Raw genomic sequence first — 72,089 nt, 5'->3', positions numbered from 1 at the left:
AAGACTACGGAAGGCACACATTCTATACATCCTACATCTCTTAAGTATAGACGTCATAATGTTTACATCCCACACCTGCAGCCTAAAGAACGCACACTCCATACATCCTACACCTGTAACGTATAGACGCACACGATTTTTATACTACAGCAGCAGGCTATAGACGGCACAGTCTATACATCCTACACCTGTAACGTATAGACGCACACTCTTTTGATACTACAGCAGTAGACTATAGACGCCACACTCTATACATCCTACACCTGTAACGTATTGACGCACACTCTTTTTATACTGCAGCAGCAGGCTATAGACGGCACACTCTATACATCCTGTACCTGTAACGTATAGACGCACACTCTTTTTATACTACAGCAGCAGGCTATAGACGGCACACTCTATACATCCTACACCTGTAACGTATAGACGCACACTCATTTTATACTACAGCAGTAGACTATAGACGGCACACTCTATACATCCTACACCTGTAACGTATTGACGCACACTCTTTTTATACTACAGCAGCAGACTATAGACGGCACACTCTATACATCCTGTACCTGTAACGTATAGACGCACACTCTTTTTATACTAGAGCAGCAGGCTATAGACGGCACACTCTATACATCCTACACCTGTAACGTATAGACGCACACTCATTTTATACTACAGCAGTAGGCTATAGACGGCACACTCTATACATCCTACACCTGTAACGTATAGACGCACACTCATTTTATACTACAGCAGTAGACTATAGACGGCACACTCTATACATCCTACACCTGTAACGTATAGACGCACACTCTTTTTATACTACAGCAGCAGGCTATAGACGGCACACTCTAAAAATCCTACACCTGTAACGTTTAGACGCACACTCTTTTTATACTACAGCAGTAGACTATAGACGGCACACTCTATACATCCTACACCTGTAACGTATAGACGCACACTCTTTTTATACTACAGCATCAGACTATAGACGGCACGCTCTAAAAATCCTACACCTGTAACGTTTAGACGCATACTCTTTTTATACTACAGCAGCAGGCTATAGACGGCACACTCTATACATCCTGTACCTGTAACGTATAGACGCACACTCTTTTTATACTACAGCAGCAGGCTATAGACGGCACACTCTATACATCCTACACCTGTAACGTATAGACGCACACTCTTTTTATACTACAGCAGTAGACTATAGACGGCACACTCTATACATCCTACACCTGTAACGTATTGACGCACACTCTTTTTATACTGCAGCAGCAGGCTATAGACGGCACACTCTATACATCCTGTACCTGTAACGTATAGACGCACACTATTTTTATACTACAGCAGTAGACTATAGACGGCACACTCTATACATCCTACACCTGTAACGTATAGACGCACACTCTTTTTATACTACAGCAGCAGACTATAGACGGCACACTCTATACATCCTACACCTGTAACGTATAGACACACACTCTTTTTATACTAGAGCAGCAGGCTATAGACGGCACACTCTATACATCCTACACCTGTAACGTATAGACGCACACTCATTTTATACTACAGCAGTAGACTATAGACGGCACACTCTATACATGCTACACCTGTAACGTATAGACGCACACTCATTTTATACTACGGCAGTAGACTATAGACGGCACACTCTATACATCCTACACCTGTAACGTATAGACGCACACTCATTTTATACTACAGCAGTAGACTATAGACGGCACACTCTATACATCCTACACCTGTAACGTATAGACGCACACTCTTTTTATACTAGAGCAGCAGGCTATAGACGGCACACACTATACATCCTACACCTGTAACGTATAGACGCACACTCATTTTATACTACAGCAGTAGGCTATAGACGGCACACTCTATACATCCTACACCTGTAACGTATAGACGCACACTCATTTTATACTACAGCAGTAGACTATAGACGGCACACTCTATACATCCTACACCTGTAACGTATAGACGCACACTCTTTTTATACTACAGCAGCAGGCTATAGACGGCACACTCTAAAAATCCTACACCTGTAACGTTTAGACGCACACTCTTTTTATACTACAGCAGTAGACTATAGACGGCACACTCTATACATCCTACACCTGTAACGTATAGACGCACACTCTTTTTATACTACAGCATCAGACTATAGACGGCACGCTCTAAAAATCCTACACCTGTAACGTTTAGACGCACACTCTTTTTATACTACAGCAGCAGGCTATAGACGGCACACTCTATACATCCTACACCTGTACCGTATAGACGCACACTCTTTTTATACTACAGCAGTAGACTATAGACGGCACACTCTATACATCCTACACCTGTAACGTATAGACGCACACTCTTTTTATACTACAGCATCAGACTATAGACGGCACGCTCTAAAAATCCTACACCTGTAACGTTTAGACGCACACTCTTTTTATACTACAGCAGCAGGCTATAGACGGCACACTCTATACATCCTACACCTGTAACGTATAGACGCACACTCTTTTTATACTACAGCAGCAGGCTATAGACGGCACAGTCTATACATCCTACACCTGTAACGTATAGACGCACACTCTTTTTATACTACAGCAGTAGACTATAGACGGCACACTCTATACATCCTACACCTGTAACGTATTGACGCACACTCTTTTTATACTGCAGCAGCAGGCTATAGACGGCACACTCTATACATCCTACACCTGTAACGTATAGACGCACACTCTTTTTATACTACAGCAGCAGACTATAGACGGCACACTCTATACATCCTACACCTGTAACGTATAGACACACACTCTTTTTATACTAGAGCAGCAGGCTATAGACGGCACACTCTATACATCCTACACCTGTAACGTATAGACGCACACTCATTTTATACTACAGCAGTAGACTATAGACGGCACACTCTATACATGCTACACCTGTAACGTATAGACGCACACTCATTTTATACTACGGCAGTAGACTATAGACGGCACACTCTATACATCCTACACCTGTAACGTATAGACGCACACTCAATTTATACTACAGCAGTAGACTATAGACGGCACACTCTATACATCCTACACCTGTAACGTATAGACGCACACTCTTTTTATACTACAGCAGCAGGCTATAGACGGCACACTCTATACATCCTGTACCTGTAACGTATAGACGCACACTCATTTTATACTACAGCAGCAGGCTATAGACGGCACACTCTATACATCCTGTACCTGTAACGTATAGACGCACACTCTTTTTATACTACAGCAGCAGGCTATAGACGGCACAGTCTATACATCCTACACCTGTAAAGTATAGACGCACTCTCTTTTTATACTACAGAAGGCACTCTCTATACATCCTACACCTGTAAAGTATAGAGGGCCCACTCTTTTTATGCTAAACATGCAGACTACAGAAGGAACACTCAATGCATCCTGCACCTGCAGACTACAGAAGGCACACTCTATACATCCTACACAAGCAGAATACATAGGACACAATCTATACATCTTACACCTGTTACGTATAGATGGCACACTCTTTACATCCTACACCTGTAACGTATAGACGCACACTCTTTTTATACTACAGCAGCAGACTATAGACGGCACACTCTATACATCCTACACCTGTAACGTATAGACGCACACTCTTTTTATACTACAGCATCAGACTATAGACGGCACGCTCTAAAAATCCTACACCTGTAACGTTTAGACGCACACTCTTTTTATACTACAGCAGCAGGCTATAGACGGCACACTCTATACATCCTACACCTGTACCGTATAGACGCACACTCTTTTTATACTACAGCAGTAGACTATAGACGGCACACTCTATACATCCTACACCTGTAACGTATAGACGCACACTCTTTTTATACTACAGCATCAGACTATAGACGGCACGCTCTAAAAATCCTACACCTGTAACGTTTAGACGCACACTCTTTTTATACTACAGCAGCAGGCTATAGACGGCACACTCTATACATCCTACACCTGTAACGTATAGACGCACACTCTTTTTATACTACAGCAGCAGGCTATAGACGGCACAGTCTATACATCCTACACCTGTAACGTATAGACGCACACTCTTTTTATACTACAGCAGTAGACTATAGACGGCACACTCTATACATCCTACACCTGTAACGTATTGACGCACACTCTTTTTATACTGCAGCAGCAGGCTATAGACGGCACACTCTATACATCCTACACCTGTAACGTATAGACGCACACTCTTTTTATACTACAGCAGCAGACTATAGACGGCACACTCTATACATCCTACACCTGTAACGTATAGACACACACTCTTTTTATACTAGAGCAGCAGGCTATAGACGGCACACTCTATACATCCTACACCTGTAACGTATAGACGCACACTCATTTTATACTACAGCAGTAGACTATAGACGGCACACTCTATACATGCTACACCTGTAACGTATAGACGCACACTCATTTTATACTACGGCAGTAGACTATAGACGGCACACTCTATACATCCTACACCTGTAACGTATAGACGCACACTCAATTTATACTACAGCAATAGACTATAGACGGCACACTCTATACATCCTACACCTGTAACGTATAGACGCACACTCTTTTTATACTACAGCAGCAGGCTATAGACGGCACACTCTATACATCCTGTACCTGTAACGTATAGACGCACACTCATTTTATACTACAGCAGCAGGCTATAGACGGCACACTCTATACATCCTGTACCTGTAACGTATAGACGCACACTCTTTTTATACTACAGCAGCAGGCTATAGACGGCACAGTCTATACATCCTACACCTGTAAAGTATAGACGCACTCTCTTTTTATACTACAGAAGGCACTCTCTATACATCCTACACCTGTAAAGTATAGAGGGCCCACTCTTTTTATGCTAAACATGCAGACTACAGAAGGAACACTCAATGCATCCTGCACCTGCAGACTACAGAAGGCACACTCTATACATCCTACACAAGCAGAATACATAGGACACAATCTATACATCTTACACCTGTTACGTATAGATGGCACACTCTTTACATCCTACACCTGTAACGTATAGACGCACACTCTTTTTATACTACAGCAGCAGACTATAGACGGCACACTCTAAAAATCCTACACCTGTAACGTTTAGACGCACACTCTTTTTATACTACAGCAGCAGACTATAGACGGCACACTCTATACATCCTACACCTGTAACGTATAGACGCACACTCTTTTTATACTACAGCAGCAGGCTATAGACGGCACACTCTATACATCCTACACCTGTAACGTATAGACGCACACTCTTTTTATACTACAGCAGCAGGCTATAGACGGCACACTCTATACATCCTACACCTGTAACGTATAGACGCACACTCTTTTTATACTACAGCAGCAGGCTATAGACGGCACACCCTATACATCCTACACCTGTAACGTATAGACGCACACTCTTTTTATACTACAGCAGCAGACTATAGACGGCACACTCTATACATCCTACACCTGTAACGTATAGACGCACACTCTTTTTATACTACAGCAGCAGACTATAGACGGCACACTCTATACATCCTACACCTGTAACGTATAGACGCACACTCTTTTTATACTACAGCAGCAGACTATAGACGGCACACTCTATACATCCTACACCTGTAACGTATAGACGCACACTCTTTTTATACTACAGCAGCAGGCTATAGACGGCACACTCTATACATCCTACACCTGTAACGTATAGACGCACACTCTTTTTATACTACAGCAGTAGACTATAGACGGCACACTCTATACATCCTACACCTGTAACGTATAGACGCACACTCTTTTTATACTACAGCATCAGACTATAGACGGCACGCTCTAAAAATCCTACACCTGTTACGTTTAGACGCACACTCTTTTTATACTACAGCAGCAGACTATAGACGGCACACTCTATACATCCTACACCTGTAACGTATAGACGCACACTCATTTTATACTACAGCAGTAGACTATAGACGGCACACTCAATACATCCTACACCTGTAACGTATAGACGCACACTCTTTTTTATACTACAGCATCAGACTATAGACGGCACGCTCTAAAAATCCTACACCTGTAACGTTTAGACGCACACTCTTTTTATACTACAGCAGCAGGCTATAGACGGCACAGTCTATACATCCTACACCTGTAAAGTATAGAGGGCAGACTCTTTTTATGCTAAACATGCAGACTACAGAAGGAACACTCAATGCATCCTGCACCTGCAGACTACAGGAGACACTCTCTATACATCCTACACATGTAAAGTATTGAGGGCACACTCTTTTTATGCTACACCTGCAGACTATAGACGCACACTCTATACATCCTACACCAGCAGAATACAGAGGACACAATCTATACATCTTACACCTGTTACGTATAGATGGCACACTCTTTACATCCTACACCTGTAACGTATAGACGCACACTCTTTTTATACTACAGCAGCAGACTATAGACGGCACACTCTAAAAATCCTACACCTGTAACGTTTAGACGCACACTCTTTTTATACTACAGCAGCAGGCTATAGACGGCACACCCTTTTACATCCTACACCTGTAACGTATAAACGCACACTCTTTTTATACTACAGCAGCAGGCTATAGACGGCACACTCTATACATCCTACACCTGTAACGTATAGACGCACACTCATTTTATACTACAGCAGTAGACTATAGACGGCACACTCTATACATCCTACACCTGTAACGTATAGACGCACACTCTTTTTATACTACAGAAGCAGGCTATAGACGGCACACTCTAAAAATCCTACACCTGTAACGTTTAGACGCACACTCTTTTTATACTACAGCAGTAGACTATAGACGGCACACTCTATACATCCTACACCTGTAACGTATAGACGCACACTCATTTTATACTACAGCAGTAGACTATAGACGGCACGCTCTAAAAATCTTACACCTGTAACGTTTAGACGCACACTCTTTTTATACTACAGCAGCAGGCTATAGACGGCACACTCTATACATCCTGTACCTGTAACGTATAGACGCACACTCTTTTTATACTACAGCAGCAGGCTATAGACGGCACACTCTATACATCCTACACCTGTAACGTATAGACGCACACTATTTTTATACTACAGCAGTAGACTATAGACGGCACACTCTATACATCCTACACCTGTAACGTATTGACGCACACTTTTTTTATACTGCAGCAGCATGCTATGGACGGCACACTCTATACATCCTGTACCTGTAACGTATAGACGCACACTCTTTTTATACTACAGCAGCAGGCTATAGATGGCACACTCTATACATCCTACACCTGTAACGTATAGACGCACACTCATTTTATACTACAGCAGTAGACTATAGACGGCACAATCTATACATCCTACACCTGTAACGTATTGACGCACACTCTTTTTATACTACAGCAGCAGGCTATAGACGGCACACTCTATACATCCTGTACCTGTAACGTATAGACGCACACTCTTTTTATACTACAGCAGCAGGCTATAGACGGCACACTCTATACATCCTACACCTGTAACGTATAGACGCACACTCATTTTATACTACAGCAGTAGACTATAGACGGCACACTCTATACAACCTACACCTGTAACGTATAGACGCACACTCATTTTATACTACAGCAGTAGACTATAGACGGCACACTCTATACATCCTACACCTGTAACATATAGACGCACACTCTTTTTATACTACAGCAGCAGGCTATAGACGGCACACTCTATACATCCTGTACCTGTAACGTATAGACGCACACTCTTTTCATACTACAGCAGCAGGCTATAGGCGGCACACTCTATACATCCTACACCTGTAACGTCTAGACGCACACTCTTTTTATACTACAGTAGTAGACTATAGACGGCACACTCTATACATCCTACACCTGTAACGTATTAACGCACACTCTTTTTATACTACAGCAGCAGGCTATAGACGGCACACCCTATACATGCTACACCTGTAACGTATAGACGCACACTCTTTTTATACTACAGCAGCAGACTATAGACGGCACACTCTATACATCCTACACCTTTAACGTATAGACGCACTCTCTTTTTATACTACAGAAGGCACTCTCTATACATCCTACACATGTAAAGTATAGAGGGCCCACTCTTTTTATGCTAAACATGCAGACTACAGAAGGAACACTCAATGCATCCTACACCTGCAGACTACAGAAGGCACTCTCTATACATCCTACACATGTAAAGTATAGAGGGCATACTCTTTTTATGCTACACCTGCAGAATACAGAGGGCACGTTTTATACATCCTACACCTGTAAAGTATAGAGGGCACACTCTTTTAATACTACAGCTGCAGACTATAGACGCACACTCTATACATCCTACACCAGGAGAATACAGAGGACACAATCTATACATCTTACACCTGTTACGTATAGATGGCACACTCTTTACATCCTACACCTGTAACGTATAGACGTACACTCTTTTTATACTACAGCAGCAGGCTATAGACGGCACACTCTATACATGCTACACCTGTAACGTACAGACGCACACTCTTTTTATACTACAGCAGCAGGCTATAGACGGCACACTCTATACATCCTACACCTGTAACGTAAAGATGGCACACTCTTTACATCCTACACATGTTAAGAATAGAGGGCGCATTCGTTTAATCCTACACCTCCAAGCTACAAAAGGCACACTCTATACATCCTACACCTGCAGAATATAGAGTGCACATTCCGTTCATCCTACACCTCCAGACTACAGAAGGCACTATAATCCTACATTTGTAAATTATAGAGGGCACACTTAATGCATCCCACACCTGCAGACTATAAAGGGCACACTCTATACATCCTACAGAAGGCATACTCTATAAATTCTACAACTGCACAGTATAGAGTGAGTGAGTGAGTGAGTAAATGTTGCTTTAAGCCGCATCAGCAATATTCCAGCTATTCGCGGCTAGAGAAACAAAATCAATTTCCTTTAGTCAACATTGATTAAAAGTGATGACGACGATCACTAACACTTCAGTCCATTATCACAGTAAACAGTAAAAACTGACATTCAAAATTTAAAATCTATATCTTTTCATACACTTTAATTTCTTTCAAATAGGCTAAAACTACATGGTTAGAAACGGTATTGAAAAGTTCAGAAATAGTTTGAACTGTGTAAAAACGTTGACGAATGGGTGCGAAATCCACACATTCCAACAAAACGTGCTTAATAGTCAAAGGACTATGGCAAGGTATACATTGAGGGGGATCTTCAATAAAAAGGAATGAGTCAAATGACTGTGCCCAATACGACACCTTCTGATGACTTCATCCTGACGACATAATCCAGTAATGGCATGATTTCCGATCAAGGGTTGTATGGCATGAAGCTTATTCAATACATGTTTATTCCATTTTTGCTGCCACATATGGCCAACATATTTACAAATAACAGGTTTTAGCTCAGTATATGGAAAAGTACCTCTGGACACGGATTTCCCAAGAGCAACTTTTGCTGCAGAATCTGCTTTAGAATTTCCTTTGATGCCAACATGACTGGGAAGCCAACAAAAGACGATGTCATTGTCAGCCACAGACAAATTCAAATGATATTTCAAAATTTCAACCAAAAGGGGATGGTCAGTTTTGCGGTTCTTGATTGCCAGTAAGCAGGATAAGCTATCAGAAAAAGTGATAAAACTACTCTCCTTTGAACGTTCAATAAATTGCATGGCTAATAGTAAAGCCTTAGCCTCTGCCGTAAAAATGGAACTTCCATCAGTTAATCGTAACGATAGAGTACCATCCTGTGTAACAGCTGCACAGTATAGAGGGAACACTCTTTTCGTGCTAATCCTACAGCCTTTGGATGGCAAACCCTATACATTCTGCACCTGCAGAATACCAAGGGCACATTCTGTGCATCCTACACCTGTAAAGTATAGAGGGCATGCTCTGTTCATGCTAAATTTGCAGACTACAGAAGGCACACTCTATACATCCTACACCTGTATTTTATAGAGTAAATACTCTTCAACATTCTACACCTCCAGACTACAGAAGGCACACTCTATTCATCCTACACCTGTACATTAGAGATTGACACTCTTTTCATAGTACACCTGAGGATTACAGATGGCACATTCTGTACATCTTACACCTGAAAAGTATAGAGGGCACAATCTTTTCAGACTACACCTGCAGAATACAGACGGCACATTCTATACATCCTACACCTGTAAAGTACAGAGTGTACACTCTTTTCATACTACACCTGCAGACTAGAGGGCACCTTCTATACACCCTACACCTGTAAAGAGTAGAGGGCACATTCCTTTCATCCTACACCTCTAGACTATAGACGGGACATCGATATATCCTACCCCTTTAAGTATTGAGGGCACATTCTTTACATCCTACATCTCCAGAATACAGAAGGCATACTCTATAAATTCTACAACTGCACAGTATAGAGGGAACACTCTTTTCATGCTAATCCTGCAGCCTATGGAGGGCAAACCATATACATTCTGCACCTGCAGAATACCAAGGGCACATTCTGTGCACCTGTAAGCTATAGAGGGCACACTCTGTTCATACTAAACCTGCATTTTATAGAGGGCACATTCTATACACCCTACACATGTAAAGTATAGAGGGCACACCCTTTTATGCTAAACATGCAGACTACAGAAGGCACACTCTAAAGATCCTACACCTGTAATGGATAGAGGGTATACACATTACAATCTACACCTCCAGACTACAGAAGGCACACTCAAAACATCCTACACCTGTAAATTAAAGAGGTCACACCTTTTTCAAACTACACCTGCAGACTATAGAGGGCACACTCTATACATCCTACACCTGTAAAGAACAGAGTGCACATTCCTGTCATCCTACAGCTCCAGACTATAGAAGGGAAATCGATACATCCTACCCCTTTAAGTATTGAGGACACATTCTTTTCATCGTACACCTCCAAGACACACTCTATTCACCCTACACCTGTATAGTATAGAGGGCACACTCTTTTCATACTACACATGAGGACTATAGAGGGCACACTCAAAACATGCTACACCTGCAGACTACAGAGGGCACATTCTATACATCCTACACCTGTAAAGTGTAGAGGGCACTCTCTTTACGTCCTACACCTGCAGACTACTGAGGGCAAATGAAACAATAGTCATTTCCTTTCCCTTCCATTGATTTACCCACTTAAACCAGAGATACTAGGAGACCAGTGACACAAACCGTCAGTTTCATATTTCTCCACAAGACTGATTGACAAGAGGGATGACATCATCTTTCCAAAAGTCATCATTCCCCTCATGTCGAGCAATGTTCCATCAGCTCCAGCCTTTGGTGTTTACATTTGACAACGTGTGAAGTACATTCGATACTGCTCTTTGTCTGACGATTTCAAATATCAACATACAACTCTTGCTTCGAAGTTGTTTGATCAAGCTTACAGCTTTCAAAATGTTTTATGGTGGACTTGTGGAGAACAATTACAAATGTGACGAATTAGTAACCAAAATAATGTCCTATGCAGTTCCTGTTTATATAGTCGAACAACTTCTTTGAATTTGCATGTGTTTGTGATAGTTGGCACTGTTGGAGCAGAATACGCTCACCTTGTGTCATTGCTACTTGATAGTGATTCATAATCACATGCTCATCTTTACAATCGACTCTGCTTAATGAATATGGAATATGGAAAAGGTTTTGCGGCTTTGCATTTATACTAGTCTATGGGATGGATTAGTTTCTACAACAGGGTGTCACGGTGTAAACTTGACTTTTATTATTTCTATGGCCAACATAGAGCATACATTGGTACTTTTTTATTTGTTTCATATATATAGATTTGATAGATTACTTAGCACAAAATAATCTTGATAATAAAAATATGTACCATGAATGCATATAATAATCATACAGGTATATCGGGTTACTCTGTATATCTGGTTAGTTTTGCACGATTAAATTGTTGTGAGTTATAGCCTCAACTGCAGGTTGAAAGTTTTGCGACACCATTGCGATGAGATTACGAAAGATGCGTTTGCAGCGGGAAGAAAAGTTGGTTCAATGTCAGTCACTTTTTTCAACTTCAAATTGATGTGTTGTTGTAACAAAGACGGTTGGAGTAGCGTGTTTATCAAAAGAAACTCAGTGTTGTGTAAATAAGTTGACGAGATATGGCAGGTTAGCGAACAGAAACTAAACAGACTGTTGACACGGGGTGACAATGGGGAATCAGGATGTGAGAGATTTTTGTTCATGTACTGCCTGGTTTGACAATGTGTGAAAGTGAATAAACGAAATATGCATTTTTATGTTTTTTTCCTTGTAAAAACAACTTCGTCATGAAATGTGTGTGTGTCACTCGCAGTTATCGCAGTAGTTTCCTGCTTGCAAAACTGTCCAGATTTACAGTATATAGATATGCAATGTCATGGTAACAACAAGATAACACTGAATCAAAATTATTAATTTAACGGTAAATTCTATATTTATTATACTTATCCTATCTCACTCGATGCATTTAATCCTTCGTCTTCCGATTGTTGTGTGGAAACGTCCCAAAAGAAAGTTTCCAGCTTCTAAGCTCCGTTCTAAGATCTTATTGTTTGAGGCGGTCGTCATGTTGATGCAACGGGTGTTTGGGGGAAAGAAGCTTAAAAGCTGGAAACTTTGATTTGAGATGTTTCAACACAATGTTCGGAAGGTGAAGGGTGAAATGCCTAGAGTGAGATAGGATAAGTTTTAAAATTTCAAACTCTTAGAAAGGATACAAAAACATTATTATTTTTGTTTATAGTATACATGTGAATAAGGTCATGGACTTTCAAGATACCTACTATTTCATATTATTTTGTACGCGTGACTCCTTTATTGAGTAGACAAAATATTTGTTCATTTACTATATACAATATCAGGATGAACTTTTTCAACAAGTTGTTTTTCAATAATAAATGTATAATTAGATTTTATCTCATTGCAGGAATCAGCATGGGTTGGCTATGGAGCAAACCAGTGAGTTTTTTTACATTTTCATAAACTTGGGACACTTGTAACCATGACCAACATTTGCTTTCATTTAGCATTTAGAGCATGCCAGAAACCTATGATTCTTACGAATACTCTTCCTCTTTTACATCATAACCATAAACGTATACTTGGGTTGCAATGACACCATAACTAAATCGTCAGATTTTCAACAGAAATCCTCTTCACTGTCAACGATACAGAACTAGTTGTAACTGCAATCGCACCGAGCAGCTCATCAGTGTGCAAAGGCCTGAAAATCTCAATTCTTTCCTGTGTGTGATAGAGTGAACGTCAAGTTTGTTTCTTTCGCCCTTAGGTCATGTAGTCACACAATGGTTTTCAACAAATTAGGATTAATTTATTTTTTATAAATTAATGTTGTTGATTGGTTGGTACTCATGTAAGTATAAATCTGGTGATGTGTGTGTGTGAGTCTGTCATGCCGCCATCGGCCTCTTGCTCCACATGTAAGTCGTGTGGTCATTTTAATATTCACGGGAGAACCTCATCCTATCCTTTTCCGAAACTACCCAATGTCAGCAGTGCACCTCACGCTCCAAATTAGACTTCAACAAATTGTTCGACTCCATCAAGGAGGCCAAGCATAAGGAAGCGGTCAAGAAGACTGTTGACGCCATTACGTCTTTTTCCTTCATTCCTTCCGATCCGCCCACCGAGTCGTCTCCTATATGTACAACCCCTTAGACACCTGCCCCACCAGCACCGGCCCCTAACTTTTCACGAGTTTGATTGAGCAACTTTTCTCCAAGCATAAGTCGGCTATGGAATCTTCGATTCCCATGTATCAGCTGATGGGGGACATCCTCAAGATGAGGTGATGAGATGTGTAAGTATCCTCCATCACCAAGTCTGTACGGACGCTGGACGCGGCACACAAGAAGACATCAACAGTCAGTAGTCAAGGTAGCAGCTCCCATGCATTATCCAGTCAAGTTGCCCAACCACCACGGTCCGCGCGTGACAATAAAGATAAGGACCTGTCAGTTTCCTTGAGCCCGAACACTCTGCCTGTCATCCAGGGATTTCTCTGGCCACCGAACGGATTTCAGAGGTTACAAGCCGACTCCGGCAGCATGTTTACCATACATTTCCGTGGCCGAGTTGCGCCTTTCAAATACTTATTCATATAAATTTATTAAAATATACTCAACAACAAAAGTTCCTGTGACACCAATATTTTAGTGTATTTTTTAAACAAGTAAAGCTTGGTTTTCAATATTGAAGTACATGTATGGAATCAAGTCACAAAAACGCAACTGCTACAGAAAAGCATGCATTCCATGTTGACTTTTATGCAAACCCCATGCATTTTACTACCCAAGAATAGGTATACAAACATGTGCGTTAACGGGATTTCATATGCATTGTTTAGCATCGTGCTGACAACAACCACTCAGAAAAACAACAAAATTACGCAATTATCAACATTACGTTACGCCAAATGAGCGTCTGCGAGCCATTGGTATGCTTAAAGCAGGATCGAGTCAACGTGATGTTGCAAGACAATTTAACGTCCACAGAAACACCATTTGGTGTTAATGGCAACGTTGGCAACAAGCGAATGCAGTCACAGACCATCCTCGGAGTGGCAGGCCACGCATAAACAATAATCGACAAGACAACTGGTTTCGAACAACACACCTACGAAATCGATTCCAGCCAGCATCCCTGGTCTTCGGCGAATATCTTCACAAACCGTACGTGGCCGCCTCAGTTGTGCAGGGATTGTCGCCAGAAGACCCGCCGTCAAGAACGTCTACAGTGGTGCAGACAGCGTCTACGCTGGACGGCCATGCTGTGGGGACAAGTTCTATTCACTGATAAGTCTCGTTTTCACGTCAGCCACAGCGATGGACGGATTCGAGTGTACCGACGTCGAGGTGAACGTTACGTCAATCATTGTGTAATGGAAGAAGATCGGTTGACTAAATGCCGACTTAATGTTGATCCCTGTGGGGACCCCAGGGAAGATAAACAAGAATGTGTCCTCAGCACTCCATTGCTGGTCGTAAAAGGCGACCAAAGCGGGCAGCCTGTTTGCTGTGGGCTGCAACCCTGTGTCGGCAGAGGAAGGGATTCTGGTGGTTGAGGGCGACGGAGCCGGCAATAGTGCTCCTTATTTATTCAAACACACCACTTCGACACTTACTTTGCCTAGACGGGCGGTAGAATGGACCCGATTCTATCAATCGGCTGGTCATGTCACGCCCTGTGCATACCATATTTTGCAAAATCGTTTGGTATTTACAAATAAATTCTGAATGTTTTGAATATATGTATCAATCTATAAAACTTGCTAAGAGGCTCATGGGCCAATCTGGTGATGCTTAACCTCCGAATTCTGTACATCTCCAATTAATTGTCATGGGTCGAACCAGCCTGACCCTTAATTTGGTAGATAGTTATAGCTTTTTGTGTCAAATTTGCTGGAGTATAACACCCCTTTATCCTCGGTCTTTGTAGCTTGGAAATCCGCTGCAGTATAAGACTGTCCTTGTTGACACTCCATGGTGGGTGAGGAAAAGGGGTGCTGAATCATTTTCCTTCCGACATGGCTTCCCAACACCCTGGTTCAAAAAGACGTCACATTGAATCTGATGAGACTACTACGCCCACTCGATCCGAAGTTTGGCCACGTTTCTTGGTTATAGAAGCTGAAGACAAAAAACCAATTAAATTGAACCCATTTGCAAAGGTATCATTGGTATCTGCAGAGAGGTTACAAATGTCACAAAGCTTTGTTCTGGCTCTCTCCTTGTAGAATGTTCACGGAGACCTCAATCTGTCAATCTTCTCAAAGTAAATGAGTTTGTCAATATCAAGGCTGTTGTCTCAGTGCACAAGACACTGAACTCGTTTAAGGGCATTGTCCGTGACAGAGCTCGCTGCCTATCTGGCATGTCCAAAGGTGATATAGCCAAGGAACTTGACCAACAGTCCGTCACAGCTGTCAAAAGATTCACTATAAAGAAGGATGGGGTGGTCCAGCCGACCAACACCTACCTCCTTTAATTTCGCCCGAAGGTCTATTAAGCCTGGTTACTGTAGCATTGGAGTGGAGGTGTATATCACCAATCCTCTCAGGTGCTGCACCTGCCAAGTGTTTGGACATGAATCCAAGTCCTGACATGTCTATACTATTTGTTACTGCTGCGGTGACAAGCACGAGGCCACTGACTGCAGTTAGGATGTGAAGTGTGGAAACTGCGGTTGGAAGCATATGGCCTCATCCAAATCCTGTGGAAACGTTAATCTCAAATTTAAAAAAATTAAAAATGAATAGAATATCTCTTACCATGAAGCTAAGAAGAGGGTTGTAAGTCTTACCTTACTCTGCTGCTGTCTCTCGTCCTCCTGTCAACACTGCCTCTGTCGACTGCCAGACTGATCGAACATGAATCAAGTCTGTACAGCCACTTTAAACTGCTTCAGTTAAAAAACCAGCTGTGACACCTTCGTATGTGACTCCTCTAAAACAAAAACAAAACTGTCAAAATTGTTGAATCTCATACTCCCAAACCAGTTTCTGAGCCAGGACCAGAAAGTGTTAAACTTTCAAACAGGGAAAAGAAATTATTGAAAAAGAAGCAGCAAAAAGAACAGCTCCAAACCCAATGACCAAGGGCCACCTCTCCTTTAGAGATCCTTTGGTCCTCTGGACATGGAAGTAACGCCATTTCCACATGTAAATAGGAGTACTACAAAATTTTCCTCACGTTCGCATGGCATTTCTCCTATGGAAGCTTCACCTTGAATCCACAACACATAATACAATGGAACTGCAGAGGTCTTAAGAATTTTAATCCAAGATTTTAAACCGTCAGCGTCTTGACTCCAAGAAACATAGCTAAAAAACACAGATCTATTTGATATCCGTCAGTACAGTACCTACCACTCGTTTTCCCTTGCTGGTGTTAAAGCTACAGGAGGTTCTTCTATTCTGGTGAAGCAGGGCATTATCCATAGCCCTGTTCCACTCAATACTTCTCTACAAGCTGTTGCTGTCTGGGTTACTCTGTGGTGGAGCCTCCTGCAAAAGCAATTAAAAAAATTAGACACAATACACCATCAAGGCTTTAGGCTCTGTCTTGGAGCTTGTTGGACCTCTCCCGTAGACAGTTTGTATGTGGCCAACGAACCTTCACTCGAGCATCGCCGTATTAAACTCTTACTGCAATATATACAACACTAAATTGCACTCAAATAAATCACATCCAGTATACAATTGCGTTTTCCACCTTCAATATGAAAACCTGTTTTGAAATCTATCAAACCTGGTTCCACCACTTGGAATCAGAATTCAACCACACATGACCCCAGCTAAAATAGATCTAAATATTATATAACCTAACCGTCTTCTGTCTTCTTCTCCCTGGCAGATGGTGAAGCCAGCTAAAAATCAGAAACTAATCCTTTGGTATATCAACAATCCAACTACCAATTACGCTCCAAATATAATTCCCACAGGTCCATTTTTACAGACGGGTCCAAGGATGGTGGCAACGTTGCTAGTGCGACCACCATTGGATCCAGAACTGTGTCCTAAATAATTCCAGATTCTAGTTCTATCTCTACTGCTGAGGCCAAAGCTATCCTAACAGCTTTGATCTATATCAAACATAAAAATCAATTTAAACATTTCATCATCTCCTTTGATTCGTTGTTTTGCCTTCAGGCACTTAAAAATGTCTCATCATATCACCCTTATAGTTCCAGACATTTTAAAACTCCATAACTCCAAGTCATGGAGGCATAACAGGTGACTCAAAGCCGATGCTGCAGCTAAAGCAGCTCATGACAAACTGTTATCTCCACTACTGATCCCGTACAGTGATTTCGAACCAACTATTAAAAGTTATATTTGGAATCTCATGCAAAAGAGGTGGGACACCCAGGTAGGAAGCAATAAACTTCACGAATTGAAACCAACAATCGGTCTACCTACTTGTCATACCTAGTTGTCTGTCAAGACATGATTGTCGTATTGGCCACAGTCGGTTTACCCACGAATATCTGCTTAAGTCAGATGAGGACTTACCTCCTTAGTGTATCCCTGGCCCACAGCCCGTGTTTCCAAACTGTAAACATGATATTGTTAAGCTCAAATATGTTTAATAAATTGTCTTGAATATAACCTTGCACAAACGACTCAGTTGTAAACATATTAACTAAGTCTCGTCGCTATATGGCTGAAATAATGCCAATGCGATGTTACATTTTAACTTACCCACTCACTCAATGTAATAAAATTGGAGACACGGCTATTTTTGCAGCACACAGACATCTTTGACACACCTTTACCACTGATCTATAGTTTGGAGGATATACATCCGTGCCTTTATAAATCATTGACGAAGAAATAACATTCCGAATAAAACTGATTTAAAATGTTACTTTTATGTCAAAATTTTAGTTACATCTGATTTTTATTTTTTTATTCTGACATTACTGTTTATAAAATGCATGTGCCTAAGTTACTCAGTTGCAATATACGTACCAGTCATCAAACTTTGAAATAAGAGATTTAACCATAATGTTCTGCACCTTATAAAATGTATCCCACCATTAAGCGCGTCACACAGGTGTTAATTTATAAAAAAAATGATTTATCATTTCTTACAAAATTCGGACACTCATGCTTGAAATAGTGTTAAATTACATATATTTTTCGAAACAAACAAAAAACCATACAGACGTGTATGATACGTAAATTAATAAATCATAGTTGTATCTTCAATATGTACATTGACTGAACAACTGAGGCAATGAATATATTGACTTAAATTTTCAGTCAATAATCATATTGCCTGAAAAATGAGACTGGATTTTAGACAGATTGACTGAAATGAATAAGACTTCTTAATTAATCTCCTGATCTTTATTTGCATCTATTTTGATCAATGTAACTTGTGTAAGTAATCAAAAATGAATTGATAGGTTCTTTTACCATAAAAGTTTAAAATTCCAACATAAACAAAGTATTAATGTTATCTTTATTGACATAACATGCAGATCAGTAATAGACTATGACTGCTTAAGGTCATGCAGGTGTAATCTAATACTTATACACATGCACAAGTAACACAAGATATCAAATAAAACAATATCAGTCATTGCACAATGCAGATATATGTTTGTGTAAAGAGAAAAAAAGAATAACATTAATATTTTGTTGGAATTTTAAACATCAGTTTAGTTTAGAACAAGGAAACACAAAAAGCAGTGCCTGATAAAATTAAGAATGAGCTTTATCTGTATAAGCTGGATGAAGACAATGCAATGTTAATAGAATCATCATTATAGAAATTGAAAATTAGTATGAACATTTTGTTCTAATTTATAAGATAAAAGAATGTAGTTGGTACAAGAACCCTTGAATATGTATTTAAACTACTATATAGTGTCTTCCATGTATGAAAAGAGTATAATTCTCTAAAAAAAAAAAAAATTAGAAAAGGAAAGAATACAATATGTCTTGTATTTATCAAATTGAAATATAATCAAAAACAACCACAATTCATCCATAAAATCTTTTTATACAACATGCACCAACTAACCCTGAAATATCAAAATGGATTCAGTGATTTTCATTTATTTTATATTGAACATTGTATTATGATATCTAGCACATGACATATACCCTTCAACAAAAGAAACGCAAAGCCAGATTTGTCTGAGGTAGGAAAATACATTTATACTAGGAACCGTATAAGGTATTGAGCCAAAATGTTGTGGGGGAACACTTGGTGATTGTAGTCATCTCAGTTATCCGTACATAAGAGTAGTCGAAGGTGAAGGTCAGCTACCATCAATAACGCGTTTAGCGGCCTGACATCTGCCCATGGAAAAGACGAGTATACTAATCACATCCTGGGGAATGGTAGCCCACTCGGCCTGCAACGCAAAAGTCAACTGCTGCAACGTCTGATGTTGAGTGATGTCAATTCATGTTTATTTCCATCTCAACGTAGACAATAAGGAAAAACCTACAACATACAAAAATCACAGGCTCATTAGGTTACAATCACTGAGCAACAGAATGAAAATATATTTCTATGTACTGTTACAACAACATACAAAACACCTACACTTGATGTTTGACATTGTAGAAAAGCAAAAGTTCATTGATTGTATTTGAACATTAGGATGGACGGAATTGTAGATATAAATTGACAATTACTATTTTAAATGAGACCAAAGGAATAATGTACACATGAGTTTTGTGGAAATATTGCAATTAATGAAAATGACAATGAAATTCGGCTATGAAACTACTTTGTTACAGTTGGTCTTACAATACATATGACTGCAAAGAAAAGGTATTTCTAGTTTACAGCATAATGAAGAAAAGCACCAACACAAGCTCGACAAAGTCAATTTGCAACAATGGAATTACAAAATCGTAGATCGATATGGATAAACATCAGTCATGACATATCAATGAACTCACCCCCAGGTGACCCATTCGATAGTTGGGACTATCGGTCCGAAGTCACATCAGTCACCACTAAAGTTGATTTGCCTAACAATAATAATGACATAAATACAGTACAGGAAAACGATATTCAGTTTGGCACAAATGGTACAATGGCACATCAATAACGATGACTAAATTCGTCATTATAAAACAATCCTGAGAATTAAACGTAAATATAAGCATCGCCAGCCATGGCTAAACCTGAGTATGTTTACATTTCCTATCATGGCCGTCGAAACACAATGCATTGGCAAAGGGACGTAACTCATGTGGGCTAACACGCACTCGACTGAAACAAAGGACTGCGCTTTTGGCGCGAAATACCGTTCACTGACAGCGATGCGGAAATCACATATCATGCTCTATATACTTGAAATGTGCATAAAAGACAATATAAAAAGGAATAAAAGGAATAAGTATACATGGTTCTACTTAAGAATGAAATTATAAAGCGGTGCCAAGTCATGATTTGCCATACTTCATCAGATATTGCGAAGTTGCCACTACGGACCAATGTACTTTGGTCGGCCATTGAACACACGCACTACGCTATTTCTATCTCAATAATTCTAAGAACATGTGAAAAGACTAATATATCAACGCAATGTTTCTCAAAGTCAAATTACTCAATATATCTCAGCTCAGGGGGTGTACTTATGGTTGGTTATCGAGAAGAAAAGTAAATGCACGAGAGCGATTGTCGTCTGCTGCCTGCTTCGCTAGAGGCTTGGTGCACGTGCCGTATCTCGTGACGTATGTCGCAAAGATAGTTTACAATAAGACATTTTCATAATAGAAAGAGGACTTGGCTTTACATGGAATTATAATTATGAGAAAGTTAAGTGAAAATTACGAAATATAGTAAGGAAATATATAATCTGAAAGTTGCAAACTTCCGACGAAGATTAACGAAGTTTACGTAGCTAATTTGGTCACTTCAAACTCTCTTCACACATGCTGTATGCGGTCGAGCGTTTTTCGACTGGAATACACTGTTGCCTGCAAATTGGAGGACGTGTGGTAGTAGAATGTTGTAGATGTATAAGATTGACCTGGATATTGGCCAACCCTGTCCTGCCATGATGAGAGATGCCGCCCACTACATAACGCTACCCCCACCAAACATGTGCACTTCCTGTACGCAGTTTCCGGCGTAACATTCTCCCCGACGTCTGTAGACCCGTGCTCTTCCATCCCCTCTAGAAATCTTGATTCGTCCCTGAACAAGACATCTCTCCATAGCAGTTGAGTCCATACCCTGTGTTCACCACACCAATGCAGTCGTTGTTGACGATGTTGTCGACACAATATGACGCGTCGAACAGGACGTCTTGCTCGTAGACTCGCTGCTCTTAAACGGTTATCGTACGGTATGGTTAGAGATTCTGCGAAGGCCAGGTATTTGGGTTGCGGTTGAGGTAGCTGTGGTCGTCCTTTCCCGCAGGTGGCGCAGTCGGATTTAACAATCTTGGGCGGGGGGGTACTCTTGGTCGTCTTGGTCGTCGTTGTGACCCTTTGGGCACGCCAGAAACCAATGACAGTATGTTTGAATCCCGGTTCGCCCCTAGTATGTTGTCAGCATTATACCCGTGCTCGTGTGTTTCACCAATGTGAAATCACATCGGGCTTTAATCCCACATCAAGCTGACACGCCCTGATATAAGTGGAATAGTAGTCAAAGCGGCGTTAAACCCAACTCACTCACTGATTACTTACTCTCTCATCTGGTGGTTGACAAAAGTTGATATTTTGATTGGTGTAAGTGCCACTCATGAACATATTAACTTTGCCAGATCACAAGATGAGATAATTTTTTGCTATTATGGTTATTTGACAAGGAAAACAAAATTCCTCTGTTTATATATATATTTTTTATATCATGTCTTGATCAAACCACTTGACGTGATTAAAACAAACTTTTTAACTTCTAAAAATAATACCGATGGCCAAATGTTACATCATATAACATCACAACAGTTCTCCTATGCCCAACAGTTACGCAACATTACAACAACACTCTTAAGAATGGAACACACTGTGCGTTGCACGGCCGAGATTTATTTCCGCGATTGCGTAAACGTACATACATTTTTTGATGTTGCATACCTCAGATCTTACATACATTGAAACATACACTATTTGATCACAATTAACATTAGTATTATAGTGGCTCTTCAGCCCAGAGCAACATCACATCGTACGACTGCACATACAGCAGCTTACGTTTGTATTATAATGGCTCTTCAGCCCAGAGCAACATCACATCGTACGACTGCACATTCAGCAGCTTACCTTAGTATTATAGTGGCTCTTCAGCCCAGAGCAACATCACATCGTATGACTGCAGATACAGCAACTTACATTAGTATTATAATGGCTCTTCAGCCCAGAGCAACATCACATCGTCGTTTTACTACGCATACAGCAGCTTATATTAGTATCATAATGGCTCTTCAGCCCAGAGCAACATCACATCGTCGTTTTACTACGCATACAGCAGCTTACATTGTATTATAATGGCTCTGCAGCCTGGCGACAACAATACGCCCGAAAAATAAAACAAATCTGAATCTGTCCACACTGTCACATATCTGAAACATACAGACAACAGATTAAAACATTGAAAATGCAATACTTTTCACATAAAGATATAGAATAATCTAATGGCCGTGCTTGCACTTAGGGCGAGAATGAACAATTCAAATCTTCACACTCCTTAAGTACCCCAGTTTAACGCCACCTAGCGGGGCGGACTACTCACTTACATTAACGCTACACACTGCTAGGAGAAAGTAATTTCCTTCTAATTCATCCTTCAAATGAAAGAAATAATATTTCTCCTATGCCCAACAGTTACGCAACATTACAACAACACTCTTAAGAATGGAACACGCTGTGCATTGCACGGCCGAGAGCTACAAAGAAAGTCAAAGACCAAGAGAAAGGGAAACTTTCATTCTATTGTTAATACTATCCTTAATATATCCGTCCTTAGCATTCTCACTTTTCCATCTTCCATGTCTTTTAAACATACGGTCTGGTATGCCGCTGTTCGCTGCTGCTGTAGCACCACCACTACGTAGACTGTGTAGACCATAACTTTTAATGTTCGTAACAAAGGGGGACAATGCATCTAAGAAAAGTTCCCTCAGTCTAGTGTAAGACATAGGATTGTTGCTTTTTCTTAACACATAACCAGACGCACATTTGCTGAGGTTTCTGAAAACATACTGATCAGAATCTGCCGGAATACCTGCAGGTTTTAGATATTGTTTCAAACATTCAACTGGACACAATTTCGATTGAGTTCTACTGATAACGAGCCAGGCTCCGTCTCTATATACATCTGTTTTAGACTTTTCCATAAAAACTGTCATGTGAGAATCATAAAATATTATATCCGAACGAGAAATATTAATCAGTTCAGAAGATCTTAAGAATCCAGCATAAGCCAACAAGCACATTGCTAGTATTCTCAAATCAGACAAAGATGCATTTACAATTTTTGAATCGTACAACCTCTCTAGAATAGCAACAGTAACTGGCTCCTTCTTAACAACAGACTTAGCCAATTTTCGTTTAGCTGCTTCCAACACATTTTTCACAAGACCATTTTCAGTAGGACTCTCAAACCCCACACTACAATGTGCATGCCTTAAGCTATAGAAGGCTGTAATGACAGGTGACACTGTATCACTCTGTTGGACAATAGATAAAAGATAAATAGCACAATGCAGGTGCGAAATAGGTAATACATCCGGCATATTATTCATTTTTGCCCACATTTGCCAAGCAGCAAAACCGTATGTATATTTCTTGACAGTGGACTCGGCTCTCGACTCTGACAACAGGTCCGGCAGACCGTTAGCCAGCTTGCGAATAGGAACAGGAAGATGATCAAGCTCATTTTTATATGTACGCTGGAACACATCTGTAACATTGAAAACATCAATCAGCGATAATCTACAAGAAGAGCAAGCATGTTAAATTGCAAATCTGTTTCACCAAGCATTCCTCCTGGAATCCTACTAGCTATATAAGACTCTCTGGAAGTAGACAAATACATACAACTTTTAACTTGCGGAATAAACATTGAATTTGAATTTAATAAAGGCCAGAAACAAGCAGAATGCCACTCGGGGACGACAAGTGTTCCCGTAGCACCACATTGTGCCAGATGCTTGATTGTTTGTGGAATCAGACAAATAGGGGGCACAATCCAGCTCATTGTTCCTTTCCAGTTCACAGTAAAGCAGTCCACAGCAGCACATCCAGGGTTGCTATAACGTGAATTGAATACCTCTAATTGGGTGTTATAATAGGTTGCAAACCGATCAACATCATGAGGGCCCCACTTGCCATTCACGTTTTGAAATATGCTTTTAGCAATACCCCAGTCATCATAGTCGACCATACGACTAAGGTAATCTGCTTTATGGTTCTCATAGCAAGGGATCCACTGTAAATGTAGATCAATACTATTCTTCACACATAAGTCAAATATTTCTAAAGCAAGTGACTGTAAGTGGATCTTCATACTCCCTTTCTCAATAATTGTTGCAACATTTTTATTGTCTGTGAACCACTTGATACTCTGATGTGATAAACTAGACACAAAACTCTGCAACACCATATGCACGGCTTTCAGCTAACTCCAAGCCGAGCTAAGCATTGCCTCGTCCCTTGACCACTGCCCATGGGAAGGGACATTATCCAATTCCACACAGTAGCCACCGTAAACCACTATCACTTGCATCTGAATATACTAGTTTCCTTGAAACTGTTGTCTGAACTAGATATCTGGAACAATACTTATGTAAGCTACATGACCAAAACTGCAACTGTTTGATACTTGAATCTGACAACACAATATAGCTATGCCAAGACGGGGATGCAACAACATCAATACTCAGAGATCTTGTCATCAGCTGAGAGATTGGACCCATCACAATTTTCATAGACATTATCTGACCAACGACAGAAGCTATGTATTTCACTGGGAAATAGCTATGGTTAGATTGTAATAACACGGTAATGCACTTCAATACCTTATCCCTTTTTCTGTCAGGAACACTCATGATCATAGATGTTGTATCAATCCTGAAACCTAACCACTCAATTGACTGAGACGGCAACCAAAGGGACTTTTCTACTTTAGGAACGAAACCTGATCCGAGTAGATCCTGCTTAACAGCTGCACCCGACGCGTGTGCCTCGTCCTGTGAAGAACCTGAAAGAATACCATCATCTCAGAAAGTTACTATTCTGTATCCCTCATACCTCCATTTCTTAACCAACTGTCTTATAACTTTGGTGAATACATTTGCAGCTGATGTTAATCCAAAGGGAAGCACAAGGAATTTGTAATAGTGAACGATTCCTGTTTGATCAGCCCATGAAAATCCGAGATAATCAGTATGAGGGGGAAAAATATCAATGTGGTGATAAGCAGAATGGATATCAAATTTTATGAGCCAGTCATTTTCTCTGTTGTAATTCAAAGCTATCTTCCAATCCTCATATTTCACACTATGCTTGTACACATAATTGTTAATTCTGTGAAGATCTAAAATTAATCTCTTCTTCCCGGAAGACTGGACTGATACGGACAGTGGACTGACGATAGTAGGAGGAGTATCACACCCGCATATCAGACTTTTCGTCTCCAGCTCATCAATAGCCTGTGTGACAAAGTCTTTGTGTTTGAAAGCTGATTGGTTATTTCTTGCATACATAAAAGGTGGTTGAAATATAAATGGGATCTTATACCCATTAGCAATCAAATCTACAACAAAATGTGAAGAACCAATATTTATCCAGAATTGCAACCTGCTCTTGAGACTCCCCCTAACCACAATTTCAGCTGTACCTTGCTCATACTCATAATAGTCATATGTAATATTTTGAGAAAATTGCAAATCATCAACAACGCCATCATGACGGAAATACTCAACTGACAGGTCTTGCGAACTATTGATTCCCTTGGGATGAGCCTCCGGCTGCAAAACTGGACAGTGTCTGGGCTGACACATTGTTGTTTTGGGGACAGTCTCTTCTGAAGTGACTGAAGTCACCGCACGTAAAGCATGCTCCTGTCCTCTGACCTTTGGCACGAAAAGGCTGGTTTATGATAGGTTGAATATGTTGCACAGAAGAAGCAGGAAGAAAAGCACCTTGCACGGGCCGGGTAAAGGTTGCTGATTGCCTGGATGACCTACTTGGATATGGCGCTTGGCGTGAACGTTTGGAATGGAGTAACGCAGTACATAACGCTACCCCCACCAAACCTGTGCACTTCCTGTACACAGTTTCCGGCGTAACATTCTCCCCGACGTCTGTAGACCCGTGCTTTTCCATCCCCTCTAGAAATCTTGATTCGTCCCTGAACCAGACATCTCTCCATGGCAGTTGAGACCATACCCTGTGTTCACCACACCAATGCAGTCGTTGTTGACGATGTTGTCGACACAATATGACGCGTCGAACAGGACGTCTTGCTCGTAGACCCGCTGCTCTTAAACGGTTATCGTACGGTATGGTTAGAGATTCTGCGAAGGCCAGGTATTTGGGATGCGGTTGAGGTAGCTGTGGTCGTCCTCTCCCGCAGGTGGCGCAGTCGGATTTAACGATCTTGGGTTGGGGGGGGGGGGGGGGGGGGGGGGGGGGTTACTCTTGGTCGTCTTGGTCGTCGTTGTGACCCTTTGGGCGCGCCAGAAACCTATGACAGTATGTTTGAATCCCGGTTCGCCCCTAGTATGTTGTCAGCACTAAACCCGTGCTCGTGTATTTCACCAATGTGGTGAACGTCTAAGACATACATCACATCGGACTTTAATCCCACATCAAGCTGACACGCCCTGATATAAGTGGAATACTAATCAAAGCGGCGTTAAACCCAACTCACTCACTCATTACTTACTCTCTCATCTGGTGGTTGACAAAAGTTGATATTTTGATTGGTGTATGTGCCACTCATGAACATATTAACTTTGCCAGATCACAAGATGAGATAATTTTTTGCAATTATGGTTATTTGACAAGGAAAACAAAATTCCTCTATGTATATATATATTTTTTATATCATGTCTTGATCAAACCACTTGACGCGATTAAAACAAACTTTTTAACTTCTAAAAATGATACCAATGGCCAACAGTGTCTGAAATATTCAATACTGATCTTGCCAACCTTTCCGATGTGAAACAGGTGAGCAAAATCCGAGTTGTTAGGGCACAGAAGATAAGCCCTTAATTCACAACTCAATCTTTTAGAACGTGTTGCAAATGGTAGATCATATCAAAGTGCCAAGTGTCAGTCATTGCTGAAGAAAATGAAGACACTTTCATTTGTGAAAACTACGTGCATCCTTCTTGATATCCTCACAGAGGTATCTCTTGTCTTCCAGAAGAAAGATCTTCTCATTATTGCAGTCCCTTCAGAAATTGAAGGTCTTGTCATGAACCTCCTAAACTAGAAAAAATTATATTGTTGAATATGTTGTTATGTTTTAATCCAAGACCTGCTATGATGGAATGGAGTCAGAATACACCAGGATCAAGACATATCTTGTCTTCAGTGAAAGATGCTGAACCTAAGCCTGTATCATGCAGCAGCCAATGTGTTGATTAGACTCACTGTTTCTGTATTGAACATGAGATGTAGAGTAAAAAAAAGAAAGACAAACAGGACAGTTTTAATATTATTTTACAAAAAATCCGCTGAGGACAGGTGTATCTATGATTCTCAATTCTGTATTTAGAATAGGGCAAGTAAGAATGTTGGTCATAAATTATTTTTTTCATAAATGTCACCCCCTGAATACAAGGAGTCAGAGTTGGGCATTAATGTTAATTTGTGGCATGGTGTCTCATGACGTCATCTGCAGCACAGGTTGTCCTCTGGAAGGGCTGTATTCCAGCGAAGACATCCGTCGTCACTCTGGGGGTCTCCTACATCGTCTGTGTCATCCCACTTCTGACCCCAAAAGTTGTGGGACGGTAATTATTACACAAGGTTGAGTGATGTCAATTCATGTTTATTTCCATCTCAACGTAGACAATAAGGAAAAACCTACAACATACAAATATCACAGGCTCATTAGGTTACAATCACTGAGCAACAAAATGAAAATATATTTCTATGTACTGTTACAACAGCATACTATACACCTACACTTGATGTTTGACATTGTAGAAAAGCAAAAGTTCATTGATTGTATTTGAACATTAGGATGGACGGAAATGTAGATATAAATTGACAATTACTATTTTAAATGAGACCAAAGGAATAATGTACACATGAGTTTTGTGGAAATATTGCAATTAATGAAAATGACAATGAAATTCGGCTATGAAACTACTTTGTTACAGTTGGTCTTACAATACATATGACTGCAAAGAAAAGGTATTTCTAGTTTATAGCATAATGAAGAAAAGCACCAACAGAAGCTCGACAAAGTCAATTTGCAACAATGGAATTACAAAATCGTAGATCGATATGGATAAACATCAGTCATGACATATCAATAAACTCACCCCCAGGTGACCCATTCGATAGTTGGGACTATCGGTCCGAAGTCACATCAGTCACCACTAAAGTTGATTTGCCTAACAATAATAATGACATAAATACAGTACAGGAAAACGATATTCAGACTAAGATTAAGCATTGCCAGCCATGACGAAACCTGAGTATGTTTACATTTCCTATCATGGCCATCGAAACACAATGCATTGGCAAAGGGACGTAACTCATGTGGGCTAACACGCACTCGACTGAAACAAAGGACTGCGCTTTTGGCGCGAAATACCGTTCACTGACAGCGATGCGGAAATCACATATCATGCTCTATATACTTGAAATGTGCATAAAAGACAATATAAAAAGGAATAAAAGGAATAAGTATACATGGTTCTGCTTAAGAATGAAATTATAAAGCGGTGCCAAGTCATGATTTGCCATACTTCATCAGATATTGCGAAGTTGCCACTACGGACCAATGTACTTTGGTCGGCCATTGAACACACGCACTACGCTATTTCTATCTCAATAATTCTAAGAACATGTGAAAAGACTAATATATCAACGCAATGTTTCTCAAAGTCAAATTACTCAATATATCTCAGCTCAGGGGGTGTACTTATGGTTGGTTATCGAGAAGAAAAGTAAATGCACGAGAGCGATTGTCGTCTGCTGCCTGCTTCGCTAGAGGCTTGGTGCACGTGCCGTATCTCGTGACGTATGTCGCAAAGATAGTTTACAATAAGACATTTTTATTATAGAAAGAGGACTTGACTTAACATGGAATTATAATTATGAGAAAGTTATGTGAAAATTACGAAATATAGTAAGGAAATGTATAATCTGAAAGTTGCAAACTTCCGGAATTCGACGAAGATTAACGAAGTTTACGTAGCTAATTTGGTCACTTCAAACTCTCTTCACACATGCTGTATGCGGTCGAGCGTTTTTCGACTGGAATACACTGTTGCCTGCAAATTGGAGGACGTGTGGTAGTAGAATGTTGTAGATGTATAAGATTGACCTGGATATGGGCCAACCCTGTCCTGCCATGATGAGAGATGCTGCCCAGTACATAACGCTACCCCCACCAAACCTGTGCACTTCCTGTACGCAGTTTCCGGCGTAACATTCTCCCCGACGTCTGTAGACCCGTGCTTTTCCATCCCCTCTAGAAATCTTGATTCGTCCCTGAACCAGACATCTCTCCATAGCAGTTGAGTCCATACCCTGTGTTCACCACACCAATGCAGTCGTTGTTGACGATGTTGTCGACACAATATGACGCGTCGAACAGGACGTCTTGCTCGTAGACCCGCTGCTCTTAAACGGTTATCGTACGGTATGGTTAGAGATTCTGCGAAGGCCAGGTATTTGGGATGCGGTTGAGGTAGCTGTGGTCGTCCTTTCCCGCAGGTGGCGCAGTCGGATTTAACGATCTTGGGTTGGGGGGGGGGGTTTACTCTTGGTCGTCTTGGTCGTCGTTGTGACCCTTTGGGCACGCCAGAAACCTATGACAGTATGTTTGAATCCCGGTTCGCCCCTAGTATGTTGTCAGCACTATACCTGTGCTCGTGTGTTTCACCAATGTGGTGAACGTCTAAGACATACATCACATCGGGCTTTAATCCCACATCAAGCTGACACGCCCTGATATAAGTGGAATACTAATCAAAGCGGCGTTAAACCCAACTCACTCACTCATTACTTACTCTCTCATCTGGTGGTTGACAAAAGTTGATATTTTGATTGGTGTATGTGCCACTCATGAACATATTAACTTTGCCAGATCACAAGATGAGATAATTTTTTGCAATTATGGTTATTTGACAAGGAAAACAAAATTCCTCTATGTATATATATATTTTTTATATCATGTCTTGATCAAACCACTTGACGCGATTAAAACAAACTTTTTAACTTCTAAAAATGATACCAATGGCCAACAGTGTCTGAAATATTCAATACTGATCTTGCCAACCTTTCCGATGTGAAACAGGTGAGCAAAATCCGAGTTGTTAGGGCACAGAAGATAAGCCCTTAATTCACAACTCAATCTTTTAGAACGTGTTGCAAATGGTAGATCATATCAAAGTGCCAAGTGTCAGTCATGGCTGAAGAAAATGAAGACACTTTCATTTGTGAAAACTACGTGCATCCTTCTTGATATCCTCACAGAGGTATCTCTTGTCTTCCAGAAGAAAGATCTTCTCATTATTGCAGTCCCTTCAGAAATTGAAGGTCTTGTCATGAACCTCCTAAACTAGAAAAAATTATATTGTTGAATATGTTGTTATGTTTTAATCCAAGACCTGCTATGATGGAATGGAGTCAGAATACACCAGGATCAAGACATATCTTGTCTTTAGTGAAAGATGCTGAACCTAAGCCTGTATCATGCAGCAGCAAATGTGTTGATTTGACTCACTGTTTCTGTATTGAACATGAGATGTAGAGTAAAAAAAAGAAAGACAAACAGGACAGTTTTAATATTATTTTACAAAAAATCCGCTGAGGACAGGTGTATCTATGATTCTCAATTCTGTATTTAGAATAGGGCAAGTAAGAATGTTGGTCATAAATTATTTTTTTCATAAATGTCAACCCCTGAATACAAGGAGTCAGAGTTGGGCATTAATGTTAATTTGTGGCATGGTGTCTCAGTGGGATAGCACTATAAAATAGGCATTAGTTCGGACTAGTGCAATAATCTTGGACGCGACCTGAAACCCCATTTCACCTCATTTGGTTGAAGCTTCGTTTTGATTATTCCAACAATGGCTCATTAATTTTGTTTTAGGAGTATCAATTGTTGCAGAGAGAAATGTGTTTTATAATATTAAATGTTGTGTCTGACATTTGTTTCAGGTACCCACCCATTGGTGGAACAGAAATACTCGAATTCAGTGGAATGAAGAGGTAAAGAGTACTGTACTGTTTCTGGCCATCAATCTTTGTTCTAGTGTCGTTGAAGTATATTTTGAAAGTAACAGTGCCTCTACATCATTTATGATGTTGTCAATTTCGACATTTATCCATGTAAAATATATATGTTATGCATTTGGCATTGTTAGTGATGAAAAGTATTTATCTAAATACATCTCACAAATTATCTCATAAATTGGATAAATAATTCTTTACGCTGGAACTAACGTCCTTAATGTATTGCATTATCACAGAGGTAAATGTTATTAGAAAACATATTTCTGACATTTACAAAGTGTGCACTTTTCTGTCATACTAGCCTTTTGAACACAAAAAAGCAAGATATATTGTGGATTTTAGTATCGAAATGTATGAATCACAATTGCATTAAATTGTAGTACAAATGTCAAGGCAATATTCATCACTAATGATATGTGACAGATACAAACTGGAAGTCACCAGGCGTAGTGTTTTAAGATGAACCGTGTTTTTAAAATGGTTCCCCCATTGGTTTAAGATTATCCATGACTTGATATTTCTGAACTTCATATGGATGATCCCGCAGAATTCTGCACCAGTTTCAAACAGAAGACACTGATAATGTCATTTCTTTACCATAAATCATCCATTTCTGCATGTAATTTTGAGTTTTGATCAAGCTTCGTCCACTGTTTTTCAAGCAGACTCGTTTATATAGTGCTACTGGCTTAAACATCACCACAGAAACTACAAGCCCTATGAAGCTGACCTTTGCATGAATGATTTTACCTATGGCGTCTCTAAAACATTCTCACAGAATTCTGATACAATTTCAAACATGGCCATCAAGATGGTCATTTTAGTAACCAATTCATGGCTATCAATCGCCCATTTTTGGCACATGTACTGAAATGAGGCATAACTGTAGGCGTACTAAGGAGTGGGGCAAACAGAGATATTCTGATATTGTGAAGTTTGATCTTGTTTCAATTTTTATAAACATAATAATTGCTGTCACCTAAGTTAAAATGCTATCATGAACATTAGACCCAATCAAACACTAGTTACAACGTTTCATCAAGTTATCTCCATACACTGTCAAAAAAGTAGCTTTTCGCACTTGACATCAAAAAGAATTGTCTTGAGCTACCTTGAAAATAATGGTCACCCTGCATGGGGATTCTGTGTAAGAATATGGGTCCCGGCTGTTGACGTAATTATATCCCAGTCATGACCCGACATATGAGTGATAGTTATTCTCGTAGATTACATGTGTGTCCGTTGCCAGGTGATCTTGCCAGCTGTCCTTCCGGTTCCTACTGCGCATGACCTTACAATATAGTGTGAACCTTATGGCTACTCAACATCTCCCCCTTTTCTTTTTTAAGAGAATGTAAAACTTTCCAACTATGAGCTCCAAGGATAAAGTTCAACTGTCATCCATGGAAATACTTAAGCATAGTACTTCAGCATAATACTCATAATCTCTCAACCAACTAAAAAATGACTGTTAAACATTTCTGAAGTCCTATCAGAATGTAATTGGAAACATTAAAGTACATTATTAGTCTCTGCACCAAGCTGGTACTCGCACAACATGCCCTCTCATGGTTGTCGTCTCCAGCTGGCTGGTCTTGTTCTGTTTTACTGGGGATGCAGGCTGGAGTACTTTACGGGTTAGTTCTTTGTTAACATCTGAGTTCATCAGAGTATTGCAATCTGGCACTGTAATGTTGCTCTCATCGAAGTTCACACTACCAAAAGGATATGCCTCCTCTTAAGCCTGACCACTGAAGTCGGTGACCTAGACGTACCTGCATGAGTCCTAAAGACCCCTGGAGTCTTCCAACCCATCTCTCGAATCCGACTTAAGCCAGGCTTCATCACCTGGCTTAAGTTCAGATAGTGCATTTGCTTGGTCAGATGATCATAGCATGCCTTAATGGACTCCTTCCTTAGCCTGTCAATTGTTTTTACTCAGGAATCATGCCACTTTGGAGTTAAAGTGTGCTTTGTCCCTCATGAATCTATCATGTTCCTTGACACCGAAAGATCTCCACGATCTTCAAAGTAATCTCTAGCTGCAGTTGGCACACTTTTGCAGCCTGACGGCAAGTGTAGTATCTCTTTCTGTAGCTTGTTGGATCTCCTGTAATTTCTTGTCTGACATAGGACGATTCTCTAATACTGTGTCAACCAAGGCTTCTACGCCATCTTCTATTTCAACGTTTCATCAAAAGACTGGGCTTCTTGATATTTGGTCAGATACCAACACCTCCTTCCTACTTATATACATGTTCGGCTGTAGCACGGAATCTCATCAGTCTAAATGGGAGATGTGTTACCCTCACAGGAGCATTGTTGAGATCCTACTTGATCATGAGTGGCACTAATGGCTTGTGGTCTGTCCTAAAACGAAAAGAATCCAGTCCAACCAGATACCTTGAGAAGAATTGTCCACAGGCCCATACAGAGGCCAGACATTCTTTTTCTAGCTGTGCATACCCTTCCTAAGCTGAAGGTAACGTACGTGGAGCGAACGCCACTTGTTGGAATTTTTCTTCGTGTTCTCAAAATAGTCCCAAGTCCATAGCCGCTAGCACCATCACAAACCACGATGTAGGCTTCTTGACATTATAGATTTGAAGGAGAGGCCCTGACACTATAATATCCTTGAGCGAATGATTCCTCTTGACTGTGCCCCCATGTCCAAGTCACATCAGACTTTAACAAGTTTCATAACGACGAACAGATCCTGCAGAAATCAGCCCTATCGTGGCGTCCGTCTGTCGTTCGTACGTCAACAATTTATTCAAACAACTTCTTCTTCCGAACTGGAAATTAACGAAATTTACCTGGAAGCCTCCATAGGTGGTGGGGATTCAAAATCGTACAAATTGTAGGGTTGACGCCCCCAGGGGCTGTGGGGCGGGGTCAAATAGGGGTAATTTGGCCATATTGCTTTCAACGACTTTTTTTCTGGAACTAAGAGAAAGATATCAACCATATTTGGTTGGGAGCAGTGTTGAGGATTTAAAATTGTACAAATGATGGGGCTGAGGGGCGGGGCCAAATAGGGGTAATTTGGCTATAATGCTTCAGACGACTTCTTCTCTGGAACTAAAGATATATATCAACCATATTTTGTTTCTCCAATGGTGGGGATTCAAATTGGAGAAATGGAGGGGCTGAACCCTCCCCCACCCCTTGGGACTAAGGGCCGGGGCTAAAAAGAGTTCATAACTAGGACACAGTTAAGATCCCCACTGTTTAACCATATGTACAACTGAGAGTATAATGAGAGGAATGCACATATCTACCAGGATTGACCCTTCTGTTCATCTGTCCAGTGTAATGAAGTATTTGGAACCCCATAGTATTTGGATCTGAACCCATAGTACTATGATCCCCCAGTACTTCTTTGATAAAAACCTAGCAATTGGAGCTTGACAATTTTAGCATTGTATTCTCGACTATATATAATGTAAACTCCAGGCGCTTGTGCAGGATATATACTACATGCATATATATTACCTGTGCAAAGTTACTCAATCGCATGGCAGGTTGAGAACGGCGGCACAGTAACCGCTCCTGGCTTCTGATTGGTCGGTTTGGTCACGTGACCTCTGTGACTCTAATGACGTCATCACGTGACCTGCGCAGGGCATTGTGGGTCATGCGTTACATCACGATGACGTCACTTCCGTTCCCGGTGATGCGTGCGTTTGTCATTGATGTCAAATACCCCAAGATAGTCTTCGATTTGACATGCTTGAAGATGGAAAGATGCGATTCCAAGCCCCTTAAGAACTAGCAATCAATCATCCTCTCATGGGAAATATTGGTGGACCACTCTATTCCACGGAAGTGATCATGCCAAGTCCACTCCTCGATGAGGAGGACTATAAAACCTACACAGAGACGCCCGTTCCCTTGAGTGCCTTGGCCCAGTGGCAAGTGGGGGCTACTCCCATGACAAGTGGCTGTGTAGAAATCACAGGTGATACAAAAGCGCATTGTCTGTCAGGATTTGATACTGTGTACATTTTCACCAACCTGGTCGAAGATCAAATTGTGGGCAATACGATGGCTCCCTTGCTGATCTACGCGCCTGTTTCAAAGAAGATGATGCAAGACAGTGTGGTGATTAAAAACCCTCAGCACATTCACTGCCTCGGACTGCGTCATGGTTCTTTTGAGGGTATTAAACTCTATATCATGGACGACACGGGGCGACCCGTGCCATTTCAAATGGGAAAAGCCATGGTGACACTTCACTTCAGACGTCGCAACATGTTGGGACTCGCGTTTGCACACCCAGATGGATCGAGGACAGTTCGATCAGCGTGGGAGTGGTATCAACGTTTACAAAGGAGGGTATCATCAACGTGGCAGTGGTCTCGGAGATATCTTGAAGATGGCGTTGCCTTTCCTTAAATCTGCTGGCACATCGGTGCTCAAGATGGGTAAAAAGATCCTACCAGGGTTGGTGAGTGATGTGGTTGCAGTAAAACGCAAATGGTCAGAGAGCCTGAAACATCGTGGAACAGCAGCCCTGATGGATGTCTTGGAGGAATGTGAGGAGCTGAGACCCTCTAAAAGACGTAAAGCCATAAAGATGTAAAGCTGTACACCTCTTTAGACTGACAGTACCCCCTCCCCTTAAGACTGACAGTACACCCCTTAAGACTGACTGTAAACTGTCTGTACAGCACTTTAGAGTGACTGTACGCTCATATAAGACATGTATGTACAACCATGTAAGACTGACTGCACAGCTCTGTAAGACTGACTGTACATCCCTGTAAGACTGTGTGTACAACCCCTGTAACACTGACTGTACATCCCTGTAAGACTGACTGTATACCCATGTAATACTGACTATACAACCATGTAAGACTGACTGTACACCCTGTAAGACTGACTCTTTGTCTCTTGATTGATCCAATAGGGTGTCAAACCGAGGGAAGAGGCTGAGTTGAGATGTTGTCAACGCTGTCAGTCTGTCATGTCTGTTTATATGCTCGTTGTAAAAGTAAAGATAAAAGAGAAAGACGTTGCTTGAAAGATCAGTTGCCTGGTGTCAGTCATCAAGAACTCATGATAGAGTCTTATCACATCGTCAGTGACATGTAAGACGTCATGTTCAGAATGTGTGAGGCAGTTCACTAGACATGATAATATGGAGAGGCATAGAAGACGGTTCCATAAACCTCTGCAACCCTGCAGGACAGCACTTCTCCTCTGGGTAGCTATCCTCATCCACCACCACCACCACTGTCACCGTGTGACAGTCACCCCGAACACAGGATGACGTCAAGTGGTGGTGGTGATGATGATGATGATGATGATGATGATGATGATGAAGAGGTCCTGAACTCACGTTTGGCCCTACGCCACCATTTTATGATGCTCACTGCGGGACCCACGGGATCAGGAAAATGTTCCTTTGTGAAATAATGTATGGAGCAGATGCATCGCCCCGAGGTGTTGGATACGCCATCCCATTGCATCCCATTGCTCAATCACCACAACATCGCACCATCAGTCTGAATGCTCATTACAAGAGATGTATCGCAGATCGACAGTCTGGCCTGCCAGGTGTTTCCAGGCAAAGTTCCTTTTCTGTGTGAAGCCTATGAAGACACAACCCGAGAGCCTTACACTTACATGTTCTTGGACTTGAAGACCACCACGTTGCAAGACCATCGCGTACGCACCCGCCTGTTTTCGAGTTCCGAATTACCCCTTGTGTATGTGCCGATCCGATGAGATGAAGAGACTTTCATAAAAGCAGGCGAACCCCCAGACCTTCTTTCAGTGGAGTCACAGTCATCATGGGGCAAAGACGGTCTGTGAATGCCATGTCATCATCCCAAGATGTCCCCAATACCGAGTGGGTGTCTGAAAAGGCGAGAAAACAAGCGAGAAAAAGCACACTCTTTATGGATGGCACATGGACATTCTGGGGGACCTTTTCCTTCTTACACCTTGTGTCATTCTTCTCATCCTGGGATATCATTTCCTCCCTCCTCCTCCTCCTCCCTCCCCTCTTTCCTTCCCTCCTCCTCCCTCCCGCCATCCCGCCTTCCTGCCCTCTCTCCTCCCACGCCATCTTGGATGGGGAGATGGCCCTCAGAAACGGACGTCACCGGAAACGTAAGTGTCGCTAGCTTGGATGCGCACGCATCAACGGAAACGGAAGTGACGTCATCGTGACGTCACGCATGACCCACAATGCCCTGCGCAGGTCACAGACCCTATTTGCACAAATAGTGTTTAAATTAAAGACAGGGAAAAGTAAATATTGTTCCTGGGATATCAATTCAAGTAACTACAACTCCGTTTGCATTCTTTTTATTGAATGCATACTTTTATTAACATTCGAGAACGATACATGTAACTCACAAACCATCGCCATCTCGGTCAATTTTTAAGGCTGTGCGAATCTCGGAAAAAATGGACATCCATGTAACAACAACACCGTTTGCATTTTTGTGATTGAATGCATATTTATATGAAAGAAATATGTTACACACAAACCATCTCTACTTGGTCAATTTGAAATCTGTAGTTGGTTGTCCACACCTTCGACACGTTTCCGACAATGAAGTCAGCTATTAAGCTAGAAGGTTCAGTACTTTAATTTGAAGTTTTCTTCAAATGAAACCTGATCACACAGCATGTTGAACAGATTTGCATTCATCTCCCGGCTTGCACATTCACCAATCTCGTTTAAGATTGTAACAGATTGACATTAATATACCTATAATAATATATGATCCATAATTATCCGTCAGACTATCAGCATTGTACATCTATACGCATGCGCGGCGTGAGTACCAGTAAGCCGTCAGCCTGTACAGACGTCTCTTAGTATATCAGCAAACAATGATTAACCAAACCCAGCGTTCGTTATGCAGTTCTCAGCTGATACGACAACCTGACAAAATTACAGAGCACCAGGACACAGAATTGGAAGTAACTGTGCATCCTTGAAGTTGTCGACTAAGCAGGAGCAAAGAACATCACGGGGAACATATTTCAAGAACTTCCTTGGGAGATGTTTTTCTACTCTGAAGAACGGCCTTCTTTCCAGGGTATGGATGCAAGTAGTATCGGTGCTTTTGACTGGATGGAAATGGTCGCTCATATTCTCAAGATAAATGGCCTCTTCACTCATTTTGGTTGTGTTTCCCAGCGGAGAATATACGAGCCATCCGAATATGGGTTCTCCACTATTCATTCCTACTCTGCTATAGACATGTATTGACGTCTTCAGCATTGTAGCTGCAGAAATAATCTCAATCTCTGTCCCCAAAGTACCATCAAGATCCATTTTACTTCTGCTTATATACTCTTCCATAGGAGTGATGGATATATCATCCAAAAGATGTGCATGGGACTCCATAAACTGTACAACAGAAGTTCGGACAATACCATGAAGACTCTGACTTCCCAAAATTGCAAAACTTAATGAACGAAAAAGGCAGTTTCCGTCACCTCGCATCCGAACAATATCTTTTGATGATGCCTTTGCAGGCAATAAAGTTGGAGAGCTTTCATTATGGAGTGTTTTGACATTTACGCCAAACAAGCTTGCGTTTTCCTTTTGCCAGTATTGGCCAACTGGATAATAAAAAAGGGGTCCTGACCGCAGTCGACCTGATTGGGTTTTGCTGATTCACGGGACGTTGTGGCATTCACATCCGGGGAGCTTTGTGTATGAGTAGGCTCCCCAACCTGACAACCTTGCTGAATATCATCCTCTGACTGTTCTGCTGACTACCTTATTTCCTTGAATGGGAGCGTCGATTGCTTTTTTGTACTCTGGCTTGATTCCTTGGTGAATAGTTTGTTCCTTTCTGCTGTAGTTGACTTGTACTTCGCTACTTTCGATTCTTTATTCAGTTCAAACTGCAACTATTGATTATTGTCTTCTTGTGACCTTTGTTTAGCAGACCAGCGAGTTTTCAGTTTATCGCCTTTCCTAGAATGTTTCCTGGAATTGAACAGCAACACTTTATCAACCTTCATGTAAGGCATCTTACGTGACCGAGAATGTTCTTTCTGAGCCTTTGATATGTTATATGCTGCAGTGGAGAGACTATCAGCTAAGGCAACGAATGTACTTATCCTGCTTTCTAATGCACTGACATCATCAGCTTCTTCTGATCCACTGTCACAAGGTATATCCAACTCAACAGGCAACCTTCCCTTTCTACCGTAAACTAGAAAGAATGGTTCATTCTTGGTTGACGTCTGTCGTGATGTCCTGTAGGCAAATGACACCTGAGGAAGATACATGTCCTAGTTATCTTGCGCCTCATTTGTGTACTTAACAAAGTAATTACATAGAGTTCTATTGTAACGTTCAGTTAGGACCCCTGTCTGTGGATGCTACAGGGATGATATCTTGTGGTCTATACCCAAACGCTCGCACAGCTCATCATTCAACGTTTTGCAGAATTCACGACCTTGGTCTGTAAAAGCGTCTCTGGAACCCCAAATCGACATATGAAGCGTGTGAGAATGATATTGGTCAGATATTCCGTGATGACAACAATATAATGCAAAATAATATGTTTCATACATATCAGACATGTTTAAATATATCACAGGTTTCTTATATAATATAAAACCATGTTTCATATATCCCAAGCATACTATTTGACACCCAATAACCGACTGATCTCAATTATGCACTTTATTGTGTTGAATTTCAACTAATACAGTTGTTACATGGTAATTAGCAACCAAACCCCAAATGTTTCCATGAAAACAGAAAAATATAAAGGTCTACTATAAAGTTACTAGCTGACCATCCAGTTGATATCTGTAGAAAGTTTCATAATCAAAATAACTACACAGTTTGCAATTTCTACTCAGACAACAAAAATCATCCCCAGTTGAGTTCAACCTGTTTCCATGGAAACTAAAGAAATAAAATCTGAGAAATCAAAACAGCAAAAGACACCTGTTCACCTACTAGTTGCTAAATTACCAAGTTCTGTGGAGAGACATTACAAGTTGGTTTAGTTTTACTCAGTAAACAAACCCAATCCCCACTTGAGTCTATATCCAATATATTTCTATGGGAACTGAAAAAAACTATCTGAAAAATTCCAAAATAGCAAAAGGCACGAGTTCTTGATGTATTTGATAATTGTGCAAAGTTTCGTGGAATAATATTACATAGGTTTTGATAAAATAGTACTTAGCACTCGTAAAGAAGAGGGTATAAAGTTTGTTTGAAATCTAGCATCCTCAGGGGCATTCATTTTAAATTAGAAAATTTAAACTCGATTTTAAAATTTATTCAAAAATGCTTCGACTGAAGAACTAGATCAAAGGAGTCAATATCACTTTCATTTAGGATATTGCTCTATTGATGTTTTATCAATTAAATATTTCGATCTTAGATCCAAAACCTGATTCTTTCATTTGGAACCGTACGCTTGGTTTGAATCAACGATAGAATAACAATGAATTAAAAAATGAAACAGTAGGTTTATCACCATTCTACCACGACGATATGAACACGAACTATCGAATGGAAATGAGTAGTGCATATGTGGAAATGTCAAACTATTAACGGGTTATACATATACTACCTTCATGACTTGGAAATTCCGATATATAGTGTAATTTAACCTAGCTTATTTTAAATTTGGCTTGTATCAAAACAGCCTACAATCTAGAAGACTACAGATAAATAAACATAACATAACGTGACATTACACACCCCTCACCCTATAGCGATTCGCCCAACGCTTACTCACTTGTGACGTCATAGCTGTCATTGTGACGTCGCATAATTCCAAAGTAAAACGCCATCCAGTTGTATATGTGGAATGTGACGGACGAATGTGACGAACCCCAACCCAATCAAGTCTATGTCAAACTTGTTTCAATTAAAACAGAAAAAAAGCCAAAATTCTAAAAAAGCCAAATATCAAAAGGCACCAGTTTTCTATCTATTTGATAACTGTGCAAAGTTAATCGAAGTGATATTGCACAGGTTTGTAGTTACACTCCCGAAACAAACCACGACCCCAGTCAAGTCTTTGTCCAATATATTTCCATGGAAACTGAAAATAAAATCGAAAGATTCCAAAATAGCAAAAGGCACCACTTCAGTACCTAAATAATACATTCCCCAAGTTTCGTTAACAAATATTGAACGTTTTTCAAGTTCTGACCCGGAAAAGAAAATGATTTCAGACAGACAGACGGACAGACGGAAATACTGATGGCTATATCCCCCCAACATAAGATGTCGGGGGATAAAAATGTAAATGTAGAGTATAAAATATTACTTAGCACTCGTCAATAAGAGGGTATAATTTTAGTTTGAAATCTAGCATCCTCATGGGCATTCATTTTAAATTAGAAAATTTAAGCTCGATTTTAAAATTTATTCAAAAATGCTTCGACTGAAGAACTAGATCAAAGGAGTCAATATCACTTTCATTTAGGATATTGCTGTATTGATGTTTTTATCAATTAAAATATTATAATATAATATTATAATACTTTCATTTGGAACCGAACGCTTGGTTTCGAATCAACGATAGAATACCAATGAATTAAAAAACACATGTTAAATATGTTGGATATTTTAAACTTGGAAGAATATTCTTTGCAGTATGGTTTGATAATAAACATGTACAAACCATGCAAATGAAATTGAAAGGTTCCAAACATAGTTTCACGTTTCACCTAGCAATATTTCGGTTTATACACAGCGACTGCCAGATTATGACCGATTATTCAACGGACACGATTGAATTTCCAAATAAAATACTTTTCTTGTTTCTGACTAAAAGATAAAAAACCCAAGGGTTTGCTACTAACGTGACTATATCCCGCACCCCAGTTGCAGAAATTATGACATAATTAGACAAACCCTACATGTTTTTTAACCGAGGTACAAGTTGTCACAGAAATTGGAGAACAATTAGCAAAATAAACAAGTTATGCATGTGTCTGATAGGTATGCAGAGTTTCATCAGGCTTGTCAAAATGAATTATTCTTGAATCCCGGCATGTTTTCGGTTCTGGCATGACATAACATGACACGACAGTTCAAGCACTGTGACTTAGATGATTGTGTGTCATCATATCAGACTTGTGTGGATCAATGCTCATGACGTCATGTTACTCGATTGTCTCGTGCAGACTTGATTATTTACAGGCCACTGCCATATACTTTCAATATTGCTGAGCATGCTAAGGGAGGCATTAACCAAAGCATAACAAATCAATATACATATTTCAAATGTGGGCGGAAAACCTACAATGATGATAAGAAACATCGGGTTGCTGAAGACAATTTTCAACAATGATCTTCACGGTGCCATTCAGATAAACACTTTTATAAAATTTGGGGATCTTCCCGGATTGTCTTGGATATCCTTCATAAGTACGAAAACAACATTTCAAGTATAAATTATTTGGCATACAGAAATAATTTGTTTTTGTGAAAATGTTCATAAATATGATCTTTTCAAGGCTTGTATTCTTTGTAAATCTTAATTCTAACAACGTTGCATATGTTAGTTGATAGAAGAACATACAATAAAGATAAAAGCTTCTTTTTTCCATGATGCTGCAAAGGACAATTTCATGTCGTTGACAGGCCTTTTGAGTTTCTTAAAATACCCGTCACTGATAATAAAGGTCAAATTCATTCTCAAAGTCACACACTCTAAAATGTATTATACCTTCGATAAATTAAGAAGGGTTTACTCAAGGTCATTGAAACTAGGTACTTGTCAAACTTATATAAGGGACCAGATAAGACAACATCAACATCAATAGTGAGTGAGCAGTCATAAGGCTAACATTATGTTGTTCGATAATGCATAGCAGAGTATCTCGAAATGAACATCTGGCAACTGTCGCACATGTAAAGTTATAGCTATAAACACATCTTGAGCTTTCACGTCAATATGTCGTGATTTGGACATGGTCACGTCAATAATTAGTAATCTTATTGGGAGATTTGTCAGTTCAATGTCCCTAGAGAGTCCATGTATATCAGGGCCTGTCATTAGTGACTAAAGTGTCAAGTTAAGTGACTTAGCTCCGAATCGTAAAATGTTCGTACCAGACGCCATCTTGAGTTCTAGAGGAGTCAATATTTATCACGTGACAGGTCAATACTGATCATGTTACGCTTCAATATTCAAGAGCAGGGTTACTTACATGTTTTTATTGAAGATATTGTGTAAGTTTTATGCATTTAGTGGTTGTACTTATGTATGACAATAGGTGCTGTTGTATGAATCAGTGTAAATGCTTTGGGCATACATATTCCAGAAGAAGAAGTTATTTTCTAACATCGTATGTGGTTACAACTTTTGTATTAAGGTAGCTCGAGGCACAATATTTTAGGCAATTAGGAAAAGATGGATACGGGGCTGCAATGCCAGAATCTTGGTGCCAGAATCCGCTAGTTGTGGGTTCATATATACTTATTACCATGAATATGATCCATGGTCTGTTGGCACCACACTCACCCATTGGTTGTACCGTACTTATCCCTTTTTATTTGTAGGGAGCAGAGAAATTACACAACGAAATAAAAGAGATGATAACTACATTTAAAGAGAAGAAACAGGCTTTAAAGATTCTGGTCTTTGGGCCAACAGCATGTGGCAAATCATCGCTATGCAACGGTTTAAAAATGGCTCTTGACAAAGAGACCGAAGTCAGCCATTTTTTCCAAGCTGGAAGAAGTGAAACTGCAAGTTATACCAAGGATGTGAGTATGTTATGACATTGACAGGTTAGCGATTGTATGTTGGTTAAATTAAAGCAATAAAGGTCGAGTGGGAGTTGTTTATCGTACAATAAAACACTACACGGAGACCCTCAGGCTTTTCCCTCACTAACGGTTTTACATTTTCAACCAAAACCTCGGAGTCGTGTTTTATCCTTAACATCAAAGGGGACACAGGTAGCCCAGTCGTCTTAGGTGCCGCAATTCAATGAGTCTGGAAATAGAAATGTGTTCACTGTATATCTGACCTTATGTTTGTCATTTACTTTAAATTTTTACATTACTTATTTTATTATTCACAGCAAGAAGGATCATCTTTTCTTCTGTTTCATTTAGATAGTCTAAACATCTAGATAAACACATCTCATGTTAAACTTTTAATGTGAAAATATTCCAGAACATGAAAAACATCCATTTCCATTTGCAAAGTGTTCTTTTGTTTACATCACATGCTGTCGTCGATGCCATTGTTAAGAGTTATGGTCACTTTCATGTATAAATATATTTGACGTGCATTTATTGTCTCCAGAATATTTTATAAATCAAGTTCAGGTGGGTACTTGTAATGATTTTATTCAAAGCTGGATATATCGATTGTTCAACTGATGACATTTCACGATGAGCAGCGTAGTTGACAGAATACCAACGAACACGTTTTGAGAAAAAAAGTATTTCAGATTAATGTTACAAATGAGTAGCTGAAACAAATAAGTGTTAATGAACATTAAATATATCATTATTATCATATAAAAATAAAGATAAGTGTTGTGATTTATGCTCATACATATGGTCACATGCTTGGCTTCGGAAAAGGGGGCAACATTTAGTTCTGGTGTATAATGCTCACCCCTAATTTTGTAGTCTAAAAATTGTGACAAAGGTGTGTTTTACACACGAATAAATATGCTATCTTTAGAACCAACTGGAGTAGAACTTTTAAGACTTGTTAGAGCTAGACATAGAAAGGGATAAACTATCCTTTCCTGATTTGTAACCCCGCGAACTCCTACCTGTAAATCCTGACTGCTTATAACTAACAATTTAAGTTGGTGAATAATCATCATCTAAAGTAGCATGCTTGTGTAACTTTTCCACTTTTTGCTCACTATACATCCGAGTGTCCGTTGACACACACTTTGCTTAAACTTCTCCAGCAAAACCAACTACCTCAAACTATCAAAATCACCCCTGACAAGCTTCCATCCATACATGCACAGACATCTGCAGTGGTGGCTATCCAAGACACATGTCTGCTCAGGAGTTCCCCTGGAACCCTTCCTACCAACGCTTCACTTGTTCGTTGATGCATCGACTGTGGGTCAGACATCAGGACTTTGGTCAGCTACAGAATCTACTCTCCAACAATCAACAATCTCGAATTCAAGGCAGTCATACTAGCAATCTCGCATTGGGCAGAAGTACTTCGGTCAGCTCGACTTATGATACAGTCAGAATATGCCTCAGTTGTTTGGTATATCAACAAGATAAGACCCACCAAGTCAACCTCGCTGCTGACCCTGACGATGGGCTTGACTGCATTGGACATCTTTCATCTAATCAACACTCTGGACATCAGCCCCCAAACTTGACACATTCCGGGAGCTTTGCCTGATTTTTATCACGCCTTACTGGTTCACCATGTTTTTAGACCTTGCAAAGGGTAGCCATCATCCACTTCCCTTGTAAAGAGAACCTCTCCTTCAACCTCACTCCAGCCTACTACATCCATAGCTGGAAACCCTACATCTATGTGTCAGGCTCATATCCAGAAGTTCTTAGAGGCAAAAGGGTACTCAAGTGAAGACTATTATTCAGGCTTATCGTACTTCAACTAAGTCCTTCTTCGACGAGAAATGGAAAGCCTTCAAGGGATTCTGTCAAGGTAGATAAATCACCTCTCCTACTACTGTTACCCAACAGCAAGTTGTTGAATATATCCAGCATCTTCGCACTACCAGGACTTTAAGGGTTCTACTTTATCTACATACTCAGGAGCTCACAATTGGGTCATTGCTATCACAATGAGCGTCAAGATCGCTTTAGTCCCAGAACTACAAGCTCTTCTCCACTCTTATAAAGTTGTCCAGATTTCGGGCAACAAAATGGGATCTGAAAGTAATCCTCCGACACTTGACGCCACAGGAACTAGGAGGAAAAGACTTCGAGCAGATTACTCCCATAATGGTCTTCCTCCTATTTTTAGCCACAGTTGCAAGGGTGAGCGAGATACATCCCTTGGATGAAAACAGGATTCAATTTGTGAGAACATGGACAAGTCCACTTGGCTCTATGATGGGATGGTTTTACAATGGCCAAGAACCAACTCCCGGGGCAACCAGACAGACTACTCACATCCTGTCTTTGGCTTCTATTCTACATCACGAGGATCGCGAGGACATCTCACTATGTCCAGTTGGAGCCTTATGCATCTACCTGCATGGTTCAACGACCTTTCAATGATCACAGAAGAGATTGTTCATCCCAATCTCGCAGGTGGTTACCTCGGAGGTTTCCCATACAGCGGTCTCCTTTCGGTTATGATCTACATTCTCCGTGCCTACAACTTTTGGGGATTGCCTCCTCCTCAGACATTGGATCCTCATGAAATGAGAGCTGTCGCATCCACCATAGCTCTACATAGCAACTACTCTCTCAGTGCAATCATGGAAGGTGCTTCTGGAAGTCCGACATGGTTTTCACCTCCCACTACTTACGAGATATCTAAGCAAATGATGTCAAAGGGCTACACCACTTTGGTCTGCTGGTCCTGGCTCAAAAATGAACGACAGTCCTTCAACACAGATAGAATGCGAGTACCACTCACCCAGTCAAGTATTTCGTATTGTGTACAACATGAATAAACAACTGAGAGCCATTTTTTGGTTTTATTGTACTTAATTTGGGTCCCAGGTTCGAGAAGCAAAAAACTCATCTTTTGAGACAAGTCTTCCACTACAAAGTCACCGTTAGGTGCGGCCGTCTCGACAGTGTCCCAAACCCTTACCTGATCACCTCTGCCTTGAGCATGTGGCCTCTCGGTATTGGTTTGAAGATGCTCCTGGATAAGTTTAAAAAATTGTATATTGTACAGTAAATTGTATTTTTATAAATATTTATCCTATCCCACATGGACTATGACCGTCTATCCATCCCCGCTTCACAATTCCACAGCCTGTCAGCTCCAAGCAAGAGAATGATGAGGCACAGGGGGTCAGGTGATTAGCACATGCACAACAAACTACACCAGCTTTGGGTGCATGATCTGTTTGACAAGCTGGTCACCATGGTGATGCTTGGGGTGTTTTGGCGAATGATGCTTAGAAGCTGGAAACTTTGTTTTGGGACATATCCTGTACAAAGAGTGAAATAGGATAAGTATTTATATATATATACAATTTACTGTAAAATTTACAAATACTTGTAAACTAATTGTAATGATGTTTAGAATTAGGGATGCATTATTTATCATATGTTACAATACCTTTTTGGGGTGATTAATCACTGATGGAATATCTTCCAAGCCATCTGCTGTGCTGTGAGTGGCAGCATGGTGTCTGTAATACGTCACCACATCAGCCAGCGATCCAGATTTTCAATTATTACGATAATGATTAATATCTTCAGACACATCTCCCATCTCGAATAAAATAAGTAAACTTCAATTGACATCATCGGAATGATAGTTACAGTTTAAATGTCAATGTTCATCAATCAGTTAGAAAGCAAGCAGTAAGGAATTCTTGATGCAATAGAACTATTACGACAGGCTTCAACCATCATGTAAGCATCTGTTGTTTGGTTGCAGACCAATTCAGTATTTAATCCCAGATTTTTTGCAGACTATTAAATCAGCAGTCGCTGAAACATTTTGTTGATGCTTTGTAAAATCGTCAAGTTCAAGTTTATAGTTGTTGTGGTTAGCTGTGTTGTTGGAAATAACTCTATCATAATAACAAAAATACTATCAGCCTTTATTCATACAGCAGTGGAGGCTCAGGCCAATTCTACCGTTACATCATTTCTTGAGAGAGTAACAGCATATATACATTAGTACATTGGTGTACATTGTCCATCCAAATGATTGTCTTAGATAGTTGCATTGATTTACATACACTCGTAAGATTTGTAACAATTTCTGGATTTCATTAAGACTTTAGAAAGTTAAATTGATGTAAAGTTTGATATAAGTTTCAATTTGGGGATATAAACAAACTCCTGAGATTGTCATAAGCATAACACACAAGTACAACATGGGAAATAACAAAATGATAGTTTTGAATTTGAAATGATTTTTTTATGATCGTACATAGTTATTGATTGTGAATAACTCATATTCACATATCAATTATTTAATTATAGAAAACGTTATGGTTATAGTGTTGTAGATGAGAGATCCAGTATGCCCATTTTATAAATATTTACTGATTGCCTCTCTTCACCAAGAATGCCTCTAACCAGGTTTTTCGTTGTTTGAAAGATAGTGACAATTAAATCTATATGCCACGAATTAGTATAAACCTTGTTCCACATTCAAATGCAGCCACAGAAATGTTCAGTGTTCCTGGCTGTGCATGGGGGTTGGGTTTATTTAATTTGAGGTTTATCTGTTTGCTGAAACATCATGTGATGTACTGAAATCCAAAAATATATGCTTTGCTATAAATTGAGCTACAGTTATGGGACTTGAACTTGAAAAATATACTTCAATACCAGAATGGACATCATGCAAACAGTAAGTACAAATCACTTAGTCACAAGGTAACAAATGAAATCAGCATCTGTTTAAAAAAACACAGACATAATCCAAACCGGAAATACTAACTAAATAAGCTAGAACCATGATTATTCTGTTTTCTGCAGGTGAATCGAACAAAACCATGTGCACAGCACTGTAGTAGCAAAAGTGTTTTTTCACGTGCAACTGGTCTCGTGGCCATAATACCGCATGTATTTTCAGCCATACTTGTAAGCAGTCATTAACAACAACAAAAAAACACAAGAAAACAAAAGTCTTTACGGCCATTTGTCATGCCACGCCTTTCAAATGTGCAACGTGAATGTGCCATCGGCATGTTGCAGACGGGAACGTCCGTAGCTGAAGTCGCAAGGACGATGGGTTGTAGTCGACGGACTGTTTATGATTTACAGACGCGTCTACAGCAAACGGGTACCACCGCTGATTGCCCTGATCAACCAGAAATGAACTGTTTAGGGGTAGACTGAGTGCGCAAACTGTTCGAACCCGTCTGAGAACTGCTCATCTTCAAGCATGACGGCCATACTGCGGTCCAATTCTGACTCATTTACACAGACGTCAACGTCATTTGTGGGCACAGCGACACTTACGATGGACTCAGAGGAATTAGAATGAAGTCGTCTTCAGTGATGTATCCCTCGCAGGGCGAGGGTGTGGAGGCGCGGTCATGAACGTTACGCCAAGTGTTGTGTACAGGAAGTTGACAGATTTCGAGACGGAAGTGTAATGGTGTTGGGTGCTTTCTATGGCAATGTACGTTCCAGGCTTCTTGTCATCCGTGGAAACCTTAACGCTGCTGCTTACCGCGACCAGGTACTGGCACAAGAACTTCTGCCTTTTATGGCAGCAAATGGACCCGGTTTCATCTTCCAACACGACAATGCCAGACCCCACACAGCAGTGACTCCCGCATTCTGAGGGAAATTCCTTGTCAATATCATGGACTGGCCGTCAAGGTCTCCCGACCTCAATCCCATCGAACACGTCTGAGATGCTCTCGGCAGAAGTCTGCGCACTCTCCAGAACCAACCACACAATTTACAAGATCTTGGCACCATTTTGCAGCAACAATGGCGTCGTCTTCCCAATCATGTGTTCACAAGCTTCATGTTGTGTGGCAGTTGTCAACGCACATAGTGGCCATACACGCTACTGAACTTGTGTGCCATCACATTCTCGTGCTTTGGACTTATGATTTAAACTGTTGATGTTATTACCGAATACTGTAGGTGCTTGGAACAAATTATGGTTACCACCGTTAATTAAGATCCTTCTTTGGACATTAATGATTAAAAAATACCTTCTCTGATACATTTGTCCGTTGTACGTATATCATATATGGGATTACTTTAAAAAATGTGAAGTTTTTAATTTGACTCAGTATATATCTTCAAACAAACTGGGCTGAATAATTTATTTTCATCTGGTTCCAGTTGAACGGACAAAAGATATCTGTTGACTTTCCTTAAAGAGACCAGGTGCATTTACACCTAAGGTTATCTGATATCTCACCCACATGGTGATAATGTCAAGTAACAGAGCTAGGGTGAATACATACAATATGAAAATATCATCTTCTGAAGTAAAAAAAACCATACCTACAAAACACTCATTCATCGCACACATCGAAAACGACTTTGATTACTACTAGTGTTTGCAGAACGCAATCATTTATCGATCAGAATCAATCACAGTTCTGGTCGGCTTGTTTGCTGTTTGGGCCTGTCATGAAAGTGTTGTTTTGCAAATTGTGGAGTTGGCATTAAAATGTGGGAATTGAAGTTTATTCAACCAAGGAGCAAAAATACTCATTGGTTTAGTGGTAAATGGTCAGCCCGGAGAGCGGACAGTCGGGAGTTGGATCCTTAGTCGTGTCATATCTCATGATGTAAAAGACAGTAGAAGTTGTTGGCGCTCGGCATTAAGGTTCTACAACAAGATCTGATCGACTCCGAGTCAGTATACTGTTTCTGAATGGGGTATTCGGGTTTAACTGGACCTGTGAACATGGACAATTGCTGAGTGCGTTGGTAAAAAAACAAAAAACAAAACAAATCATGTTTAACTGCTTCATGGTACTTGTATCTCAGTGGGCTAGCATGGTAAAATTGGCATTGGTCCGGACTAGTACTCCCCCCACACACATACACTATAAAAGTGCAGTAATCTTGAACGCGACGTAAAACCTCATTTCACCTCATACTAGATACAAGAAAATTGATGCTGAACTTTGTTGACATTTAAGCTGTAGACATCAATAAAGGGGCCAGATGAGCTGCAGTGATGGACACTATTTTATATGGCTACACGATTATACCAGAAGTGTTGGCAGTAGTGTTAGAATTTCATTTAATCATATCTTATTTTGAAATTATTTCAGGGTATCTTCACTGATCCTTTCTTATAAGTATTGTACTTTAGTTTCAGTTTACAACATGGGAAGATTGTGTCACCTTGTATGACATGGCTGGAGTGTTTGAAACAGAAGTTATCAAAGATGAAGACATATTGAATATTATCCAAGGAAAGGTCGCATTCACTGGAAAGGTAAAACCATGTCTCTTTTTTCTCTGAAGAATAGTGGTGCATGGCTGGCTCTGTGAAGTAGAGATCTTTCTCACATACAACACAATTTGGAAAATAAATATTTAATTAATACTAATTTATCTATTGATATGAATTTATTACTTAATTTATGAAAGCTTTTATATGAAGAAGACGTGTAATGATGTTTTTGAATAATTCATTACTTGGTAGTTTCTTTATGTCATTCGTCTTTGTTGAAATGTGTCATTCTGCATGCATTTAGATTGATTCAAAATGCAGTAATTATCTTAATAGCATAGTTCTATTGTATTGATGAAAAGGAAGACACACATCAACATCAGTTTATACACTTGGTTGTACTGTAACCATAGATGTAGGGTGTAATACCCTTTCACCTAGATCACTTGTTCTCCTTGCTGGTTGGCTCCGGGGATGTTGTAAATCCCTCAAAGTATAAGTCAGATTTGTTGCTCACAGTCCACTTATTAAAGAAGGATGTTTTGATAATATAAAACAAGGTCCTCAGATGGCTTTCTGTAGCCTGACCTGTTTATGCACAACACATGCCTAGGAGATGCATTAAAGATTCTTATAGTACTTCTCATCAACTCTCAAATCTTTTCTGATCTGGACTTTACATATACAGAGAGAACCTCTCTTGTCAGCCGTGAGGCTCTGAATCCCCGCACCACTCCCAGACAACTATCAAAATACTATCGATGACAATTTTAGCTTCTCCCACCGAAATAATGTTTAAATCACGGGAGAAGATTCAAAAGATAATCTCAATGAAAGCTTATTTCAGTTCCTTCAAGTGGGTAATTCAGTCGTGCTATCAAACTGATCTTAAAATAACTTGGTTAACCTACTAAAATCATTGGTCGATCACACCTAGCACATCAGTCAGTCGACTGTAGGATGAAAACCAAATACTATGTCAAACTGGTAGGCGCCAGAAGACCCTTAATCATACCATTCCAAACAAGCAGTACATCTTACAATATTTGGTCACTTCAAGCCAACCATCGCACGTCAGTATTATGAAGAGGCTGACCAGTCCACCACAAAGACCCCACGGTTGTCAGATGGGGCACCTGACAAGACACCTGACAATTATCATGGCAGAAGCCACTACCTAAACAGGATTCCAGGATGTCACAATCTCAACAAGAACCTCGCATCATACCATAGTTCCTGATCCTCCTTCTCCTTTGCTGGTTGTTGGAAGACCATTGTAACTGTTCAGCCTCCGTGAGTCATGGCACGATATCACAGACTCCATATCATCTCAGAATCATGGACACCTACCGGGTATTACCCGTGTTATAAAATGCTATTATCCATTGCTGATGGTAAATGTCCAAGCTGGGCATCGCCTGTCAGACTTTTGCTGAGCCATTATGGTTTTAGGGATGTGTGAGTTGAACAAAGTGTTAGCAATGCAGAATAATTGAATTGTCTACGCTACCGAGACAAGATCCTGCAGCGCCATGTTGTCCCCTTCATCAACGTCAATGCTAGCATCTTTCAGCAGAACAACGCCAGATCCCACGTTTCTGTGTCAGAACAACATGCCAACGTTGCCCTGGCCTGCCCGTTCGCCAGACTTGTTCCCTATCAAACATCCCTGAGACGTGCTGGGCTGTCAACGTTAACCATCACCACAGACACTTCAGGAACTGTTTGTGGCACGAGACAGGAATGGCAGAACATTCCCCGGGCTGTTATTCCGTCTTTGATCATGTCTATGGGCAGTCGGTGCCATGAGGTGATAGCAGCTATAGGAGGCCATAATCGTTACTGAATTTCCACCTATCCCTGACGTCTTTGCACCTGTTTTTGTTAAGTGCATATTGTACAGCAATAATTTACCTTTACATTCCACTATTTATAATATACTCTTCCAAATTAGAAACGCAATACGTATATTTTTGGCCATAAAAGCAAACTTTGCGGACCAACAGGTGCAAAAAGAAGAAGTTTAATTTGTTATAGTGTAAGTGATAAATTTCCCGGATCAAAATGATCACAACAAGGACATTCAAACCATTAGTCGGGAAATATGTACGAATCGGAAAAAAAGAAAAGGGCAGGGCTTTCGATTGCCTGGCTTCTGGGAAAATCGAACAGTGACAGTTCAACAACATGCCAAGCTTATCAGAAGTGCAAAGAAACAATATCACAGGCCGCCTGCAGGAAGGGGAATCCCGATCAGCTGTAGCCATGGTAGCACCAATTGGTCATCACAAGGTTATGGGATCGGTTTCAACAGCATTGGTCAACATGTGATTGGCCAAGGTCGGGGCGACTAAGAGTAAACACACCCGCCCAAGATCGCTTCATCCGACAGCGCCACCTACGTGGAATGACGACTACGGCCACCTCAACGGCAACCCCAAATCCCAGACTGGATAGAATCTCTGACAAGACCATACGAAACCATTTAAGAGCAGATGCTTTACAAGCGAGAAATCCGGTTTGACGCACCTTATTGAGTAGACAACATTGTCAACAACGACTGCATTAAATTCGTCAACAGTGGGTATGGCCTCAACTGCGAAGGAGAGATTTCTGGTTCAGTGACGAATCAAGATTTCTCCTCCATCGAGGAGATGGAAGAGCAAAGGACTACAGACGTAGGGGAGAACGTTAACCTTGCAACTGCTTACAGGAACTGGACAGGTTTGGTGGGGGTAGCATTATAATGTGGGCTGCTATCTCTCATCATGGCAGGACAGAGTTGGTCCATATCCAGGTCAATCTTACAGCTCAACGATGCATCAACAAAATTCTCAAACCACATGTCCTCCCAATAGCAGCCGATGGCAATGGTGTATTCCATCAGGACAATGCTTGACTGCATACAGCACGGATCACTAGAGCCTGTCTACACAACAACAACCATTTGAACCACAACGGTAGAGCAGCTGTTGGATGAAATGGATAGATGGCTACCCCGGCGTCAACGACAACCCCATACGTTGCAGCTGTTGGCTTTTGCGCTGGAGGCCGAGTTGGCTACCATTCGTATACTCGTCTCTTCCATGGACAGGTGGCTATCGATTCCAACAGGGTGGGATTTCTTGTTGCTTTGAAACTTCCAACTTTTTATTAAATGGAATATGATCAGCCTCCAGCAGCAAATTCCTGCCATTTCTAGTGGTACCAGATTGTGTTTGACCCATGATGTAGGTAATAGCACTCAGCACCCCGCTCCCCACCCACCATGGAGTGTCCACAAGGACAGTGCTGCAGTGGAAGACAGGCTGCAACACCACGCCTACAGGTTTGGTGTACTCCAGCAAATACAACACGAAAAGCTACATTTGTCAACCCAAAGAAATGCCAAGCTGGTTCAGCACATGACAGAACATTGGTGACATGTAGAATTTGGAGGTTGACATCATCACATTGGCCAATGAGCCACCGCCTTCTGGCATAGGACTCGAGGCAATACTTAGATCTCCCCAAGTAGATTATCATATATCATAATTAAAAATTGTTTGATATGATATTTCCAAAATGACACTTTTCCAAGAACAGGGCATGGCGTGACCGATTGATAGAACCGGGCCCATTCTACCAACCGTCTAGGTGAAGTCAGGGTCGGAGTGGTGTGTTGGGCAACAAAAACACCTGTTCCTGGCTCCAATGCCTTCAGTTACGAGAATCCATCATCAACCAGCACAGGGGCGCAAACCATGATAAATGGGTTGCTCAAATTCAGTCGGCTTTTACGACCAACAATGGTGTGCTGAGTCCACACGCGCGAGATTCGCACTACCAATCACCCACCACGTAGAGGTTGCTCTTCATGTGTGCCAGGGTGGGTCAGACGGCAAGACAACAGAGTAGCCAAGATAGTAGCTTTTGTTCCTATGTTTGTGGTTTTGAATCCCAGTTAAAAGTGTTATATAACTGAGACCTACATCACTTAATAGGGTGTTCCTCCTAGATTAAGCTGACATGCCTTGATATGTCTTGAATACTGTTATAAGTGGCATTAAACCTAACTCCCTCACGCTATCGTAAAAGTAACAACTTTGTTTTCACCACTAATGTGTGCAGATTTCCTCAACTACCATGAATGTTTGAATGCAGTATGTATCTAAATGTCCAACTCTGAGCAGCAGGTTAACTTTTCAAGGATTGCTCATTGTCTGTGGTACCAACGCCCGCCTCCAACAACTTTGTTGTTGATGTGGCATACACTCAGTGGGTTTCATGTTTGGGAAAACCAAATGAATGGTTGACATTATCAAATAATCACTTTATTTATATAATAATCACTTTGTTGACAATTTTCACAAAACAATTTCACCAATTGTAAATAATTCCTTTGTTGATTGTGGATGTGCCACCTTTATTGACAGTAGTGACAGAACGATCTTACCAAGGTTATGTTAGATCTGTTATACCTCAGTGAGGTGATCTATCTTTGGTTGTTGTTGGTTTATAACTCGTACTTAAATTGTAAAATTTGTGATATTAAAGCTTGTGTTGATTGGACTTTGAATATTTGAATAACTCATTCACTCACAAGATCACGGGGCCCATTTTGATGCAACTCAAAAAGTGTCCTTTAACATAGGATAAAGTAAAGTCAGTGCCTTTAATCTTAGTGAAGCATCTTAAAATACACTGTTCATACATTGTTTAAAGGTTAAGAGTGAGTGAGTGAGTGTGGTTTTACGCCGCTTTTAGCAATATTCCAGCAATATCACGGCGGGGGACACCAGAAATGGGCTTCACACATTGTACCCATGTCAGGAATCGAACCCGGGTCTTCGGCGTGACGAGCGAACGCTTTAACCACTAGGCTACCCGAACGCCCCTTAAAGGTTAAGAAGTATTGTTGAAAAATAGAGAACATATATAGTATCGATACATTAGATTCTGAAGACTTAGAACTAGGTGGTTCCATGTAATGGTAAGCTTTGTTGAATTAACTTGGGTTGATGTATGAAGAACTTTAGAACATATCAACCTCCTAAGCTTTGGATTTCCTTTTAATTTCCAGCTTAGCAATGTGCTTAAGCCTACACCACAAGCCAGTTCAGAAGCACAAACAAACGTGTCATGTGTTGTCATTGTTTTGAAGCCAGGAATGCAACTTCCTGAAAACGTAAAGAGAATTATTACATTAGTTCATCGGACTGGTGGTGAAGGAGGTACGTACAGAATGTATTTATATTCATAAATGTAAAGCATGAGTGTAGAATATAATTTCTTCTTCGGTAGAATGTAAAACTCTTATTTACACTCAGTTGCATAGTTTGAACTCACGTTATGTATCTTTTCATAAGAGAGTCCATCTGCCTGACTGTTCGCAACAATCTTTATGTCACATCAATATAATTTTCACATAACATGTTCTACTTGCCCTTAGCTAAAACAGAGCATACATTCCAGAACTTAAATAAGTTGATATGGCACAAGTTAAAATTCAGTTTGTTCTGCCACACACTTTCTGGCTGTTCATAGTGTTTATGGTTTATATTTTGGCATAATATTATTTGATTTTCAAGATCAAAGGAATTACTTAATAAATTAGCATGCAAACTGCTTATAACTTCAATATTGACATTTTCTGAAAGGATATTCAACAAACTGGTTACGTTTCACTCCAAGATCAAGCCAACAGTTGAAATCACCAACAGTTAATGTTTATAGACGAGTGTCGATGAGGCCCTCTGCTCTTCCAGGACTGGGGATTGCAAAAATGGATTCAAACAAACTCCAAAATATGATGCATGAGAAGAATCGAACCGCCATTTAAACCCTTCGTTTGCAAATGAACTTCTCACTACATCTCATACTACCAAAAAGGTATTTAGAAAAGAGTCGGTATGCAATCCAAAGGATATTTCCAAATGAACGTTTCTGGTCGACGAGCATGTAAACAGAAAGAGAGTACGCTTCTCTCGATGTTTACTTTGACCCTGAACAGTCATGAATGGCCCAGCACAATCTACTCCGATCTGTGTGAAGGCTCGAAGTGAAACTTCCATTCTCATTTTGGTTAAGGGAGCAATCAGTGATTGAACTGGCCTTGCCTTATTCAATATTCAGTATGTGCCTGCACATTCCCATGACAGAATCGTTTCCATTCGAGAGATAATCTACTACCCAGCAAACAATTCTACGTTGTGACAACGTTGACTTTTCGTTGCTACAACGTTGTGATGTTACGTTGTCACAACGTAATTCTGTAGACTCCCAGATTGGTTGCTACAACGTTGTGCGTAAACCAAAATACAACCAAATCAAGACGTTGTCACAACGTCCATTTTTTACGTTGCTACAACGTTTAACCAAAACGTCGCGACAACGTACCCAGCCAACAATTCTACGTTGTTACAACGTTGTGACAACGTTTACTTTTCGTTGCTACAACGTTGTGATGTTACGTTGTCACAACGTAATTCTGTAGACTCCAAGATTGGTTGCTACAACGTTGTGCGTAAACCAAAATACAACCAAATCAAGACGTTGTCACAACGTCCATTTTTTACGTCGCGACAACGTAGGTATCGCATACTGTTTACATATGGCGACACTACAGGCATCGCAGCACGTTGTTGCAATGTCCATGTAGATTAACGCCTGTTTCATCCTCAATACCTCCCAGGCAGCCTGAAAAGTTTGTACCAATCTAGTTAAGACACCAGGTACCAAGAAATACATTCTGCAAACTGAATTCACTTTAACCCTATCCATGAAACAGCAAGTCAATGAAATGCACTCTCTTTTGGCAGAGTTTGAAATACGGCCAAGATATAAATCTAAATGTTTTAAATTACATGTACAATTTGGTAATATAATATTCATTTTCCAAAACAATTTTCAAGGCTATGTGCAAATTGTTCACAAATGTTTCAACACAATTAAAAGATATTGGATTTTCCCACGAATTTGCAAATTAAAAACCATCAAACAATAAGCCCTGCACAAATTGAAACATTTAAATTTTCTTGGCCTTACCTCATACATTCAGCATTGAGAGCAACACTGTGACAAACAGAATAGTATATGCATCTGATGTCCTAAGATCCATTAGGTAAACGAAATGACAATAGAATTCTGGTTGAGGTGACCTTTATTTATTTGTTAAATGACAAGTCAGAACCTGGGCTGAATTGCTGGGGAGCCTTTTCAGTCCTCAAATGAAAAGTCACAGGGATGATCTTCAACTGTATCCTCAGTCTCTCCTTATGCCTTGGTAACTGAATAAAAAATGACACAAATGTTATAAAATGGCAAGGCAAGGGACATATTTCTGACATAACAAAATAACGGTTGCATTCCCCCAAATAATGTTTTGATGTCTGATGTCAGTCTTTAAACTGTTAAAAACTGCTGAAAGTGCGAAGGCGCTGACACTAATATCATGATGCTCTTGGATCATACATAAGCAGAAAAGCTTTAGCACTGAATCATTGGTGTAACTTTATAGCCCCGCCCTTTTAGATTGTGGGTATAATTAAATAAGAATCATCTAAATTTTAATTCTTGAAGATGTTTGTATATATTATTGAATCAGACATACCTTTCTGTCAGTGATATGTACTTTAAACAAATATGCTCCCACAATACTGTTTTCTCCACCTGAAAGAAAAACAGAAACCACAAAGTATCACATTCTTAAATAAACCAGTACTGTATAGATAAATCCCATTTACTTAGACTAATAGAGTATGATGTAACTGATAGTAATATTGGCAAATAGTTTTATCAGTCAACAGATCAACTGTAGTTTTTCAAAAGCAGTAACTTTACCTTTCTGCTGTACACTCAAACTAGTGATTCAAGTGAATATCATGGCCAAGTTTCTAAAACCTTATTTGAAAAATATGTACATAAATGAAAAATATATATTGCCAAATAAAATAAATAGTTCCCATATTTGAAGCAAGAATGTTGAATATGAATTATGAATTGGCCCACCAATAAGTGATAAAAGTGTTAACACTTTGGGGTATTTATCCTAATTAAAACTGTGATTTTTTTTAATACTTATAGATCTACCTTAATATTTTCCATATTAATATGCCAGGATAGTTATATATGTTCTAACATTTACAAAGATTAGAAACATGGGGAAATAAACAAAATGCAATAGCTTATACAATACCAGACGAAGTTGAAACAGCTCTAAATATTTATTGAAATTTATTTGTCACTACGTTTATGAACATAGATCTAATACAGTTAAATATCGTTAAATATAATTCTGTAGTATGGTAGCCTACGTGGCAACATATGCAGATCGAAAACCGAAAGAATATGGTTGCTATCAATTCCATTGTATTTTTCATTGGTGCACATTGGCTACACCTATCTCACTTTAATAATCAACAAACGATGACCAACTCACTGACAATATATGGTGATATTTAACTTTTGACTATCGACTAGCTTATCATCACCAGAGAGGACAATACCGCAAACACCCCGTTATAGCGCGCGACGAGAGACTCGTTTTACTTTTGCTCGTTTTCATTAGAAAGGAGTCGGACATAGATCTAGTTATCGGAAAATGATGAATTGATTCTTTTTTCGGAAATAATAAAAATACACATAAGCACCTTGCTATGATAAACTTTATAGACAGCAGCAACAACCTGATGATCCACATTTAGGCTACTTCAGTCAGTGCTAATTAGGCCTTTTCGGAAACATCAAGTATGTTTCTGTCTCTTCCCGAAAATACGATTTTTTTCATAACATCATTGATCACTTTAGACTAGGGCTATAACTAGCAGCCTACAGAGAGTCGATCTGAATACTTCCATTGTTTTGATTCCCTCTTTTCGCTGTATAAGAGAAATATACTTAACCTTTCCCATGGCCTGGATGAGCCACATTGTTGCACAAAAATCAAAGTCAGAAGATTAGTACATGTAAACTTTAAATAGTAATGATTTCAGAAATAACACAGAAGAAATGGCCATAACTGTCAGTGCGGTCAGTAGGCGATGCATAAGTTAGGCCTATTTACAAATCTACACGCTTACGAACGAAACCCGAACATAATATGACGGCCACAAAACGCCACCAGATTGAATTCTGGTCAAAAATATACCGCTTGCCCTTGGCAATTACCCTTGGTATCCATAAAATAATAATATGGAAAAAAGTCTAGGGCCCCCTTCACCTCTATCATCAAGTTCTGTGTATCATATTAATATCAACACTGACGCTCAGTGAAAATGACCGGCAAACTGCATTCTTAACCCTGCCACTTCTGAATAATACGATACATTTAGATCATTTGACGCACTGCATGCACAGAAACATATCAACAAGCGGAGACTGCTTTTGAAAATTTAACTTACCTCAATCGAATTCACAGATCATCTGTCCAGTTCCAGTTGCTGCACAATCACTTGCTTGAGTTTGAGCTAAGATGGCTGGTGACAACAAATCTTCCGCGACAATGTGACGTCATTCTGACGTCACTTCACGAGGCAACAGGCTAAACTTTTCCGCAGTCGCTCTCACGCCGCAAAAAATACGCGCCAATTGTTTTTAACTGTAATATTGCTTGTGACAACATTTAGTTCGTTAATAGATATATATGTTTAAAAAGAAATAACACTAAGAGATGGTAGATCTACAAGTGGTTTCCTAAACATCATTTACAAAAAGTACTGTAATGTCCAAAGCACAACGTTATCACAACGTTAATTTGCAACGTTGTTGTAACGTTGTCACAGATATACGCAATTACGTTCTCGAAATATTAGTATTAAGAGATGAAAATTCAAATGCCGAATATATAGAAAGGTAATGCATTACTACCTTGGTTTTCTGACAAATTCATGTTGATTTTGATAAAGCAGTTCTATTCCTTTATGACTATCGAGAAGCAAACTCAATAACGTTTCACCGACGTTTCAGAAACGTAGTTACAAAACGTTGTGCGATGTCCAATGCACAACTTTTTCACAACGTGAATGTGCAACGTTGTTATTACGTTGTGAAATAACGTTGCAGGTCGACGTTAAAATAACGTTGTTACAACGTTATATCACGACGTTACCAATCCACAACCTTTCAACAACGATGGAAGTTCGAATCATGCATCGAAAATGTTATTGTCATTGTTTGTTGTTTAATCGCCTCTTACGACAAGCACGGGTTGCTGAAAAGTGAAAACCAAATCTAACATGATTGTAATTTTCTGCCAAAATGTAGTTTATTTCGAGTAAACACCTTTGTTTTTACGCTTTTCGCGATGAAGACTATTTGACGTCGCACCAACGTATGAGAAACGTTGTCATCATAACGTTGCATGGCGCCCGATGCACAACGTTTCCACAACGTAATTTTGCTACGTTGTGATTACGTTGTCACATAACGTTGGAGTGACGTGATAATAAGGTGTTTACACAGACTTTAGTTTATTTACGAGATGGAAATCCTGATTCCGAAGATATAGGTAAATAATGAATTACTGCCTTGTTTTTGGCAGAAATTGTGTCGATTTGTATGTAAAACTTTTGTTCATACAAGTTTTGTTAAGGCGACAGTTGACGTCGCACCAACGTTTCAGGAACGATGTAACAAGACGTTGGGAAATATTCGATGAACAACGTTTTCACAACGTAAAAATGCAACGTTGTTATTACGTTGTGAAACGACGTTGCACAGTGACGTAATAATAACGTTGTGACAACGTTGTATCACTACGTTACCAATTCACAACTTTACCACAACGTTGTGAAAACGTAGTGTGTTAGCTGGGTACCTTGTTGAAAATGAAGCTGATGTCACCCAGCTGTTTGGGGGCAGAATGTTTGGGAATTTTGTATCTAGAGGTGAATATTAAGGCATATTCCTCACATCCCTTTAACCTCATGAGCCCATTGTCATCCAGCTGAGGATGACAGCTCAGACTTTTTGGCCTGATGGTAAAGCCTTTCTGGACATCAATAGTCCCTCTGCACATTTATTATGTTGATGATAGTTCTCCTTCGATGTTATAATCTGTTGAGAAGGAACCTGTGAACCCAGGCATTCTCTCATGTGAGTCTTCTCCATGAGGAGAGTCTGAAGGGTTCTCGTCGCCACGACTCATAGAGTACAGAAATATATCTATTTCTGTTCATCTCTTTCCGATCACTACCTTGGTAGATTTCACCTTAGTTTCTGACCATTTCTAAATAAGAGGGCCCTCATCATCCCCATCAACTAGCAACTAACTGTTGAGTTGTTGCATCTCACAATCAAGTCAACGGGTTTGGCTGTGAAGGACTTGTAACATTCTGCATTTCACCAACCCTGTTGTCAAAAAAGGGTTAGAAAACTCTGCTGTTATTTCTAATCCAGCACAACACGTTCATGTTGTCAAACAAGAGGACCACCTTTTTAATGTCAACATCAAGTGCTTCCATGATCATAGACCAAGCATTGATGGCCATATTCTGGGTAAAGTGACAGCTTTCAGTGGAAAAAAGTTTGCTTTGTCAGCTACTATCCTGCTCCATGTGCAACCATTTGTGTAAGTAGTTTCTGCATACACTACCGCTCAATATGCAATCTCTGAGGCATCAACATAGGTATGCAAAGTCAGAGAATTGAGATTGTTATTAGTGCAAAGACACCTTGGAACCTGTACTGTTTCTAGACTATTACAATCACCTAGCTATTGTTCTATTCTGTTTTTTTCCGGACCAATCTGATTCAATCTGATGGGCCACAAGTCTAAATACCAACCTCAACTTCTTTGCTCTCTGTGAAGAATGAACTAACAATATACATTCTTCATACATACGTTGATCAAACAAGCAGCCTATAGATGTCCTTCCAAGTGGAGTAAGAATTGCAACTGGATCATCAGTATGTTCAGTCACGTATCACAATGACTGGTGCAAATCCAAATGATTGACACCAATAATCAAATCAACCATACAGGGCTTTGCTACTTTTGGGAATCATACTTTACATCACTTATACTTTCAAGCTTAAATTCTACTGGTTTTGTCTCAAGTGATTCTGTGTTTAGAACATTTATAAGATCTGTTGTGATTGACCCTGCACTATCTGCATTGGTATATGATTATGTGCTTGCATCATCCAACGAGGCATTTACTGTTATGCTCCTAGTCCCATGTTTTAGTAACACTTGAACTGTGTGAAGAGCTATCAAAGTATATGGCATTTGGGGCAGGGTTGCATGAGATCTTTCAGCTTCATCACGTTTTAGAGATTTTGTGTGTTTTGCATAATGACCCAAACTAACAATACTCATCATCTTTGGTTCAGTGTTATATCTGTCTTTGTAGTTTTGTCAAGGTACTCATTCTTTATGGAGTTTCCATATGTGGTAATATGTTGCGGTTCTTTGAACAACCAGATATACCACATCACCTATTTTAGTGACAGCTGTTACCAAGATCATTGCCCCAAAGACAACAGAAACAAAGCCTCAATCTTTTGGCTCCATTTCATCATTCAGAAACAAGCATACCTTTGAAAGCTTTGCAGTTCCAAATTTCATGCTCATCTGAACAAACACCACAAACAGTAAAATCACAAACAAATATGCTAGACATTTTCTGTTTTGGCAGTGATCATTTTCCTAGTGTAGGCAATCCATGTACTGCATCCTTTCCTTTCCATTCCCTGAATTTTTTTACTGACTCCTATCTGTCCCTTTCAAACATGTGACTTTGATATTGTGTTATCAAAGTTTCAGTCATCTGTTTCAACAGAATGGCATAAAGCAGGACGTTTTACTTACTCCTCTACCCTGATGTTTGCGGCTGAAACATCCAAAATATCAGCAAATTACTCGAGATCCTCACATGACCTTCATGAAATGGCTTGAAATTACAAATTTCGTCTTTTTGGATTGCAATCTGCTGTCACTTTCCACCAAATTTTCTTTCAAGACAATGAAGATCAATGGCATTGGCTACTGAGTGACCTAAAGACTGAACGATTTCAATTCCTCGCTCGAGAGATATTGGTGCAATTGCAACAACTTTTACTCAGGTGTGGCTTGGGACTGATCAATGCAAGTCATAAAGGCAGCTGTCCAACTTTGGTCGGTTTTCATGTTACCTGGAAATTGAGGTAGATATGGACACACGCTTTAGCTGTTTACACATGTCATTTCCAAAAGCCATATTATCAGGGTTACCTGGGAATTTTGTTCAACCAACATGTGATGCTTTGTCATCCTTCTAATCATGACTGTATCCTTCAGAGACCAAATGTTCATGGTCAGCTACGTAAGATTGTTTCCAATATGCAAGGAGATTGCTGAGATACAATACTTTGGTGTTAAATAATTCTGGACCTGTGGTCCTCATTGAAAATCCTGTGTAACCTATTCATGGACACAGAGCTATTTCCTGATCTGTACAATTTCTGGATCAAACATTGTAGCATTCTCACATTCTTCCAGTGTCCGTTTATAAGCCTTTAAAAGCTCCATCACAACATTCATTGCTTTCACAAAATGAGCATTCATTTGATCTTCACCATCCCTTACCTGTGATTATGAATACGATCTGTAAATAATCGAGTCTTGACCAGACAATCCAGTGATTGACGTCGATCCAGGCAATTGGTAAATGATGACATCCATCGTCCAAGTCAGCAGCCACAATACTACAAGATCAAGTTAGTCGCCGCTCATGATAAGCATAGTTGCATCTTAGACTGTTCTATCCTGTATCTTCACGTTTCCTTCTTTCTGTGATGGTTGATCATGACTTTCTATCAAAGTAAGTAGTTTATTCTTTTGTACGACTAGATTTGGCTGCTGCCTTTTGTTGTTTTAACACACGAATACGTTCTGCGGTCTCTGCGATCACTGACAGAGATCAAGTTTTCAACATATAGTTGGTCTTAGCTGTCTTTCTAAATATCTAAAAAAACAATCCTTCTGCAGACCTTTGGTTCAAATGGATATGTAACTGAAAACCACGCTCTGCTAACATTGTTGCGCAGTGGAATATCAATTAACTAATATGTGAATGTCCCTTATGTGGTATGCAGGTAACTAAACGTGAATCTCTCAATAAATTGATGAAGTAATTCAGGTAATACATATGGGAAACTAAACCTGAATATCTTCTCAAAAAGAGGAAGAAACGTAAATGTGACAAGATAAACTAAATATGATACAGATAATTGATGCAGAAGACACAATTCAAGAACCCCTTCCCTGGTTTCCAAACGAAGGTCAAGAGAATCCCACAACCGTGCAGATACAGCAATCTCCTGTAGATGGTATACTGGCAAGATCATTTGAAAAAAATAGACATCCTGGATAACCTGTTCATATCGAAATTTCTCAGAAAGGGTTTCAGTACAATTGTATGGGAGGAGCCTCCTCTTTCTCCCAATCCGCTGATTGTTCAACATTCCGAGACACTGAAATCCACGCTGACAGACACGTTCAGTAGAGATAGTACAACCCAGTACCTTAACAGGTTTTTAGTTACAGATCTTCTTAGACCCCAAAGGGGTATGGATGGCCCAGTCATCAAAGGTGCCGCGATTCGCTGTGCAGTGTTGTGTACAGATGTCTGGGTTAATTTTTTGTTTCAATTTGGAAGGATTAAACAACACTTGTGGACATTTGTGAGTGGGGCCTGTAAATTCATGTACATTATGCTGCTGCAACTGATTGTGACATTTTACTGACTTTTTTATTGTTAACCTAAAACTATATGTTTAAGATTAATGGATTATTCTGTGATCTTGTGTGGTTATTTACAACTTAGTTCTGTGTGTACCGGTTTCGGTGTTAACCTTTGTTTTTCAAGCTTGGAAGTCACCTCTTAACATTGGATAAACATACATAGGATTTTTTAAAACGTGTTTCTTAAATGGATTTTCATGTGTTACTTCAGTCATGTTTGGTTTGTGGTAAAGCATTATGCACAACGATATATTGACACCGACTATTCTTAAATAATCAAAAATCTCTAGCTGCATCAACAGGAATAAGCATATGTAAATATTTTGTTTACAGAATTCTACATCGTATTGTCCCTGCAAACTTTTTTTGCTTTTAGGAAGTGGGATCAAATAGGAGAAACGTTTTATGAAGGACTTCCAAATTTCAATGTTAATTTATCTGTTTATCAATAATGTATTAAGTTGCAGGCTTATCCTATCCCACACTACGCATTTCTTCCTTCTTCTTTCGATCCATATGTGGAGTGTTTCCAGCTTCTGAAAACAAGAACCCATCCCAGCATCACTATGGTCATCACCCAAAGACATGTGTCATTCACTGTAATCCTGTTCATTGTAACTTTGGACGGCCTTATCACCTGACTACCCTTGCCACGTCATTCTCTTACTCATCACCACCCTGTGGTGAATTGAGTTACTGGGAATACATTATTTTCTTTGGAAACTTTGAATAAGCTACCTCCGCATTCATTGCACAATTTACAACACTTTTTGTTGTGAGGATGGGTACCAAACATGATCATCGTCCGGTTTGGCTACATTGACGCTGAACTCCACAGCTGACCGTCATGACTGTTGTAGTGATTGCAGTGGGCGCTGCAGTGTGGACAAGCGCTGTCCCCACTGTACCCACCTCAAGGAGGAAGCTTTATGTTGTACTTACGCAAGTGCCACATGCAGGATGTCCATCATGAAGCCTCCTACGGCGTCTACCATCCCTGCCTTGTCAGTCGTAGATGATGGTGTCTCGGACAGTTTCCTCACCGACGATGTTCCCGTCACATCAGACCAACCGTTTGTCACCAGTGTACTTGTGTCCATGCCAAGGTCAGAGCAGCCAGCATCCTTTGACTTCCATGTGGGTTTCTCTAAAGGCGATACATCCAAGCCTCGACAGTCATCCTTCCGTCTGTTTGTCCTTCCCAGTCGTTCATCATCATCCATTCCTCCAGATGATGTTCCAGTAAATGCTGTGCTGAAGGACAAAGTCAGGATGGTCATGCTTCATCTTAGACTTGATGTTTCAGGGATCAACATTCGCTCGATCATCGTTCCAGTTCTAAGGATCGCTACTGTAGGTTTGATACTCAGGGTCCAGTTGCTCAAAATTCTCAGCATCGACTTCGTAATGGAGCTACAGATTTGTCACAGACCTCTCCTGTTCAACGTGATGATCAACATCATTTTGCTGCTTATGCTGAACAATCATCATATTGGTATCGCTGCTCTTCTACGAGTTACTCGTATCCATGGCATCGTCGGGATCGATCCCCCTCCTATGATACCCCCAACCGGTCGTCCTCTTCTCAGCGAGACTCTGTTAGGTTCTGTCTCCTTCACTGCTTCCGAGCATGTTGGTGACTTGCTTCATCTAAGGGACGAATAGGAACTTCCAACCCAAGCCGTACACACCACTGTAGATACAGCCGTAGTCCAAAGACCCAGTCTTTTTTTTCCGAGAACTGATCCATGCTGGCAGATTCCTTCCTCAGTCGCCTCCTGCAGAATGAATACATGATGCCATTGGCTTGGACTCCTCGAACAACGTCTTCACCCCATCAGCTAGTGTATCCAGCCAACCATCTTCCAGCCGAACGACTCCAGGTCTCAGCAAGGCACAATCCCGGAATCAACAATGTCAGAGCCGACTTCCATTCCCGACCAGACCAACCGTCGCCAACAAAATGGCGTCTCCACTTTTTGCCCACTTTACACATGCTCAAACACCTTTCCTCTTTGCCACCAGGTTCAAAACTCAACTTTCTCGATTCATCTCTCCCCCCCTGAACCTCATGCGTGAAACCACGATGCTCTGGCTATCCCGTGGGAGAAAATACATAAAAAGCAGCAACGGTGTACAGCATTCTCAGCCACAGCAGCAATTCAAGCATGTCAAAGAACTTCTGATAGGTCCTCAGGCAGGCCTCAGAGCCAGACAGCATTTCGAAGGTATTTTTTTGATGCAACAGCATTGTAAACTGCAGAGACAGTAGGGCGAAGCATGCAGAGTATGGTCTAACCAACATAGGACAACTTTTGTTCAACAAGTCAAGATTTATGCTACATCCAGCTTGATCAAGGGTGTAACAATTTGAAGCTAACTGCAGAGTAATGACATGGGCGGAATTCTCCTGCACTTTGAACTAACCTAGTGCAAGTGTAATGGTATGACTTCCCACCTCTAATGTGATGAAATCCTACAGCAATACCTCCTAGTATTTACCTTGCTAACGCCATCTTTTAACATGACAATGCTTGACTGCATACACCATGTGTAATAGCAGAATTCCTATAAATCACAATGTACAGTTCCTCCCATGGTCCTATAAATCACTAGACGTGAAATCTAAACAATAATTAGATGAAAGTTGTTGGACACCTACAACAGCATCATTGTGAACCAGAAACACTGTCACAGCTAGCATGGCACTACAGACCTACCGGTCGAACTCCAGTTAAGCAGTTGTTGACATTTTTCACCAATGTTGGAACAAGTTTTCATAGAATTCCATGTAAATGTTTGTCTGATAAGACTGAAGTGTTATAAATCAATACATTCAATTGGTTAATTATTTTGTAAAAAACAAAACTTTGCTTGTTAAGAAAAGATGTTGATAGGTAGCTACTTTTTCATATATATAACGTGATAAGTCTCCGTATTTATACAACAGAAGATGAATATAAATGCTGACAGAAATCTTTGTCAAGACAAATATTTGACAATTAATACTGTTGACTACACACCCCAGGTGAACTGCAGTTGCATGACACTATCGCTTTCTCAATGAGGTGGCTCTTATATACTTTATTACTTTTTCAGAATTAGCGTGCCATGTGGTACTCACCCATCTGGATGAAGTAGAGGATTGCTTCAAAGATCCCGAGAATCTGAACCAACTGTTTTCATCAGCGGAAGTACAGAGGAAAGTCGAGCATATTTCTCGGGAAGTAGGATTACCACCGAATGCCATCAGTTTTGTCCGAAACCATTCCTATGAAACACAAAGTGATACGAAGTCCACTGTCTTGTTTCTTCATACCTTCAAACAGATTATCAAGGCTGCTTGTGATCAGGAAGACAAAAGGGCAAGATTTGCAGCAGCTGTGGCTACACAAAACCGAGGGAAATGATGCATTTCATTTGTATTTTTAACTTTTTAACAAAATAATTCTGAATGCGGCTTCCATGTTATTAATTGATTGTAAACATGCCACAAAATGAGTCTATGGTTTGAAACCAAAGGATGCAGCCCTATTCTAATTGTTCAGATTTATCTCGGTTTCAGGCTGCTGGTCCCATATATACATGTATTGCATAGGCATCTGTTCACACTTAAGATTAAACCTGTATGTTTGGTCCAAACACTGAGTAAGATAAATTGATGAATAGGTTTGAACATATATTTCAAGAAGGCCACCACATTTATATTTCTATTAGTTATGTGCATAACTGATGGTGTAAGTACCGAGGCTCAAAGATGTTATATTTCTGTTATACTGAGAGTTCGCTTTATGCAACTCCAGTTTTCATTGTACATATGGTACTCAAGATAAAGGTTTATTCTACTCAATGTTTGCCAAGGATCACAACCTCAAAAGGTGATACATTAAATTGTGTGCAACTGTTGAAATAGCCAAAGACAATATTACGTAAAGACATGATTAATGAACGAATGTCCGTTGCCATATGCCACTATGCAAACAAACAACATGTGACCAATAATCAGTCGTGAGAATGAGAGTGTCTGACCCAAAGTGAGTGACAACTGACGTCTAATTCAGTCTGGCACCGTCATCTCATTCTCCTAATAAGTGTCTGGATGGCCTATTCTTCAGTAGGAGCATTGCTGAGATCCTGTAGAGTAGGGGACAGGACTTCGTGAGGGGGCAATCTGCAGCTTGTTCCACATGTGTTCGATAGGGTTGAGATCTTGTGACTGTGATGGCCACTCCATGTGGTCAATGGTCTCCTGTTTTAAGTAGGCATCAATTACACTCGCGCGATGGGTCATCTCAGTAACACACACCTGTCATTGTACCCTGCTGCAGGACATGGAGACTGGTTCTTCCAGCCCCGTAATCATGATTGGGCGGAGATGTTTGGCTACGTTGGAGTCCTGAAATAGGTATGATGATCTATGAAGTCTAGACTTCTATCTCGAATCATCAGTGAAAAGTGCTGGTCTGCCCAATTGACATGATCTTCAGCCCAATCCAAGCGTCCCTACCCGTGATGTCGGGTCGGTGGAATGCGAATGCCGTCCGTGACAGGGGAGTAGCCTCATGGAGAGGATTACGCACTGTCTGAGTAGAAACGATAAGGTCACTGGCGTTCTGCAGATCCTTTCTGAGTGTGGTGACAGTTTTGAACTGATGCCGTCTTGCTGCAACCAGGTGAAAATTGTCTTCACACTCTATGGTGGAACACTGTCGACCACGCTAGGTAGCTGCTCCCAAATGTCTGATATCAATTTCATGCCCTGTTGATCACACTTTGATAATGATGTGCAACAATCCATGATACATTGAAACACATATTTTCAAGCACCCTGTGCACATCCTAATCATTACTGCATGTGTCTGTCCATCATGAAATTAGGGGTTACCCAAGTCACTGTGTACCGGGATATTTCAATCTATTTCAATCTATTTGTTGGATGCTTTTTTGACATCATCAACACTTGATCCTTAGCAAACGTTGAGTAGTCTACATTAGCTGAGAGGAATGAAAACAATAATGACACCAAAGTTTGTTTCATTACCCTGGTTTGTGTTGATAAAAAAAAAAAATTCTCAAAAGAGCTTTAACTTTGTGTAAATAATAATATTTGTTGATAGTGCCTTGAAACAAACTTCATACTATCATATTTATTCAACTAGATGTACTAGACACCTGTTTGTACTGTATTTCTAAAAAAAATCTGTTTTGGGTTGTTATATTGCTTATTTCAGAAATTGCAA

General features: G+C 40.2%; 1 protein-coding gene across 1 annotated transcript; it reads left to right on the top strand.

Moving 5' to 3' along the window:
- Positions 1-32,073: 32,073 nt before the first annotated feature.
- On the top strand, positions 32,074-70,759 carry LOC124121411. The gene is made up of 5 exons (XM_048397116.1): positions 32,074-32,112; positions 44,660-44,866; positions 52,062-52,187; positions 57,208-57,358; positions 69,949-70,759. Exons 2-5 carry the CDS (start codon positions 44,693-44,695, stop codon positions 70,257-70,259), a joined length of 762 nt encoding a protein of 253 aa, XP_048253073.1. The 5' UTR covers positions 32,074-32,112; positions 44,660-44,692; the 3' UTR covers positions 70,260-70,759.
- The last annotated feature ends 1,330 nt before the right edge of the window (positions 70,760-72,089 follow it).

The sequence above is a fragment of the Haliotis rufescens genome, unplaced genomic scaffold, assembly GCF_023055435.1.
Source record: "Haliotis rufescens isolate VD_foot unplaced genomic scaffold, xgHalRufe1.0.p SCAF_16, whole genome shotgun sequence".
Classification (NCBI taxonomy): Eukaryota; Metazoa; Mollusca; class Gastropoda; order Lepetellida; family Haliotidae; genus Haliotis; species Haliotis rufescens.
The sequence above is the reverse complement of the archived record's forward strand: the minus strand, read 5'-3'. Positions and strand labels throughout refer to the sequence as shown.

What these genes read in the sequence shown, in the direction of transcription:
- LOC124121411 (XM_048397116.1), top strand. Translation starts at nt 44,693, where the DNA reads ATGATAACTACATTTAAAGAGAAGAAACAGGCTTTAAAGATTCTGGTC. An exon ending in CTGCAAGTTATACCAAGGAT is followed by an intron (nt 44,867 to 52,061) that starts GTGAGTATGTTA and finishes ATTGTACTTTAG; the next exon opens with TTTCAGTTTACAACATGGGA. An exon ending in TCGGACTGGTGGTGAAGGAG is followed by an intron (nt 57,359 to 69,948) that starts GTACGTACAGAA and finishes TTACTTTTTCAG; the next exon opens with AATTAGCGTGCCATGTGGTA.